The sequence below is a fragment of the Adiantum capillus-veneris genome, chromosome 27, assembly GCF_014529385.1.
Source record: "Adiantum capillus-veneris isolate H3 chromosome 27, ASM1452938v2, whole genome shotgun sequence".
NCBI lineage: Eukaryota > Viridiplantae > Streptophyta > Polypodiopsida > Polypodiales > Pteridaceae > Adiantum > Adiantum capillus-veneris.
Window position 1 is genome coordinate 3653313 of NC_140957.1, and position 72089 is coordinate 3725401.

Sequence of the window (72089 nt, forward strand, 5' to 3'; positions counted from 1 at the left end):
CACCACTGGAACCAACCACTCATATGTATCTCCTAAAGAGCCACCAACAATTGACAGATTTCCCAATCTAGCTAATCCTATCTCCTAACTAAGGTGGTGGTGATCTGGCCACGATGTCGACTGGACCACCATCCATAACACTTTCCACGTGTCACTGCCCAGGCGAAAGTCCGTCCAGTGTGAACTCAAGCTCAACTGCAACTAACTACTTGTCCCATGCTAGTGACACTGTAGCTTTGCTACAGATTTCTCCTTCCACTGTTTTGACTTTGCATTAAAACAATTTCGATTACTGAATTACAATAGTAGATTGAGCTTTGCTATTTAGCAAGGCTGCTTAGAGTACATGCTCCAGGAAGCTCATTTAACTACTCTCGTTAATATGCGCTTTAAGAGGCTTGATTTAATTAGTTGAAGAGCACGTGGCATGAGCAAGGTATGATGGGAATCTTGTACGAAGATGTTTGCAAATGAGATGGCACAAGCAAAAGTTTTGTAATCGATTGCCAATGCATGCTGATCGTGCTAAGCACCAAATGCTAGGGGCTGAGCTTCTTGTGGATGCTACATGAGAAGCTAGATGGCACAAGCAACAATTTTGTAATCAATTGTCGTTGCATGCCTCGTGCTAGAGGTAGAATTAGCTGACGATGGCACAACATGCACACGCCTATTTGTCCACAGGTGCAAGAAGGAATGAGAACTTAGGGCAATAGGAACATTTGCAACACTAATGTTGTTTGTTGTCAAAGGAAAGACATAGAGAGTGTGTCTAGAGAGTTCTTGTCCTTTTCCATCATGCCTTGCTTTGCCATTTCAAGCATTGTCTTTAATGATAATGCATCTCAACAAGTCCCCTTCTGTTTTAGTAATGATCTAAACTTCTGAGTTTGGTATGTGTGTGTCTTCCCCCCTTCAGGCTTGACCTTATGTAGCCCATCATAGATTTTTACCTTGTTATAATTTATAACTTTTTTTTCTTACTTAATGGAAAAAGTAATTTTCGTTGTGTGTGTGTGTGTGTGTGTGTGTGTGTGTGTGTGTGTGAGAGAGAGAGAGAGAGAGAGAGAGAGAGAGAGAGAGAGAGAGAGAGCAAGCAAAAGGAATAATTATGTGTGTGTGTGTGTGTGTGTGTGTGTGTGTGTGTGCATTATACGTGTATAGAGGTCTATTTGGTTTAGCCTAGGGTAAAGGAGCCACTTTAGAGAAAGTTTGTGAAAAGCTAATCATTTTTAATATTTTTGGAGAGTATTTTGCAAATCTAATTATTTTGAATATTTAGACATTGCACCAGAATCCTCTTTTCAATGTCAGTGTTAGGTCTCCCCAATCTCAGAAAATAAAAGTTCAATTCTAAAAAAATACTAAGTGCATAGGTGAAGGGTGAGTTTAGGAAATGAAAAGACATATGAAAGTGAAAAATCAAAAGACATATGAAGGGGAAAAGTCAAAAGACATATGAAGGTGGAAAGTGAAAATACATTTTGTGTCCATATAAAGAGGTGTTTCTCTTCTCCTTTATTTTTCCTTTAGGTTTTCTTCCCCTCAAAGTGTCCTCTCTCTCTCTCTCTCATAATGTTTTATCTGTCTTTCCTAGCTAATATTGTTGCAAATCTATGTGCTTCATCATTGCCCATTGCTAGACTAACACATTGTTTTTGTTGTTGTTGAGAGAATCTTTGAATTAGGAATACCTTTTAATTTTTCTGAAGCCAGTATGTGCCTACGATTTCAGAAGAATCGTTTAAATTGTAAATCTTGGGAGATGCTTGACAAAAGCGGACGACAATTATGCATAAAGAAGGCGGATGACAGTTGGAAGGCGTGGTTTGTAGCAGCTTGTGCGCATCACGCATGTGCAATTGAATGAGGCGGGCACGACATGAAATGGCATGTACTTCTTTTTTTAATGGAAAACGAGCAGCACGATTTTCAAGATACCGGCTTTGGCGGACTGGCTAGCTCAAGCACTTCGTTCTGTTGTAGCGGAACAAGGTTCGATTCTTTTGTCTTTGGACTTGTCATCCCATTGCACAACTTGGGAGGATGGAATTTGTAGAGATTCCATCTAATAAGTATAGAAGCCACCTTTTAATTCTTAACAGAATAAATGTAAGGCCATTTTAATTAAAAAAAAAACTCTGTTTAATTGATAACGAGGAAGAATGTCTCGCGAGCTTCCCGCTGACGTTGCTGTTTACCAACAGCCCAGCTACTGGTATTCCCCTGCTCTCCGCTTCTCCTTCTTCCCTTTTCGCTACTCAAACGCTTCTCTTTTCTCGCACTACTCAGGGACCAACGTTTCACGGAAGAGGAGCAGTATGAGTGGTTTAAGGACTACTCACATTTTAGGCACCTCATTCTTCAGCATGTACACCCAAGCGATCGAGTAAGTCTTTTACACACACACACACACACACACACACACACACACACAGAGAGAGAGAGAGAGAGAGAGAGAGAGAGAGAGAGAGAGAGAGAGAGAGAGAGAGAGAGATGTCTACTGTACGTTGTTTGGTGTACCATTTTTAAGCGATATCTATGTGCCTCTTAAAATTCTTCTTCAGACTTTCTCATTGTGCATGGAAAACGAGCTAGATTGATTGGTTATTTCACATCTCTACACCCGAATTAAGTCTTGTATCGATCCACAAAGCTAGGACTATCCTGGCACTTTTTTGTTTTGATATCAATTTCGTTGTCCTACAATTTATCATGGTAGTGATGTGTGCAATGAGAGAGTGCAGCAGAAGGGACTATCCTTGTAATTTCGTTGTCCTTTTATTATGGTAGTGATGTGTGCAATGTGAGACTGCAGCAGAAGGGACTATCCTTGTACTTACATTTTTTTTGGTATCAATTTCATTGTCCATTGAGATAGCATGTTGTTGTACTACCATTATTATGGTAGTGGTGTATGCAATGCCAAAGTGTAGTGCAAGGGGTGCGGACATGAAAGCATAGATGGAGGAGAAGAGAAAAAGATACATGCCTGGTGGTCGATTTTACTGGTATAATTTTGCCATTTTTTGTGAGTCGATCAACCGCGGCCCAAATGACATTGTTGGCACGACTAATATTTTGCAAACCAATATGAAATTCATAGAAATACTCTGCCACTTGGCATCGAGGATTTCTAATGGATGTAGTAGGCCAGCTTTTTTAAGGCGCTTTGCCTTAATGACTTGTCACTGAGCACACTTCTTCGCATAGCCTTCAATGTAAGAGTGCATCCTTTTCCAATATAAATATTTTTGACCAATGCTAAAGTTTTGTGGATGCACGGGCGTCCAATGCTATACAGTCATCCATCCATAGAAATACTTTGCCATTGGCCATCGAGTATTTCTAATAGATATAGTAGGCCAACTTTTTAAGGTGCTTTGCCTTAATGACTTGCCACTGAGCACACTTCTTCACATATTCTTCAATGTAATAGTGCATCCTTCTCCAATAGAAATATTTTTTGACCAATGCTAATGTACTGTGGATGCTTGGGTGTCCAATGCTAGTAACATCATGACATTCAAACGAAGTTCTTTGTTGAATCTCATCGATTTTCAGTACACAGACTTTTCTATGTCTAAACAATCGTCCACCTATAAAGGAATATTGTCTCTGTCTCGTCTTTTTAGTGCAAATCGCTTAAATCTTTAGATTTAAGCGATCCAAGCACACAAGTAAGGCCCTTTCTGAACCTCATCCATATCTTGCCAAAGTGGCAACGAGAATGATGTAGCCCTTGAAGAGAGAGAGAGAGTGTCGAGCAATCACATATAAGGCATTCACCTCATGCATGAGCAACACGATTGTTGTATCATTTGGGCAAAGTCAAAATACTTGCATAAATTCAGCCTATCTAGCTTTTCGGCTTCTGAGATGGCCTTGATCATCGAAATCGCCAAGGAGTGATGATCATTCCATGTAACAAAGGACATCCATATAAATAATACTTTGATTGCCTTAAAGCGTGAATCACAATATAAAGCTCTTTCTCATACGTCGGATAACACATTTTAATGTTCTTGCTTGCAAATGCAACAGTACATCCATCCTGTTAAAGTGTGCACCAACGGTATAATCACTAGCATCTGTTTCAACAATGAGTGGATTGTGAGGATCCACAATATTTAGCATTGGTAAAGTAGCCAACAAGTGTTTTGGTGCATTAAAAGCTCTCATTGAGACGCTTGTTCTAAAAAATAGGAGGGCTAGCTTTATGGTGAGGCCCCAAACTCTTCGGTCCTTTCTTTGCTCCTTTCAAAAGTTGCGTAAGTGGAGCAACAACTTTTGAATAGTTCTTGATAAATTTGTGAAAAAATTCCGTGGAGCCTAAAAAGGACTTCACTTGGCGCACATTCTTAGAAATGGGCCAATTTGGCACTTTGTCAAGCGTATTAGGATCAACATGAATCCCATCGTGAGTGATAATATGACCAAGATAAATAAGCTTCGTAAAGAGTTTGCACTTAGAGTGTTATTCCCTTGTCGGATCCATCCTGCATACATGGCATGACACAAGCCCTACTCACACAAAGACAAGCATATAGAGTGGACATCAGACTCACCTCCCAGCCATGGAGCCAATACAGGCTCACCCCTGAGCCTAGGAGCCTGCAGCTAACGGGCTAGCCTCTACCACAAGGGCTGGTGTCCCTTACCACCAAGCCCACACCTCTCTCTACCGTCAAAGTTCACCTCTACGGTCTACCCTCTCCTCTACCCTCTCGAGTCTCCTCTCTACCATTACCTCTACCCTCAAGGCTCAAGCTCTCCACCAACTCTCTCCCTCCTCTACCCTCTCAAGCTCTCCTCTACTCTATAACCGGCCTGTACACAGTAGAGGGCGGTTCTAATTCAATAACCTGTCAACTTTACACAGAGCACTGTGAAGAAAAGAGAACACAGATGTGTCCAACGACTAGAATGTCATTGTGCACACGAGACCGACACCCTTTAGGCCCCAAAGAGTAGCGCCTCTTTCGGTATTTCTTTATTCAATTGAAAGTAGACGATCTGAACACTTAGATCAAACTCTCACAAAACTATCCAAACCTGGCGAGGGCTGAAAACGCAGGTTTCCAAACCTGATTTTGGTAGCATAACGGCGCCAAAACCACTGTAAGTCATAAGTTCAGCCTGCTCAGCGTGCTGTAATTCCCTGTTTTACCACTGCTAGGTGTCCAAAGCCTTGTCTCAGCATCACAAGGCCTTCCCAAGGCTCCCCTGGCACTCTGTTGCAGTTTAGGTGCGAAACCCTAAACCTGCAGAAAAATACAGCAGGCTGTAATTTTCTGTTTTGAATTGTTTTTAGTGGAGCGAACACGTTTGTGTGTGTCCTAAGGGCTCCTGTACGTAATGGGACAGCCCCCCCTGTGATTTGGACGAGTTTTCACGCAAGAAAACCCTCCAAATTCGCATTCGCGATGGGATTGTGCGTACCTGTGGGGGATGAGCAATTAGCTAATCCGGTTCCGGTTCAGAAGGCTCTTACCTTGGAAAACGTGCATAAAACCCCTCAGAACTGTACATAATCATCTGAGTAGCCCAACCAGTGGGGCATTACCATATGTGCAAAGGGGAGAGAGAGATGCGTGAAAGCGAATCATCGCACTACATAGTGCAAGGGAGAAGGCAAGCTTTCCATTAAAGTTGTGATCACGTGCACCCACTACTCACACACACACACACACACACACACACACACTGTAGGTCACTGACTCAAAAATCAGCCTCCACTTCAATTTTCGGCGCCCCCTCTTGGATGAGGCTTCTGGAATGTGTGTGCTGGCTTGCATGTAGCTCCCCTATTGCCATGTGTCCATTTGACTCCCTTTGGTTTAATTTCCTAGTACCCACCAACTTATAAAGTTGTAAGTGACTTGCCAAGTGGCCCAAATTCCATCTAGCGTACACATGCTTCCATACTCATTAGAATTCATTGCTAACTGGCCCGACCAGTCCCAAACTGACCGACCTAGACTCTCGATGTGAGAAACATGTTCGGCCGCAGCCGTTTCACACTGGCCATGCAATGCCCACTTGCACCTTTTCAAGGGTCCCGAGGAAAACAAGTAAAAATTAAAGAAAGAAATAAAAATATGCAGTACATATTTAGGGAAGGCAACAAGAAAAATACACCTTCTGGTGACACACCCCACCCTTGAACTATTGCAAGCGACCTCGCTTGCATGCCAATAATACATTCTGATAGCTCCTGATACATATATATTCTATGATGGGAATCCAAGATATACATGCTTCCGGAAATGTAGCGTTGGACAATTAAACAATCCCACCAACCTGGCTACCACACATATATCAAGCATAAAAGTCTTCTAGTGTACTCTCAAGCACAAACTTCTCTAGCCGAATTCTGTATGGAAAGAGTAGATACAATTGCTAAACTACTCCTTTGAGCATCATGAACCATGCTTTCACTTGGATCCAAAGGGCTACATCAAGTCACTGTGGGTTCCAATTGAAAGGCTTCAAGATATAGTTGCAATAGTTGAGGTGAATCGACTAATTCAGATTCTTCCATCCATTTATCATCCAAAGATGGATAGTTCTTGAACTTTACAAGATAGCGTCTTGCAACCTACCTTCCTTTCCTTATGTGCCAATATGTGTTCAGGAACAAGAATCTCATCCAATTCTCCACTTCGGGTTGTTCCTCATCAAGCATATTCTTTGACACATCACCAACAAAGGGCCTTAGAAGTCTAACATGAAAAGCATTATGTATTTTCTAGCCTTCTGATAGCTTCAATCTGTAAGCTACATTGCTGATCTTTTCTGAAATCTGAAAAGGACCATAATATCGCTTGCTGAGATTAGGAAACAGACGGTTCTTGCCTTTCCGTTTCCTTCTCTCAACTCTCAAGGCTCTATGGTCTACCTCTCCTCTCTACCTTCGCCCTTACAAGTTTGAACTTTGAAGTAACGTCTCCTCTACACTCTCCACCATCATATCATCTCAAGCTAACTCCTCTTCTCAAACCGCCTTTTCTCGAAGGAGGCCCGCCGTGCAAACATGGTCATGGTGGGATGAAGTTGACTCTACCGGGCGTGTCAAGGTGGCGGTTCAAGACCATGGACATACAAGCTATGCCTGTACAAGAGAACGGGACCCGAGTAGTGCAAACAAAGTGTGAGCCGACCTTCTTCATGAACCCGGCCACGAGGTGAAGTTTTGCCCACACATTACACCCGAGAAGAGGGCGAAGCTTCTTGAGAAGCTCAACCATAGCCAACCTTGGCTCCGCATCGGGGGCTTCCATTGCGTGTCGCCAAATCACCTTCTAACGAAAATTGGAATCCTAAATCGAGGGAAGAGGTGGATAGGTCGGTTGCCCGATTCTTCTTCCATGACCACATTGTCTTCTATGCTTCACGGTGAGTGTGCATTGTGACTTATGCAATCTCTTATTTTGTATTTGATTATGAGGTCTCCATACTAACACAACATGCTCTTTTTTGTCTTGATAGGTCTCCATAGTTTCGAACCATTGCTACGAAAATAGGGGAATATGGCTTCTCTTGTTTACACTTTTGTTTAAACTTTACCCGCTTTTACTTAGTCTTTTTGTTATCTTTGTCACTGAGATGACATTGGAATTTGACTTATTTTAAGCCGTTGTAGCATGTACTTTTCATTTTGTATCCATCTTGATTCTCGTGCCATCGATGTTTTATTACCACATTTGCGTCTATATGATTCATGTTTTTGGTCTATTTAGTGTGGTCAAATTGTGTGCGCATGTGTGTAGGTCAAAAAATGCCAAAAGAACTCTGTTTCTTTTTTGCTGTTACGACCCCCGTCCCCGTTCCCCAACTTTTGCTCTATCGTCCCCATCCCCGTCCCCATTCCTGACCCTGGCTGGCCGTCCATGTTACTATGGGTTTGATTCATAGTAACATGGAACGGCAGGTTGGGGCCGGAAAGGGGATGGGGGTTGGAACGGCAAAAAAGAAACAGAGTTCTTTTGGCATTTTTTGACCTACACACATGCCACACACATACAACATCACTTTGACAAAAAATTTACACTAAATAGACCAATCAACATGAGTCATATAGACGCAAATGCGTTAATAAAACATCAATGACACGAGAATCGAGATGGATACAAAATGAAAAGTACATGCCACAAGAGCTCCAAATGAGTCAAATTATAATGTTATCTCAGTGACAAGGATAACAAAAAGACTAAGTAGAAGGGGGTAAAGTTTAAACAAAAGTGTAAAGTGCTAGGTAGAGGAGTAGACTCTAGATTCTAGAGTCTAGAGTGAGTCTAGAGTGATCATCAAACTCGGAAGTGCTCGCCTGTTGAATCTCCACATCAGGGTCGTAGTCAAGGTCGTTAGTGCCATTTGAGATTTCGCGGTCCTCCTCTAGCTCCTTCAAAAGTGTATCGGCCGTATATGGGTCCTCTTGTGCCATCTCCCACTCAGTGAAGGGATCTGCCTTGTGTGTGACGCTCTTGCAAAGCATGCGCAAGTTAGTGCTCACAAACACCAAATCATTGGCTCTCTCGCCCCTAAGGCAATTCCTCTTCTTAGAGGCAATGTGGCTGTACACACTCCATAGTTGCTCCAAGCAACTAGTGGTACATGCTTGGTGTTACTAAATTGGCTTTATCTGACAGAAAAATAATTCTAAATGAATTATTGGATTTATAAGTGAGAGGGTTTACTCGCTTGGAACAACATGAAAAATAATTCTAAATGAATTATTGGAATTTTAAGTGAGAGGGTTTTTCTCACTGGAGACATCCGAGTACAGAGTATTCTTGGTGCATCATTCAAAGTAATGACGGGAGCACTGTGAACGGGAATATCTGTAAGGCCACCAAGAACGGGTACTTCTGATGCGTCACATCGGATGGGTGACAGGGAGCATCGGGAAGAAGTATCCGACCATCCGGGAACGGACATCTCTGATGCGTCATAGGATGGGTGACATAGAGCATCGTGAAGGGGATTGTACCGTAAGTTCGGTAGGAAAGGACTAGGTGATGGGTATTCCTGATGCGTCACAAGGTGGGTGACGGGTGCATCGGAAAGGGGATATCCATAGTCGAGAGGAAATCCGAACTGGAAAAGAGGAATACGCGTAAAGACGCAAGCACAAGAATAAAGATGGGTTTTGAGAAGCTTTTCTTAAAAAGCGGAATATTTTAACGAGTTTTCCGGGAAGAGCAAACGCTTTCCCGCGAGGAATCTATGTATGCATTGCATTTGTGCATGTGGTTGCATCCAGGGACGCCTGGGAAGTGCTGTGAAAGCATTGTTTTTAACTTATAAGGTTTTATTGAGATTTTGAGCAGGTTCAGACTATTTTTAAAATATGCCGGCCGTCCACTTAATAAGTAGGCAGCCATCTGATAAATAAGGCAACAGATCAGCCAACGTTTTCTCTTTCTCTTTTTCTAGCAGAACAGCGAAAAAAAAAAGGAAAAAAAAACAAAAAAGAAACGGCCGCGATCTCTACGCGAGCAGCTTTTCATGACGTGGCGAAGAAGCTATAAAAGCACCACATGCCCTCACTGAAAGGGAAGTTGCCAGCGCCAGCAAGAGAAGACTTTGCCGCCAGAAGACGCGAGAGATCGCGAGACTACGAAGCACGGAAGTCGCTTTTCCCGCGCAAGAGCGACATGTATCTATTGTGGATTCGCCATACGAATTGTTGTCGTGTGTTTGCGTGTGTATTTGCAGGTACTTCATCGCGAAGGAGAAGCGAGAAGGCTTCGGCCTACGCTTGGGAATTCCGGAAACGGAATTCGGAAATTGTCTGTGGAGTCTTGACTTCGAGTACAGACGGAAAAAGGATTGAGAGCTCGTCTCTCGGATTTCCCTTACGGGAAGGAACGACCATCGAGTCAGAGAATTAGAACGGAGGGGTTTTCTCCGGTTCTTGTGCTTGTAAAAAGATTCTCCCTTATAAAGGATTCACTTTAAGGGGGGGGGGCCAGCCCATCTTCTGGTCCCCAGTACTGTGCCGATCTTCTCACTCTCTATCTCTCTCTCTCTCTATCTATTTCTCTCTATATCCTCTGGCTTCAATATTAAGTAATAAATTCTATTTATCCGAGTATATTTTATATTGTTATGCGCTCCCGTTTGTGACAGTGGTATCAGAGCATGGTCTCCTCTCTTTCTCTGTAAAGGAGGACGACTCTGGGAAGATACGGGAAGAAGCCATGACAAGCCAAGAGAGAAGTAAGCAGGCGGAACCTTAAGTCCTGCAAGGAAAAGCTCGCAGAGTTGGATTTTTTTTTTTCTCTCTGCAAGAAGTCGACACAAGACTTGGGGTTCTCTAAGAAGGCGACAAGAGCATGATGCTCAAGAACCTAGAGAATCCAAGGAGCGGAATGCTCGAGATCCTTCAGAATCCAGAAAATATCCATGAACGTCAATCCATAACTATAGCCATGAAATCCCGCCATTTCGAGAAGGATATGAAGAAGGTCTCTAGACCTAGGAACACTTCCAGTCAAGTTTGATACTTTTTGACGGAAGAGAAGATGCCCGTAAGCTACCGCTTTGATTCGACAAGTTTGAAGTTGCCTTTGTAAACGGCAATTTCGAAAAAAAAAAAAGCGTCGTAGATGAGGCATGTGACCAAACACCTCAAGGGGATTGCAAGTACTTGGTGGTATACCAAAGCTCTGCAAGGAACTTACAACAAGACTTAGATTCAATTCAAGGCTGAATTTTCCGACAAATTTTTTTTCCTCTACACTTTGAGGAAGGCATCCAAGAAGATTGGGATCGGTTTGCCCAATAGAAATACGAGCGAGTCCAAGCAAGTAGTGGTTCACTCTTGCCAAGGTAGCTCCACTCTTGACCCTCTTTGAGGAAGGAAAGATGAAGAAATTCAACGAAGGACTTTTGCCCGAATTTTGTAGACTCATTCACAAGATACTTTGTAGCGGATGGTGGAGTCAGCAGTACAAGCTGAAGTGTACACCTCAGTGTGCATAGAATCTAATCCCCACAGTGGGACGGGAACCATTGAACATAGAAACAACGAATTTTTGTTCTCTCTCCTCGAAGGATCCATTGCTATCCGGAGAAAGTTTGGAGTAAGGGAATTCAATTTAACTCCTAAATGCTTGAATAGAAGACCCTCAAACTCTAAGTGAGAGGACAGGTCTTTGATCAAAGTTAAATCTTTGAGAAACTCATAAACTGCGTATTGCTTTTATGCACGAGATATGCACGTGTCTAACCAAGACAATCACTCTCGAGTGCTTATGAGAGTAAGGTTGAGTCAGAACATTGTTTTATACGATGAACTGCTTTGCTTAACCATCCGGAAGCTCCATGATTGATATGGTATCCGGTAGTTCTCCAACAAATTACTTGCTATTGTGGGTAGGAAATTATGAAGGAACCATTCTGAGCTTTCCAACAAAGAAAAGCTTTCATTAAGCTTGAAAACTCTTAAAGCCCACACCCCTTATCCGGTAAGGGAAGATATGGTAGTGCTTTTTGCACAAGTGAATGAACACTCTCTTTATGAGGGGAAGGAACAAGCGACGACTAGGTTTGATACCCTCTGGACTAATAGCGCAGGATTATGCGCAAAGACAAATACCTAGATTGATTTCTAGGAAGATTATTCTTTTCGAATTTGAGAAGACGGAATCAAGTTAACAGAGTCTCGGATAAGGAAACTTTGGATCAGAACAATTGGCCTACCCAAAGCAAAGGCGCCGAAATAAGAACTTACTTTGGTAAGGTGGCACACTGTGTTTGCCACAGGAAGATTCACATGAGCTTAATGCTCTCGACATTCCCTATGTAGGAGGACAGAAGAGGTTTAATATCCTCAGGACTAATAGCGCAAGGCTATGCGCAAGGACATAGACCTAAATTGATTTTTAGGAGGATGATTCTTCTCGGGATTGAGAAGGTGGAATTGAGTTAACAGATTCTCGGAAAGACGCGAATGACGAGTTCTTACATGGCTCGTAAGTTTTATGATTGGTGAAGGATATCCTCGAGGTACTAGAGGAAGGACATGAACCGGTAAGGTAAGTATTGAATTATTGAATTTCTATTTAATTTAATGTTTAAGTTCTCTTTTGAGAAAGGACCAGCTCAACTCACCATTGAGCAAGATTTGGAATTTTTCCGGTTTCTCCCCGGCAGTTCAGTTGGACCTCTACAGTTGAGGACAACTGTTTATAAGTGAGAGGGATGTTACTAAATTGGCTTTATCTGACAGAAAAATAATTCTAAATGAATTATTGGATTTATAAGTGAGAGGGTTTACTCGCTTGGAACAACAAGAAAAATAATTTTAAATGAATTATTGGAATTTTAAGTGAGGTTTTTTCTCATTGGAGACATCCGAGTATAGAGTATTCTTGGTGCGTCATTCAAAGTAATGACGGGAGCACTGTGAACGGGAATATCTGTAAGGCCACCAAGAACGGGTACTTCTGATGCGTCACACCGGATGGGTGACAGGGAGCATCGGGAAGAAGTATCCGACCATCTAGGAACGGACATCTCTGATGCGTCATAGGATGGGTGACATAGAGCATCGTGAAGGGGATTGTATCGTAAGTTCGGTAGGAAAGGACTAGGTGATGGGTATTCCTGATGCGTCACAAGGTGGGTGACGGGTGCATCGGAAAGGGGATATCCATAGTCGAGAGGAAATCCGAACTGGAAAAGAGGAATACGCGTAAAGACGCAAGCACAAGAATAAAGATGGGTTTTGAGAAGCTTTTCTTAAAAAGCGGAATATTTTAACGAGTTTTCTGGGAAGAGCAAACGCTTTCCCGCGAGGAATCTATGTATGCATTGCATTTGTGCATGTGGTTGCATCCAGGGACGCCTGGGAAGTGCTGTGAAAGCATTGTTTTTAACTTATAAGGTTTTATTGAGATTTTGAGCAGGTTCAGACTATTTTTAAAATATGCCGGCCGCCCACTTAATAAGTAGGCAGCCATCTGATAAATAAGGCAACAGATCAGCCAACGTTTTCTCTTTCTCTTTTTCTGGCAGAACAGCGAAAAAAAAAATGGAAAAAAAAAATTTGAAAAAAAAAAAAAAAAAAACGGCCGCGATCTCTACGCGAGCAGCTATTTGTGCCGTGGCCAAGAAGCTATAAAAGCACCACATGCCCTCACTGAAAGGGAAGTTGCCAGCGCCAGCAAGAGAAGACTCTGCCGCCAGAAGACGCGAGAGATCGCGAGACTACGAAGCACGGAAGTCGCTTTTCCCGCGCAAGAGCGACATGTATCTATTGTGGATTCGCCATACGAATTGTTGTCGTGTGTTTGCGTATGTATTTGCAGGTACTTCATCGCGAAGGAGAAGCGAGAAGGCTTCGGCCTACTCTTGGGAATTCCGGAAACGGAATTCGGAAATTGTCTGTGGAGTCTCGAAAGGATTGAGAGCTCGTCTCTCGGATTTCCCTTACGGGAAGGAACGACCATCGAGTCAGAGAATTAGAACGGAGGGGTTTTCTCCGGCTCTTGTGCTTGTAAAAAGATTCTCCCTAATAAAGGATTCTCTTTAAGGGGGGGGACCAGCCCATCTTCTGGTCCCCAGTACTGTGCCGATCTTCTCACTCTCTATCTCTCTCTCTCTATCTATTTCTCTCTATATCCTTTGGCTTCAATATTAAGTGATAAATTCTATTTATCCGAGTATATTTTATATTGTTATGCGCTCCCGTTTGTGACACTTGGCTAAGGACACGAACAACCAAGCACTGCAAATGTGGGCCATCTCCTCCATAGTCCTCTCACCATAAAACCAAGCCAATCTTGTTGCGATCAACCTATGCATCTACACATCCATAGGAGCCATTCTTTTACCTGTAGTTGAGTAGCTCATCTCTAATCTTGTCCCTAATGTCACTGCTAGGCTCAAGGCGCTCCAATGCAAGCCGCCATTCTTTGCTCACCTCCTTGTTGGCCTCTTGACGCCTTCCCTGAAACCCGGGGTCAAACATAAAAGCCGCCGCATGAAGTGGAGAGTAGTATGCATTCCACCTGGACTCACACAAGCCATGAATCTCCGCATATTGAATAGGGTCAGGCACAAGCTTCTCAAGTGCCTCTATCATCCGATCCATGGCCTCGTAGACTTTGCCAATGCATGGCTGCAAGCTATCCACAACTCGAAGTAGGTGTAGAATGGGCTTGACCATGGCGTCAAGAGTCTTCACCTCCTCCCACCAAGCGGCATCGTCGGCCCATTCTCGGCATTTCAACCCTGTTGTTGATGTAGACTCCGGCATGGCATGGAACTCATCACTGAGAAAGAGGCCCTTTTAAGGCTCCGCCAAATGTAGACAAGTGGCCTAGCAAGCCAATTATATGCAAATCTTGTCTCTGAATATTTGAGCAAGGACAAGTGGCTCCTCTTTGAGAACTCGTGGCACACTTATTGATGGTTTTAGCACAAAGGACACAGTTTGATTGGCGTCACTAATGGTGGGTGAAATCCATGCTAAGCTCCCTATGTCCTTGAGGAGGTTGTCGAGGCAATGCGCCATGCAAAATGTGACATGGATGGTGGAATACATGCCCTCAATGATAGCCCCGGCTGCTTCATTTGACGGCTCTTCATCTGCAACCATACAAAGGACATTCTCCGGGCCGATGACCGCTATGGTGCTTGTCCACTCCGCAGCAAGCATCTTCGCTGCCTTGCCAGTGTCGGATGCATCATGTGACTCCAGAAAGTACATCTCCCCCGGAGAGTAGGCCACCACTCCATGGATGGACCGCTTGCGGGTGTCGCTTCATCCATCTACGAGAAGAGAGACGCCATTGGTCTTCTGCAAATCCTTCGTTGCTTCGGCCGCTTGCGCCGCGGCAAGCTTCTCTTTGTCAAGGAGGGTGGTGCGAAGCCTCTGAGATGAAGGTGGCACATAAGAGGGGCGATATCCTCCTATTTTCGTAACCATGGTTCGAAAGTATGGAGACCTATCAAGACAAAAAAGAGCATGTTATGTTAGTATGGAGACCTCATAATGAAATACAAAATGAGAGATTGCATAAGTCACAATGCACACTCACCGCGAAGCTTGGAAGACAATGTGGTCGTGGAAGAAGAATCGGGCAGCCGATCTATCCACCTCTTCCCCTGATTTAGGACTCCAATTTTCATTGAGGGTGCTTTGGCAACGCGCAATGGAAGCCCCCGATGTGGTTGCATTTGACTTGAAAGCTTGAGAGGTGGAGCCAAGGTTGGCTAAGGCTTGCCTTTGCTCTCGTAGTGTCGCCGTGGCAGAGGGATCAACGGCAACAAACAACCTTTCTTGGCCGCTTCGGTGACCTCATACACCGTGAGCTTCTCAAGAAGCTCCGCCCTCTTCTCGGGTGTAATGGGTGGGCAAAACTTCACCTCGTGGCCACCTTGACCGTGCCTGGTAGAGTCGACTTCATCCCACCATGACCATGTTTGCACAGCGGGCCTCTTTCGAGAAGAGCGGGCTTGAGAAGAGGAGTTAGCTTGAGATGACATGATGGTGGAGAGTGTAGAGGAGAGGTTACTTCAAAGTTCAAACTTGTGAGGGTGAAGGTAGAGAGGAGAGGTAGACCGTAGAGCCTTGAAAGTTGAGAGAGTAGAGGAGAGCTTGTGAGGTTAGAGGAGGGAGATAGTACGTGGAGAGTTTGAGACTTGAGAGCTCGAGCCTTGAGGATTGAGGTGGAGACTCGAGAGGGTAGACCATAGAGCAATTGGCTTGAGGTGGAGAGCTTGAGAAATGAGGACCCAGAGGGTGGCTTTTATAGCCATGGGAGAGAGCTTCAAAAATGTGGTTGTTGGAGAGATATTGAATGATCAAATTTTTTATTTTTAAAAATTGTTGACGTTGACCAATCGTCCCCTTCAGTCCCCGTCTGTCCTCGTCCGTCCCCGGGACGTCCAGCCTGCGTCCCTAGTTGGCAACCCAGTTGCTATTTGTTCCAACCCGTCCCCACTCGCCCCCGTCCCAGATCGGGCATCCCCCCTCTCTAGCGGCCGTCCCCTCCGTCCCCTGTGACTATGGTAGAATGTTTTTGGGAGTAGAGCGGGTTGCACAGATTTATGAAAAAGAGCTCTTGGCGGTTATTCATGCTCTTACTCAGTGGCGCCACTTTCTATTCGGAGCCAATTTTGCAATGTTCATCGATCATCAAAGTTTGAGATACTTCTTATCTCAAAAACAGCTCTCAGACAAACAGATGAGATGGGCAAATATTTTGTGGCAGTTTCATTTTCAGATAGTCAATGTTAATGGTAAGAAGAATTTGGTGACGGATGCGTTGTCTCACAAGCCACAGGTATTGGCTATTTCGGTGGTTCACCATCAGAACTTCGAGGATATGGTTGATCAGTATGCTACAGATCTAGATTTTGCAGACATCTTTGACCGGTTGAAGAGTGGGGAGACAGTTGCAAGCTATGCTCTGAAGGAAGGCTACTTAATGCGGAAAACAATGTTGTGTTACTCAGGCCTTAACAAATAAAGTTTTGACAGAGTGCCATTGTCCACCTTTTTTCAGGCCATTGCGGCATTGACACCACTTTGAAAGGTGTAGAAAAGTATTTCTATTGGCTGAGGCTCAAAAAGAATGTGGACGAATTTGTTCATAGTTGTTTGGTATGCCAAAAGGTTAAGTTTGATTGGCATAAGGCACTTAGACTCCTATAACCTTTACCTATTTCTAACCGACCTTGGGAGAGTATAGCAATGGACTTCATTTTTTAACTTGGAAAGTCATTGATCGATTCAGAAAATAGGCCCACTTTATTCTAGAGTGGGCATGATGGAATTTGGACAGTCATCGATCGATTCAGAAAATAGGCCCACTTTATTCCAATAAAGAAGACAGTTAAAGCCGACCATTTGGCTAAGCTGTTCGTCTCACAGAATTTTAGATTACATGGTATGCCTGAATCTATAGTCTTAGATAGAGATCCCCGTTTCACGAGCTTGTTTTGGAGGACAATTTGGGAGAATATAGGCACAAGGCTTAAATTCTCGTCCTTGTTTCACCCACAGACAGATGAGCAGTTGGAGATAGTCAATTTAATGGTTTTGGAGTTTTTGAAGTTGTATATCGCTAATCAAAACAATGGGAGAAGTATTTGCCCTAGGTGGAGTTTGCCTACAACAACACAATACATATGTTCACGGTGAAGGCACCAATTGAGATTATCGAGGGTGTCAAAAAGGTTCCACCTATTCTGAGCACCAAGGTAAGATTTTTGAAGCAAACCGGTATACACACGATCTGGACACTGCTTTTGCCAAGGTATGGGAGGCTTTGGAGAAGTCTCAAGCACGGCATAAGAAGGCAATAGACAAGCATCGACGTGACTTGCAATTGAAGGAATATGATTGGGTGCTACTACGGTTCGAGAAGGCATGCCTACGAAAACGGAAGGGGCAGGGATCGAAGAAAAGATAAATGATATATCCTTCCGACTGAAGTTACCAGATACTTGGAAGATTCACTATGCATTTCTTGTGAGTCTATTGAGACCTTTCAAAGTTGAAGTGCTAGTGGACAAGGAGCCAAAGGAGCAGCCCGAAGTGGAAGAGACTGAGGAGATTTTTATTCCAGAATATGTCCTGGCTCACAAGGAAAGGGAAGTGAAAGATAAGCTGACAAGCCGTTATTTAATCAAGTTCAGGAACTATCCGACTCTGGATGCCAAGTGGATGGAGGAGGACCTAACAAATACTCCTCAAATATTAAAGCTTTACCTTGAAGCTTTTGGTTTAGCACCAACTATTTCAAGAGTTATCGATGAAAATCAGCATATTGAATCTGCTGCAGTGCGGACTGCACGAGGGGGGTTACTCCGCTCCTTTGTCATAGGTTACCTTGATGAAATAAAGTCACTGATTTCTTTTGAGCTTTCAGGGATATCGACGGGTTGACAGTATTCTATTGAACGACTTTATGTAAAGAAGCACTAAGAAATGGGAATTCCTAAAATGAATCTGTTACATGTGCTCTCTCATGTGTGTATTGTTTGAGTGCATGCTTGAAAGGCGAAATGACTACTATATATGTCTTCCTCACATGAGGGGTGATGTGGATATGACAACCAAGACAATCAAGACATCCGTCAAAGATCAACGGATGTGATTGCTAAATAAGTTACAATGATCATGATTCTAATGTAAGATCTCGACAAGGATAGTGATGTGAAATGTTCAGTGACTGTCGTCTTCGTGCAAGTGCTTGATATGTCGGTATTTAAAGTCGGTGTGTGCTAAACTAGTTTTTGTCCTATGTCTATTTTGTAGGCATAATTGAGGGCGATTACAATTCTTTCAAGAGAGGGGTATGTCACAAAGTGATGACGTCTCATGGCCTAAACCCTAGCAAAAGAGGTGGAAGAAGTTTAACCAACTTGCAGGTTCCTTTCAAGGGGCCCAAAGTGGTTAGGATTTAAAACCTAATCCGCCAAGCTTATGGAACCCGGCCGAGGGGCCAAAAACTTTTTAAAATAAAGTGGGGACCCAAAATTACAAAGAACCTACTGACGTGGCAGTGTTGTACGAAGGCCCGCGTTTTTCGTTGACTGTTGACGTGGCACTGTACTGACCCTCACGTTTTGTGGAAATTGGAAGTAGCGCATGCTTTTGGCATTTGGAGCTTTTGGGGTCCATTGCTTTTCATGTAACTGCTCTTAGCTAGGCCAAGGGCCTTTATAAGTGTGCGAGGGCCTCCTCTTCTGGCAGATTTGCTTGGGAGCACTAGAGAGAGAGGGGACCCTCGGACATTGTACTTGTTGAGGCATAATAGAAAGACCGAGAAGGGATGCCAATCATTGGGGCCAGGTGTGGAACTCCGCCGTGCCGTGTCGCCTCTCTCTCAGTTTTCTTCAGTTGTTTCAGTTTCTCTCGCGTGTGTTGCACTAGATCTTCCACTTGGGTGTCCAAGTCTATTACACTTCCCATGTATGATGTGAGATCAAAGCATCCGTACAATTTTTTGCCTTGCAGCGTCTTTGCATGCGATATCTCTTGCTTCTCTAATTTCTATGTTAATGTGTGATACTGAATTCAGGGTGAGGGGCCAAGTTCCAACCATCTCTCAGCTGGGGCTAAAAATGGTTGAAGGTGAAGAGGTTGATTGTGGCTCCTATGATGCAGTTTAGCTTTTTTTGCATGTGTGCCCTAAATTTAGTTGGCTAATTTAATGTAGCATTCTTCAACATTCTTCCCACTCTCCACAAAGTCAAGAATATAGTTGTATGGGTAAAAGCTATGCCTTCAATTGTCCTTTTATTACTTTTCATTTGTTCACAAAAGGTGTTGGAACTTGGATGTGGAAATTCTCGGCTGAGCATGGACATGTTCCATGATGGAATCACTGAGGTTACTTGCAGTGATCTTTCTCCGATTGCAGTGCAGAAAATGAAGACACGCTTGGAGGCAGAGAACTGTAAAGGTGCTCTCTTATCTTTCTGTGTGGTACAGGAGGGTTGTCTTTTTCTAAGTACGAACAGAGTGCGAGTTTATATGCCACATTCTTGAACATTCACTGTATCATGTCAGACCAGTAATTGCTTGGAAAGACCCGAAAATGCCTGGCAATAATTTCTACACAAACTGAAATTGGCACTAGCATGATAAATACTTTGTGTAAGTGGAATGTGTGCATTTACTCTTTGCAACTACTTTTCAGAGCCAAGGGATAATCTTGTGAGCCTATTCATAAGACTTGTGTGTCTGGAATAACCATCTGTGCATAAATGATCGAACCAGGTGTAGTCTGAGTGTTTTTTACACATTGGGCATCTGGTGGTGTCAGCATGTGACTTGTGTGCAATATGTGATGGGAGCAAACAGATATACAGTGGAAACTTTGGATTTTTGCAGGTACTTTAAATCTGGAATGGTCACCGAGATACCTAAGGCAGGCCGTATTCCAGTCATAAAAGAAGTATTAAAGCTCTGATTAGCCTTAAACAAGAAAAGAAGAGACTTAAAGCCTGTGCCCCCTAGCCTAGCTCCATAGGGGGCGTCCTCAGCCTAGCCTTAGCCTTGTATTCTTCGGAGCAGCGGCTGGTCTTTTCTAGTGCAATGATCCTAGTCATGAAGTTCCTAAATTTATTATTTCTTGCTATAAACCATTAACCCATTGCTTGTATTAGCCTAGGGCACCATTTCATTATTCCCCGGGCTATCATTTTGTACTCCTCAAGAACCTCAAGCCTTCTGCGTTTTTTTAGTGCATTCATTAATGAGATGCGACCTAAGGACCACCATTTGGTGATGAAACAATTTCCAAAAGCTCCTTATTAGCGCGAGGTGTCGGTCCAACGCTATGAAGATAATTATTGTAGTTTGAGGAAGAGGCTTTGTGAGATTGTCTTTGGTAGGATAATATTCGCATTTATGTGACCATACTCAATATAATCCCGTAACAAATGAAAGTGATCGTCAGTAGCTGTTCACGAACAACAAGATTAACGGTACAGAAGCTAGGCTGGATGATGGCATAGGAGAGGCATGGAAAAGAAAGATGCAGCGGATATGGTACACGTTAGAGAGAAATAGCTCATTCTATTTTTGGGCCTTTAAACACCTTACAAATGCATTGGAGGTGGTTTAGCTGTGGCAAGGGTGGCTTAGCCCAACAATTGCCCCTTTAAGCTAGATTTGGGGCATTTCTGAGAGTCAGTCGATGACAAAGGTTTTACACAGCAACTCCTTCCTTAATGGGTATGCACAAGACTGGATGAACCAATTAACAACAAGGCTCTTCTACAACAAATGACTCCCAAACAAAGGGTGTAGGACAGCTAGCAGATTTAAACACAAGTGACGTGGAGGACAAGGTTTGGGCTTTTGAGGGAGGTCTTACCTCTGGCATTTTGTCCACTGGACTGTATCTAATCCCAAAAGTACACTAGGAGACATATTATGTCATGTGGGGTTGTTTATAATCACAATCTCCTTCCTAATGATGCGAAAGACGATTGAAGAGAGCATCGTGTTTGTATAAGGCTAATATTCTTTGCGCTTATGCAACCACTCCCACCTCTTGACAATGTCACCAACAACTGACTACATTGTACATGTGTCTTCTTCCCAGAGTATCATTTTTGCAGGAAACAACTATGTACTGCTCTTGTACACTCTTAGTGGGGATTTCCTTATCACCTTGCAACTGTAGAATTGCTTCATTAACTGCTGACGTCTGCCTTGTGGCACCCCTTGATTCTCGGTTGTCAACCCTATCTGAGCTGCCACACAGAAGCGCTTCCTCCTACACTGTGCACCTCTTGGGACGTGCATTTCTCAAGCTACCTTCTGTGTATTTTTCTTGTTGCCTTCTCTATATATGTAATACATATTTTTATTTATTTTATTTTTGCTCGTTTACCCCAAAACCCTTGAAAAGGTGCAAGTAGACATTGCGTGGCCAGTATGAAATGGTTGTGGCCAAAGGGGTTTCTCATATTGGGAATCTAGGTTGGTCAGTCGGTGATTGGTCTGGCCATTTAGCATTGAATTCTGATGAGTATGGAAGCATCTCTCTCCCTCTTACACATATGGTAATCATAGTGACAACCCGAAACGGAAATGGTAGAAACGAAAACGGAAAAACCGGAGTTTCGAAGTTTCGACCTCGACCAAAATGGTTAAGAAACGAGGTTTTTTAATTTATTAAAAAACCAATATAAAAGAAGCCTAGCAAGATAAGTCATTGATTATAATTTCATATTGTGCAAAACTTTAGAATCTACATGACAAAACTGAGAACCTTCAACATATGGTCTACAAGAAACTTGATGTCAAACATCTCCTCTGTGTGCAAAATGTGTCGGTAGGCACTGCAGAGGTCTCGACCAAGCACCTCCCAGTACTTCAAGAAGAAACTCAGAGTCAAACCACCCTCCTCTGGGCAACTACCCCTCCGGAGAGCCCTGAGGGCCTCTTGTAGCTCCTTAGTCTTGAGCAGGAGGCACTCAAGCCCCTACCTTTTCCCTTCAAATTGACCCTTAAAAAAAAAGGTTCGAAATGGAGTTTCTTCCGATCCGAAACGGTGAGAAAACGGCATTTCTATTTCGGGCCCCCCGAAACGCCGTTTCTTGTTACTATGATGGTAATGCCCCACTAGTTGGGCTTCTTAGATGACTATGTACAAGTTTTATGCGCGTTTGCCAAGGCAAGAGCCTTTTGAAGAGGAGCCGGTAGCCTTTCGAAGAGGAGCCGGATTACCTAATTGCTAAACCCCACAAGTACACACAGTTCCATTGTGAAGATTGCGAAACAAGAGAGTTTTCTCACGTGAAAACTCGTCCAAATCAAAGGGGAAGTGTCCCATTGCGTGGTGCGGGAGCTCCTGAGACAGTCATAGATGTGATTGCTCCGCTCAAAACGATCCAAAACAGAGGATACGGCTCGTTGCATTTATTTGCAGGTGTAGGGTTTCGTACCAAAACTACAAGATAACATCCGGGAAGCCTCAGGGAAGTCTTGGTGTGGTTTGTACAAGAGTTTGGGCACTTGTCAGTGACCAAAAGAGGAAATTACAGCATGCTGAAATTGACTCACAGCTCACCGAAAAGCTTCCAAAATGCAAGGGAAATCTGTCCTGGACTTGTACTTTCGACCTATAGAGATTTTGGTGCTGTTATGTTGCCGAAATTGGGTCAAAAACCTGCAATTTTAGCCCGACAGGTTTGGACAGCTTGGTTGGAGTGGGAGAGTTTTGTATAAGTGTTCGGATTGTTTGTTTGCAAAGGGTTGTTGACAAAGGGAAGCAACCTATGAATCCACTGGATGAGGACAGCTGAATTGTTGAGTTTCATGAATACTTTTCAACAGTTGGCTTAAAATCCGAGGATACTGGAGTTCCTGCAGGCTCCTAATAAGGTTGTTTCCATACTGCCACAAGAAAAGGAGGTCTCTTATGCAGAGGGGTCTCGTGACACTCAAGGAAAAGCTCTTTCAGTAGAGCAACAGGCTGTGAAGATGTCCAATGTTTTCTATAGGTCCAAAGAAACATCTGTACTTGGACAGAAGGCTGTTGTGAATGGTGAAGGGAGTAATGAACAAGCTGTTTATCAGACCATTCCGCCGCCTACTTCGTATCCTAGTTATTTTGGAGGCGGTTCAATGTTTCAAGCTACTTCATATCCTTGTTATTTTGGAGGTGGTTCAATGTTTTAGGCTATGACTGGACCTCCCACAAGTTTACAGGGTTATATGCCAGGAAATGTATTTGGGGCAATGCAACCATGCATGGTTAACCCTATGTATGGAAACCTAGGTGTTTAACTAGGTTTTCAGGGTGCCTATGTCAATTGTAGAATGCATGGAACGCACTTTGATATGGCTGGTTTTTTGTAGCCATATACTCACAAGAGGTATGCGAGTGCTGGAATGGTCAATTCTGGAGCACCACTTTTAAAGGCACCTATTTATGACAAGTTTACTCCTTTGAGGCAACCAAAAGAATACAAGGAAGGTGGGCACTAGGCAAGCAATGAAGTTTGAAACTTTCAATGGAACACAAGAAAAATTGAAGGCTTTGATCTTCAAACAACAATTTGATGCAGCTTATGCATGTGGAAACTTCACAGATTCTTCGAAGATATGCAAGGGTTCCACTTTCTTGAAAGGAAATGTGCTTTGGTGGTGGATCGGATTGTGGAACCAAGGTCAAGCACCTACAACATGGGTCCAGTTCAAGCAGATTTTTGCATTTGCGTGGCTTACAAACACTCTTAAAGTGGTTGTGATGATAGCATGGCAATAGAAAAAATGCTGCAATCTGTGAGAACCGTGAAGAGTACACTAAGTAGTTTTGGGATGCACTGTTGCCAGTATGCTCTTACCAGTTTGTGCCATTGTCATAACAGATTGAGAAGTACTGTCGTAGATTGCCCAAGGGAATTAGGGACTATTGTACAAAGACAAATCTCATGAATATCATGCTTGATTGAGAATGCGACATGGCCAATGATTTGTTGCAAGGAAATTCCAGTGGATTTAAAGGCAACAAGAGAGAGTCCTAGGGAAAACGGTTTTCAGCCACGGGCAATGTTGCAGCAAAGCCTTTTGTACCTTTCACAAAGAAACCCTCTATTGGTATAGCTGACAAGTCCAGAAGCAGTTTAAACCTTCTTTTGGGCAAGGTCAAGGATAGAAAAGGCATTTTTTTGGCAAATCTTTTGAAGAAAAGCTCTAAGAGGAGCCAAGAAATGCTTTACTTGTGAAGAAGAGGGCCATGTTGCAAATCAATGTCCACAAAGGAAGTAGAGGATAAGGATGACAAGTTAGAGCATAAAGGAAAATAGTCAAAGCCCAGTGCAGGACTTGTCCCTGATTTGGGACAGGTCCCAATGCAGGACTTGTGCCACAAAGTGATGACGTGGCTACGGACAGCAGAAACTCTAATTTCTGCCAGAAACCCTAAAATTCCTGCAAACCCTAATTTTTGCCAAAAACCCTAATTCCAGAAATCGCGGAGGTTAACCATTTTTTTATTTCTTATTTTGGGATATTTTTGAGCGACGCAAATCTCAGCTTTTGGCCAGAAAAGCATAATTGCTTTTTATTGCTCTCATTGAGAGAGAGAGAGAGAGAGAGAGAGAGAGAGAGAGAGAGAGAGAGAATTTGCTTTTGCCTTCAGAAACTCTCTGTGAGAGAGGGAAAAGAGCTTTTGCTTTCAGGACGTAGAGTCTGAGAGTGAAACCCTAGCCACTCTCTTGTACTTTGAACTGATTAATATAAAAAGAAATACCGAAAGGGGCGCCAGTCTTTGGGGCCAATATCTCTAGGCACGGAACTCCGCCGGGCCAGTGTACATCTATTGTGATCTGTGACTTGTTTTGAAGTGGTTATTTGGTGCTGTCGCGGTTGATTTTTGACTTGGAGTGTTCAAGTCTGTTACAACTTGTCCTAGATTTGGTTGGTGATCAGCCAAACATAGATGCCACGGGATTGTGCAGATCTTGGGGCAAAGTTAGGGATCAAATAGTATTGCTTTTCTTTAATTGAGGAATCCGCACAAATTTTATATCACCAAAATTGGCATCAAAGTTGACATTTGTGCAGAGGAGATGGGTATGATGGGTGAGGCAGGTTTGGCATGCCCAAGTCATTCAGAGTTTGTTACTCCCATTTTGGGGAATCTTTACTTGCACATTCAGAGTTATGTGGATGCCGAAGAGTTTCATATTATGCCACTTGAGGGTTGTGATGTGTTATCCCATGGTGCTACAAGTTGCATGCTATGGTGGATACTTACGACAAAAAGATTACCCTTGTACATAGAGGAAAGAGTCATGTGCTTGATGTAAAGCCTAAAGGCAAGTCTGTTCCAATTTTATCAGCTTTTCTATTTCATGTGTATAATCTTTGCAAAAAAATACTTGAAGTTGTATCTAATTTGTCTACTTTAGATAAAGATAGGACAACTTTCCTAAGTGGTTCTAGTGATGTCTTTTCAACTCTTTGCCAGGAGAATCACTTCATAAGAGACTTGAGATTATGAGTTAGATCAATGAGCTTTTAGAGAAGGGACTGGTTGATTCAACCCAGTTCATCCCCTTTTTGTTCGCTTGTACTCCTAGTGTGGAAGAAGGATGGTTCGTGGCGCATGTGCATAGATTACCGCGCTTTAAAATAAGAACACCATAAAGAACAGGTTCCCCATACCGAGGATGGATTTAGGGAGCGTCTTTGTTTAACAGAATAGACTTAAAGAGTAGGTATCATCAGATACGCATTAGGCGAGAAGATGTTCATAAGACTACTTTCGACATTATTTGGTCTCTATGAGTTGCTGTCATGCTGTTCAGTCTTACAAATGCACCTGCCATGCTCAATAGAATGATGGACATAATATTTAGACCTCATAGAAACTTTGTGGGTACATTCTTTGATGACATGATTGTCTTTCAAAGTTTGAAGAGGAGCATAGGGATCATTTGACCCTAGTTTCTATGAGTTACGAAGAACAGGCTGCACATTAATGCGAAGAAGAGTAAAAAGAAATTCACTTTCTTTGGCACATTGATTCAAAGGATGGGGTATGTATGGATCCTTCTAAATTAGAGGCAATCAAGTTATGGGAAGATTTGAAGTCCGACATGACACTCGAAGCTTTCTAGGCTTATGTCTCAACTACAGGAGGTTCATTTTCAACTTCATTGAGATTGCTTCACCACTTCATGCCTTACAGAGAAAGGGAGTTACCTTCAAGAAATTGTAGCTTTCAAGCACTTGAAAGAAAAGTTGACTTTAGATCCAGTCATCATTTTGCCAAATCTTGCGAAACCATTTGTGGTCCAATGGATGCTTGTGGGAACAGCCTTGGTGCAGCTCTTATGCAAGGTGGCCGAGTAGTGGCATATGCGAGTAGAATTTTCTCCAATTGAGAGAGAAGTTTACAAGTTTCCGAGAAAGAGATATGGGCAGTTATTTATGCTCTCACCGGTTGGAAGCACTTTTTGCTTGGTGCTGATTTTGTTGTGCAAACGTATCACTAGACCTTGCGTTACTTTCTAACTCAAGCTAAACTGTTAGAATTGCACATGCGATGGGCAAACATTTTGTTCATGTTTCATTTCTAGATTGTCCACGTGGAAGGCGAAAAGATGTGTTGTCTCGCAAGTTACAAGTTTCTGCAGTATCTATTTCATATCACCATGAACTGGATGAAATGAAAGGACAATATGCTAAAGATGAAGATTTTGCAAGGATTTATGATCATCCTGTTAATGGACAACGTCATGACCATTATACACGTAAGAGCGATTTTCTCATGATGCCCAACAAGCTATGCATCACTAAGAGTTGCGGCCAAAAGTCTTGATTGAAAGTCATGCTCCACCATACGTTGGACATCGTGGAATTGATGCAACAGGGAAGGCAGTTGATGTAACAAACTTAAACACTCCAAGTCGAGATTCCATCGCGACACCACAAATAATCACTTCAAAACAGTTTACAGTTTACAATTGATTCGACACTGGCCCGGCGGAGTTTCGTGCCTAGAGATATTGGCCCCAAAGATTGGCACCCCTTTTCGGTATTTCTTTTTGTATTAATCTGTGTTCAAAGTACAAGAGTGTAGGCAGGTGCTCAATTTCAGACTCTGCGTCCAGATCCTCTGAGTTGTGAGAGGCCTACATGCGTATATAAAGGTTACAAGGGATGCTAAAAGCAGATTCCAAAAGCTGAAAATCAAAAGCCCAAATAAAGCAAAGGCTCTTTCTCTCTCTTGCTTGTAAAATGAAGCAAGTTCCAAAAGCTGAAAATAATTAGCTTTTTAGAATAAAGTAGAAGAGCTCTCTTTCTCTCAATATGCGTAGCCAAAAGCCAAAAGCTGCCGCAAACTGCCTTGCTTTATTCCGTACGCTGCTGCCACGTGTCAGCTCCACGTTTTGCATCGGAATTTGCGAGATCCGTACAGCCTGGCCATGTGGCAGATTTTGCGTGAATTGCGGGGACTGCCGTACTGCAGCCAGCCACGTCACCATTTATGTGTAATGGGCAGCCACGTCATCCCAACAGAGAGTGTATGTGTGTGTGTTATGGCACTCAACGTCACCAGTTTGCGACATACCCCCCTCTTGAAAGCATTGTAATCGCCCTCGATTATGCCTGCAAAATAGACAGAAGCCATAAACTATCTTAGCAGACACTGACTGTTAGTACCGACGCACTAGGAACACACATCTAGCACATGTACCAATCGACAGTCACATCACAAGACATCACTTGACATCACAAGGACATCACATGACAAATCACATTCAACATTCATTCATCTTAGAGCATGATTTATCGGCAATACAGTTAGCAATCGCATCTAGATCCACTCAAGACCTCATAGATGCCCGATTGACTAACCTCTATTGCAACCATATCTATTCGAGATCATTCTGACCAAAATGCTGCAGTCATTTCGTCTATCAGTTCCTGCACTTAAAAACAAGTCAAGAACAAATTAGTTTCATATCTTTCCCGGAATTCCATTTCATAAAGTCATACAATAGAATACTGTCAGCTCTCAGTATCCCTGAAGCTCAAAGAGACATCAGTGACTCTAGTATTCAAAAATCAAGGCATCTGCTGACAAAGGAGCGGAGTAACTCCCCTCTTGTGCAAACCCACTGCACCAGATCTCCGGCCAAGCTGAATTCTGGGTTCCATTTGGAAGAGACTATGCTAAACCAAAAGCTTCAAGGTAAAGGTTCACAATCTGAGGAGTATTCGCTAGGTCCTCCTCCTCCATCCACTTTGCATCCAATGCAGGATAGTTCTTGAATTTAACCAAGAACCGCCGCCGTACTTTACCCTCATGCTTTCTGTCCTTATGTGCCAAAATCTGTTCAGGAACAAGGATCTCCTCGTTTTCTTCCACTTTGGGTTGCTCATCAGGCTCCCCATCTTCGGGCACATCACCTTTCAAGAGACTCACATGGAATGCATTGTGAATCCTCCAAGTGTCAGGCAGTTTCAGTCGGAAGGAGACATCATTGATCTTTTCGGAGATCTGGAAAGGTCCATAGTATCTCATACTAAGCTTTGGAAAAAGCCTCTCCTTTCCCTTCTTCTTTCTTAGGTGTGCCTTTTCAAAACATAAGAGCACCCAATCATCCTCCTTCAATTTCAAATCGCGACGATGGCGATCCGTTGCCTTTTCTGCAAAGCCTCGCGGACCTTGGTAAAAGCCGTGTCTAAGTCACGCGTGTACTCATCAGCTTCAAAAATCTTATCTTTTGTGCTAAGGAAGGGTGGAACCTTCGCAGCACCTTCAATAATCTCAAATGGCGCCTTCCCCGTCGAAGAGTGTATCGTGTTATTGTAGGCAAATTCCACCAAAGGTAGATACTTTTCCCATAGAGTCTTCCGATCCGAGATATAAGACTTCAATAAATCTAAAACCACTGAATTGGCAATCTCAGATTGCCCGTTAGTCTGCGGGTGGAAAGATGACGAGAACTGCAACCGCGTGCCAATGTTCTCCCAAATTGCCTTCCAAAACAAACTCGTAAATTTGGGGTCCCTGTTGGAGACAATCGTCTCGGGCATGCCATGTAATCTGAAAATCTAGGCCACAAACAGTCTCGCTAAGTGATCCCGCTTGACTGTTTTCTTCAATGGAATGAAATGAGCCTGCTTGCTAAATCTGTCAATAACAGTCCAGATACCATTTTGACCACTCTGTGTTCTTGGGAGATAAAAAATGAAATCCATTGCAATACTTTCCCAGGGGCGGGTGGGTATGGGCAAAGACTGTAACAATCCCTGCGCTTTATGCTTGTCAAACTTGACCTTCTGGCATACCAAGCAACTACGCACAAACTCATCCACATCCTTCTTGAGTCTCTGCCAAAAGAAGTATCTCTGTACCCCTTTCAAGGTGGTAGCAATGCCGCGGTGACCCGTTAAAGGTGGACAATGGCATTCAATCATAACCTTTTCCCTCAACGGCTGTGTAATGCACAACATGGTTTTCCTCATCAAGTAGCCATCCCGAATGGATTATCCCGCTACTGTCTCCCCATCCCGTATCTGTGTGAAAACGTCTGCAAAATCCGTGTCTGTGGCATACTGGTTGATCATATCCTCGAAGCTCCTATGATGTATCGTGGAAATAGCCAGAACCAACGGCTTCCGAGACAAAGCATCTGCCACCAAGTTCTTCTATCCTTGAACATGGACATTCTGGAAGTGAAACCGTGACAAGATGTTCGCCCACCGCATATGCTTTTCCGATAGCTGCTTCTATGACAAGAAGTAGCGTAGACTCTGATGGTCTGTAAAGACGGTAAAATCCGCTCCGAGTAGGTAATGCCGCCACTAAGTAAGAGCATGGATAACCGCCAAAAGCTCTTTCTCATAAATCTGTGCTGTCAATTCCACAAACGGCTCTCGTAAGCAATGACATGGCCTTCTTGCATTAAGACCGCACCCAGACTACGACCACAAGCATCACAATATACTTCAAATGACTTTTGCAAGTCCGCAAAGTCAAAACTGGTCCCGTAGTCAATTTTTCTTTCAAAGTCAGAAAGGCAGTCACCTCTGTGGGTCCCCACGAGAAAGGGACTCCTTTTTGTGTCAAGATATGCAAAGGGGAAGCAACCTTTGCAAACTTTCGAATGAACCGTCTATAGTACGAACACAATGCCAAGAAGCTTCTAACTTCATGGACATTCTTCAAATTGGGCCAATCACGGATAGTCTCTATCTTGGCCGGATCCATCTGCACTCCTGTTGCTGACACAATGTGTCCCAAAAAGTGTATCTCTGGTAGGAAAAATTCACTTTTCTTTGCATTAATCACCAACTTGTGATCTCGTAATGCCTGAAAGACTTGAAGCAGATGTACTCTATGTTCTGCCTCATCCTTGGAGAAAACAATGATGTCATCAAAGAAAGTGCCAAATAGCCTGTACTTTCAAAAAATCGTTTCCATCATCCGGTTAAATGTCGCAGGAGCATTGGTTAGGCCAAAAGGCATCACCAAAAGCTCAAATAACCCAAAAGTCATCCGAAAGACTGTCTTTTAGACGTCTTTCGGCCCGATTTTGATCTGATGATATCCACTCTTCAAATCGATCCTGCTAAAGCACGAGGATCCTTGTAATCTGTCGAGTATATCATCGATCCTAGGAATCGGAAATCTGTTCTTGATGGCGATATTGTTGAGAGCTCTACAAACGATGCACATTCTCCAGATCCGTCTTTCTTCAAAACCAACGACACTTTGAGAGCAATACGGTGAAGTACTAGGCTCGACAAGACCCTTTTCCAAGAGGTCTTTCACTTGGTTCATAATCTCTTCGTTCTGGGCTCGGCTCACATGGTAAGGTGGCCGATTTGTTGGTGTGCTTCCAGGTATCAGATCAATGGTATGATCTTCAGGACTTGCAGGTGGTAACTCGCCTGGCAGGCCCTCTGAGAAGCAATCGGCATGAGACTGGAGAAAATCTTGGCGTTCTTTATCAAGTTCATACATATTGGTCCTATCCTCATCACTCAACTCTTTCAAAAAGATCGAGTAAACAATCAGACTAGATTTCATTAATTTAGAAATGGCCGAACCCGATACAATAGGGACATACTCGCCCTTAAGTTTTATATCAAGTACAATGGTTCTGCCCTTCTCTGTGGTCAACGTCGCTTTCCTTGCCCGATAGTCGACCACGGCGTTGTTCTTGTGGTACCAGGGAATTCTCAAGAGGACATCCAACCTTCCAAAGGCATTATGTAAAAGTCCTCATGCCCCAAATACCCCTGACAATGCAACCGAAGTTTGCCAATGACAGGTGTAATGGCTACGTCTCTGCCGGGTGCCGCTAGAACTGCCTTCGCAAGTGGTCCCATCCGATCGGGAGTGATCTCGAGCCACGTCACCAATTCTGGTGAAATAAAGTTGGCCTTGGCTCCTCCATCAAAGAAGATCAGGGCTTCTTGGTCTTTCACTTTGCCCCAAGCTTGGCAAAGTTTTGTACTCTCGTCCATCGTGCTGGGATCGGTACTCACGCAATCTGGAACCAGTCCTGTTTTCATCTTGCCTTTTCTTCCACGTTCTTCAGCTGCTCTCGAACTCTTAGGCCTCTTGTCGTCCTTGTCGTTCTGTTCTTTCTGTGCCTGTTTAGGGCACTTCGCGGAGATATGTCCAGTTTCCCCGCATCCAAAGCACTTCCCCTCCTTGATGTAGCGAGCTCTCTCCCGAGGAGTGAATATGGGTGGTGCATCTTTCTTTTTTGGGTTGCTCTTCCTCTTTCTACTTTCATTTGTCGAAGTCTGTTCGGTTCTTTATGTCATGATCTCATTGGTGGGGTAGGTCAAACTACCTGAGTGAATGGCAAAACCCCGTTTCGCATGACTCATCAACTCCTGAATGGAAGCTGACTTTTGTTCCAAGCAGTGATCTCGGATCTTTGTAGGTAGACCCAAGGCAAACCGCTGAATCTGTTCCTTGAACGAGATCTTCTTAATGAAGAGGGGGGTAGAAAAGAGCTCCATAACCTCTCGCAATAAGTGTCCACTGTATCCTTCTTGGTCATCCGAAGATGGTTCCAGGTAGTTCGTATGTCGCGTTCATACTCTCAAGTCAACCAAGAAGAAATAAAAAGCCTCTTGAATTTCAGCCATTTAACTGTCGCAGTCTTGTTTAATAGAAGCGTGGACCACCAAGTTCAAGCATTCCCCTTAAAGTAAGAGGCAGCTCTCCGAATCTTAGAGTGCTCTGAGTAACGCCCTTCCGTGAAAGCGATGTCAAACTACTGTACAAAAGACAAATCCTTCGAAGCATCTCTATAACCAGAAACGTGTCAAATTTAAATGATTGTCCACCTTCCTTAAACTCTCGGACTTTCTTGCTTTTGTCTTCCAAAAAGTCATACTAGTTGGCTTTATAAAAATTCTTCTTCTTTGCGTAAAAGTTGCTGTCATCAGTGTCCGAACTGTCTGTAGACGAGTCCTCTGTAGAACTCTCAATCACTGGGCGAGATTTAGACTTCTTTGCCTTTTTCTTGCCTTTCCAAAGCGTTGCTTTTTGCTTCGCTTTTTGCCTTTTCTGCCTTCTTCGCTCGAGTCAGATGAGCTAGAAGAATTGTCGGAAGAAGAAGAAGAAGAACTGGGTACTCCTTCAAATCGAACACGCTTCTTCTGCTTTCTTGCCTTTTCAAATGTAGACTGACGACCCAAATAACCTGGGAAGTCAGTGCCTTTCTTCTTCTTTTTGGCGTGCTTTTTAGCTTTGTTCAGCGCGTCAAAAGACTGAGCAATTTGTGCATCAACCACCTCTTCTAATTCTTTTTCTGTATACTTCTTGGGAGTAGGAGGTTTCTTGAGAGCGGGTTTTCGGGGTGGTTTTGTGGTCTTCTGCCACTGCGTGTGCAGCTGCTCGAAAGAAGTCTTGCTCATATATTTTACCAATTTCGGGTCCTTGGCAAAATTAAGCATCATCTTTGTTGCATCGCCGATCAATTGTCGACGCTCCATCTCTTGACGCTCTGCCTGAGTAGGCCGAGGCGGGCCGTACTCCTCGCGTGAATCTTCGTTGTGATCCCTTCCCGCATCCCCGGATGCAAAGGGAGTCGATTGATCTTTGCGTGAAGCCATATGTGCCGCCGAAAAAAAAAAGGGATCGGATTTCTCGTAGAAGAGAAATCGGCCGTGCTTTGATACCACTGTAACAGACTTGGATACTCCAAAGTCGAGATTCTACCGGAGACCACTAATAATCACTTCAAAACAGTTCATAGTTCACAATTGATTCGACAATGGCCCGACGGAGTTCTGTGCCTAGAGATATTGGCCCCAAAGACTGGCGCCCCTTTCGGTATTTCTTTTTGTATTAATCTGTGTTCAAAGTACAAGAGTGCAGGCAGGCGCTCACTCTCAGACTCTGCGTCCAGATCCTCTGAGTTGTGAGAGGCCTACCTGCGTATTTAAAGGTTACAAGGAATGCTAAAAGCAGTACCCAAAAGCTGAAAATGAAAAGCCCAAATAAAGCAAAGGCTCTTTCTCTCTCTTGCTTGTAAAATAAAGCAAGTTCCAAAAGCTGAAAATAATTAGCTTTTTAAAATAAAGCAGAAGAGCTCTCTTTCTCTCAATATGCATAGCCAAAAGCCAAAAGCCAAAAGCTGCCGCAAACTGCCCTGCTTTATTCCGCTGTTGCCACGTGTCAGCTCCGCATTTTGCGCTGGAATTTGCGGGATCCGTACAGCCTGGCCACTTGGCAGATTTTCCGTGAATTGCGGGGACTGCCGAATTGCAGCCAGCCACGTCACCATTTATGTGTAATGGGCAGCCACGTCATCCCAGCAGAGAGTGTATGTGTGTGTTGTGGCACGCCACATCACCAGTTTGTGACAGTTGAGACATTTTTTTATTGGTTAGCTTTGCGTCGAGATGTTGATGCTTTTGTAAGATTATGCTTAGTATGCAAGAAGGTCAAGTGTGATAGGCAGAAAGCACCGGGATTGGTACAACCATTGCCGATTCATGATAGGCCATGGGAAAGCATAGCGATGAACTTTGTTTTTGATCTTCCAAGAACACCAATAGGAAATGATGGGATTTGGACTATCATTTGCAGGTTCAACAAGCAAGCCCATTTTATTCATGCTAGGAAGAAGATAAAGTCAGAACACATGGTCAAGATATTTATGCGTAATATTGTCAAGTACCATGGGATGCCTTAGTTAATTGTCAGTGACAGGGATTCACGTATGATTAGTGTTTTCTGAAAGGCATTGCTTGAGAACATGGGCACTACGCTACATTTCTCATCTTCGTTTCATCCACAAACAGATGGACAATTAGAATAGGCAACACTATCTACCATCGGTTGAATCTGCTTACAAAAACATAGTGCATTCATCAACATGCAAGGCGCCATTTGAGATAGTGGACCACCCATTTTCCAGATTAAGGACAAGATATTTGAGACAGACAAGTATGTACAAGATACGGATGATTTCACAAAGGGGAGCGCATAACAATATCAAATATACTCGGATAAATGGAGTTTATCACTTACTATTGAAGTCAATTAATAGAGAGAGAAAGAGAGAGAAAGAAGATCGACACCGTACTGGGGACAAAAGATGGGTTGATCCCCCCCCGTAAGAGTATCTTTATCACTTGGGAGAAGTCTTGATACAAGTACTGGAACCAAACGTATTACCACATTCGTTCTAGATCAGACTCGATGGTGCTCGGAAGCCTTAGCTTCCTATTCTCAGGGCAAAACCCTATTCCTAGGAACCTCCGTTTTTTATTTAGAAATCCTCGAGAACCTTGGTTCTCAGCTCTTGAACTCACCTTCCAGACTCAGATCATGGCATCCCTATAACTCTATTTCGACTCTATTCTTAGAGTCCTCTTCCATAGAAATCTTAGCAGCAACTCTGCTTTCCTAAACACAAAGTCCCTTCTCGGGCATCTCTATTCAACAGCATGGGGGAAACACTGGCGCCTTGCTTGTCTTACTCCTTTGCCGTCCTTCTTGGTTGAAATCTGCGGCGGCATGGCTGAACTCTTTATTGCTGGCTCTTCTGATGCCTGAGAGTGACAGAGAGACCGCTCTTATAGCTTCGGCAGCTGGTAGGAATAGAGTGAGGCTTTTCTGAGAGAGAGAGAGAGAGAGAGAGAGAGAGAGAGAGAGAGAGAGAGAGAGAGAGAGAGAGATTTAATTATCCACGGAGGTCAGATATGACCCATGGAACCAAAACAAAACATTACATCTGTTCTTTTGGAATGAAGGCGTTAGATACATATCAGTTGGGGACTGAGGGTCCATCAAGGGGGAAAGAAAAAAGGATAAGAACAAGATCAAAACCTAAGGGGGGTCAGGTGGAGAGGGAGCTGGCTTGGGAGTTCGAAACTCGTGAATGATGGCTTTACCACCACGGTAGATTGCTCATTTACCAGATAAGGATGTTGTAGCTCAAGAACAACTCGGGAACTAAGGATTATGAATCAAAATCTAAGCAGAAGTACAGCCGACAAATGACCCGATTCATGCCAACCCGATTACAATGTAATGGGTCCTATTTATATGCCTTGGGAATTACTGTGGTAACTATCGTGGTAATTACTGACTGATCCACTGTTCATCTCACAAGAGCCGGTTCCCACCCAGTGAGACTGTCTCAGCCATCTACACTTGTTTACGAGCTTCATGCATCTTTTTGAGCTCGCTTGCTTTATGCTTGAGTTGGTTGTCAATTCCTCGGCGATCCAAAGCTTTGTCCCCTTGAGGCGGTAGAATTGGCATAGCAGCCTTGTCTGTTCTTCTTTGTTTTTGAAAGTGAGGATACATTGGCCAAGTGGTACATGCATATGCGTGTCATTGATCCAAGAGACAGTGTCGGGCTCGATGTCGATTGGTTGAGGAGTGTCATTAAGCTTGGTGATGGCTTCTTTGAGGGTGTCCTCCTTGGTGCACTGTGGTGAAGAGAGTCCTCCAATTTTGGTCTTGAGGGCAAGGGATTCTTGTAGCCGGCATTCTTGTAAGGCTGCTTGGATTTCGTTGTCGATCTTCTTATACGCTGTCGCATTGGCTTCTTGTTGAGCCGCCTTGACAGTCTCATTGAGAGAAGCTTCAACTTCGTGTTTTTTTGCAAGTAGATAGAGAGAGAGAGAGAGAGAGAGAGAGAGAGAGAGAGAGAGAGAGAGAGAGAGATTTTGCTGCTTTTTTTATCTGCATTAAGTGGGTGGCTGTCACGAGTCTGTGGCAACTAACTTTACTTGTTGATTTCTTTTTGGGGGAATTTTATTTGACTTGTTTTAAAGCACCCCTCTGGAAATGCCAATGCCCGAGTTGCATGATGTGAGGCAGACAGTGAGAGTCTAGGCCGGATGGCCAATGAGCACTAAAGTTGGACAAATAGATTAAGGTTAGCCACGATGGGGCTACGAGTGTAAATCACCTGATAGCTGGCCAACATTGCATTTTTCGATGTGGTTCCAGTGGTGATTGATGATCAGATGACACGTGTGAGTGCCATGGAAGCATCTCCTAAAATTTAGGGAACTGCTATTTTGGACCTGAAAATGTGTTCGCGTCATTAGCTTTGGAATGACAAGGGGAACATTTTATTGCTCTGCTACCAAGTCAACTGACGCACCAGTTAAGATATTTTTAGCCAAGTTGGCCAAAGTCGGAAACTGGGCAAGGTGTCACTCTGTGAGCAATTCTGCCACTCTGGGAGAGATGGGGCGAGTCTACAAGAGAAAAGGGGCGCCATTTTCAGCGGAAGGTGGATTGCAATAGGTGCAAGAGCTATGGAGTGCTTGCTTACCCTCTTATGTACAGTGCGGTGCCAGGAGTGATGCCCTGCACGCTCTCTCTCTCGCCTACGAGCAGATATGTTATGCCCCTCAAGTGGGCTTCTCATTTGACCAATGTACAGTTGTGTGGGTTCATGCGTGATTGCCGAGGCAAGAGTCTCTTGCACAGATACTGGATTAGCTAGTGGCTAATCCCCCGCAGGTACAAGTGAATTCGGAGAGGTTTCACGTGAGAAATCTCGTCCGATTCAAAGGGCAAGTAGCCCTACAGGTGCGGGAGCTCGAGGACTTGCTATGGATGCGACCGGCACGTGAAACAGAGCCCGAAACAGGGACAGCCTGCTGTGTATTATTGCAGGTTTAGGGTTTCGGCCCTAAACGGTCCCTAATACCCCCAGGAGGTTTGAGGACGAGAGGGGACCGCTGTAGAGGTGATCTGGCGCATTTTCGGGGCAGAAAACAGAGAATTCAGTGTGGTGTAGATTCTTGCCAGGTTTTGCAAAATGTCCGTATGCGTCGGGAAAGTCATCTATTGTGCGGGGATATTGACTGTGAAGCGTCCTAGTATGGTTATGTTGCCAAAATCGGGCTAGAACAGATGGATTTCAGCCCGGATTGTGTGGGACAGCTTGTAGGAAATCACAGGTTTTATTCCCTCTGTTAAAGAATAAAGAAGTACCGAAAGGGGCGCCAACCTTTGGGGCCTACAGGTGTCACTGTCTGCTTGGGAGCATTCTAGCTTCTTGGCTGTGCTTTTGTTTTGAAGTGTAATTCCAGTCTCAGTTACAGGTTCCTCTTAAGTCATTGCTTTGTGTCGTAAAGTCAAGTGTTAAAGAATCGGGTGAAAGCTAACGTCTACCGCCCCACGGGCCGGTTTCAGTGGGTGGGCATTGAATAAAATGCTATGAACCTGCTAAAAATTGAGTAAAAGTTTACAAGTTGAAAACCATGCTTACAGAATCACAACCCAGGGGTCCTTGGATGGAGTCTCATGCATAGATGTAATGCTAACATAGGCTCCTTTACGGAAAAGCATTTGCTTTTCCGAAAAGCAACTCGCTTTTTCAGAAAGCAACTGCATTTCCTCAAAGTTTCTTCTGGACCCATCTTTCAAGTGCTTGCCTCATCTCTTATGCACAATTCTAACTCAGTTTGGAATACCTCTTGACTATGGAATATTCCCTTTCCGATGCTCCCGTTACCCATCCTGTGACGCATCAGGAATACCCATCACCTTGTCCTTTCTCATTGAACTTATGGTACAATCTCCTTCGTGATGCTCTGTCACCCATCCCATGACGCATGTGAGATGTCCGTTTTGGATGGTCGAATACTTCTTCTCGATGCTCTTTGTCACCCATTTGATGTGACTCATCAGAAATACCTGTTCTTGCTGGCCTCACAGATATTCCTGTTCATCTCTCGTCGTTACTCTGAATGATGCACTATAAATATCTATACTTGGATGTCTTGAGCGAGAAAACCCTCTCACTTATAAATCCACTAATTCATTTAGAATTATATTTCCTTGAGATAAAGCTGATTTAGCAACGGATGTAGCATACAGGAAGATAAAGATAGCTCTTGAAAAGACTCAAGCTAACCAAAAGAAAACTGTTGATGCTCACTGTAGTGAACTTGTATTTTTACTTGGTGATTGGGTACTTTTGTGCTTTGAAAAGATGAGGTCAAGGAAAAGGAAAGGCAAGGAACTTTTGTTTCCTAAGTTGAGCATGCGGTATTATGGAACTTCTCAGATTTCAAAATAGATTAGCGATGTGGCTTGCAGATTGAAGCTACTAGAAGGATGGAAGATACATAATTCTTTTCATGTGAGCCTTATAAGGCCCTTTGCTGGTGATGTGCCAGTGAATATGGTTCTAGAGGAACAACATGAAGTCGAAGAATTGGATGAAATTCTTGTTCCTGAACAAATTATGGCACATAAAGAAAGGAAAGTCAGAGGGAAAGTTGCAAGACATTACTTGGTGAAATTCAAGAGCTGCTCACCAATGGATGCAAAATGGATAGCAGTGGTCGAACTGGTAGATTCACCTCAGTTACTGCAACTTTACCTTGAAGCTCCAATCCGAACCCATAGTGACTTGATGTAGCTCTCTGGAGCAATGTTAGAGCATGGTTCATGATGCTTAAATGTCAGGCGTAGCGGAAGTGTTTAAGGATTTAGCTCGGATCTAGTACTCCGCACAAACACAAGGGACACTTTACTCACTTGAATGAATTGAACTGAACTGAATGAAAGAGAGAGGCACAAGAGAGAGAGAAAAGAGACGACACCGAATGTCGGGTCCCAAACCCTCAAGGCCCCCTTGCTCTGTTGCCAGAGCAAGTACTTTCTTTATTTTTGCACAATGTTGATACAACGACTAAATGTTGAGATGTTGATGCTAATGGGTATTGATGCTACCGATGTTGGGTACTACTGAGATATTGAAGGGTATGGCGTGGTACTGAGGTATTGATGGGCACTAAGGGGTGTTGAGGTACTGATGGGTCCTGTGTCGGCGAAGATAACGATGTTGATGAGGTACTAATGGGTTTTATGTCGACGACAACGAGGAGGTACTGAGGGGTTTTATGTCGATGACGACGACGAGGTACTGATGGGTTCTATGTTGACGACGACGACGAGGTACTGATGGGTTTTATGTCGACGACGATGACGTCGACGACGAGGTAGTGAGGGGTTCTATGTTGATGACGATGATGACAACAACGAGGTACTGCTGGGTTCTACGACGACGACGACGATGCTATGGCTGAATGCCGGAAATTGCTAGCGATGTCGATGGCTAGGGTCTCCGACCATGACGAGGCTAGGGGCTGAAAGCTATCGCCGAGGACACGACGGGCTGAAATCTGCTGGCTGTTCTGGCTGAAACCGCCAAGGAAGTTTTGAGGAAAACACTACTGAGAGAAACGCCAGGGGGCTGGTTGGTACTGCGGGCACTGCTTGGTGCTCAGGGGTGTTGCTGCCTCCTGTGTCCTCAGCCTTCTCCAAGTGCCCAATGGGCTGCCTATATAGGAGTCTTTTGCTGGGTCGAGCAAGCTCTAATTCAGCCCCACGGCCAAGGAATAAATTGGCTGAAAAATCACTTATTAATAAATCAAGTGCCAGGCTAAGAGGTGGTTCATGCGGCAATTTGCTTATATGCTGAAATGCTGTACTTGTGCAAGAGAGGGTATGCAACCACGACCGGCATGGCATGCACGTCCTGCTAGAGGCTCACAAAGTGCCAGGCTAGGTCCTAAGCTAATGACTCATGCTAGATTGTAGCAGAAGCATGTCTTCGTAGCGCAAGTGAAGTGCACACGTGACATCAAAGGAGCAGTAAAGCAATTGCTATCTACTTTTCTCCATATAGAATTTGAGTACAGAAGTTTGTACTTGAGAGTACACTAAAAGACTTCTATGTTTGATATACATGTAGGTTGGTGGGATTTTTAATCATTTAAGTCTGCATGTGTTAGATTTGCATGTGTTAGATTTGCATGTGTTAGATTTCCAACATAGAGTATATGTGATATGAGTTGATGCAGCAAGTAGTATTGGCATGCATAGGTCGCTTGCAGTATTTCAAGGGGGGTATGTCACCAAGATGTGTATTTTTCTTGTTGCCTTCTCTATATACTCAATATATATTTTTATTCATTTACTTTTGCTTGTTTTCCCCCGAAACCCTTGAAAGTTGCAAGTGGACATTGCATAGCCAGTGTGAAACAGCTGTAGCCAAATGGGTTTCTCACATGGGGAATCTAGGTCGTTCAGTCGGTGAGTGGTTGGGCCATTTAGCACTGAATTTTGATGAGTATGGAAGCATGTATGCGCCCTAATATAATCTGGGCCATGCGACAAGTCACTGAACAACTTTTTAAGTTAGGAGGGATTAGGAAAGTGAACGGTGAACCATAAGGGCATAAAGCACACTTGTCAGAAGGAACTAGTCATCATCTGCAAGTAAGGGGCGCAAGTAGGGGGCCAACTGAGGGGGGGCCGGGGCGCTCAAGAAGAGAAAGGGGCAGCTTTGGCTTAGTTGTGAGTGGATTTTCAGGTTTCAAGGTTTAGTGGAAAGCTTACCTCTCTCCTATCTCATGTAGCACGATGATTCTGCTTGCGTGCATCTCTCCCTCCTTTACACATATGGTAATGCCCCACTAATTGGGCTTCTCAGATGATTATGTACAGTCTTGTGGGTTTTATGCGCGTTTGCCAAGGCAAGAACCTTTTGAAAAGGAACCAGATTAGCTAATTGCTAATCCCCCACAGGTACGCACAGTTCCATCCCGAGAGATTGGGAAATAGGAGAGTTTTCTCACGTGAAAATTCGTCCAAATCAAAGGGGAAGTGTCCCATTGCGTGTAGGAGCTCCTGAGACACTCATAGACGTGATTGCTCTGCTCAAAACGATTCAAAACAGAGAATTACAGCTCACTGCGTTTATTTTGAGGTTTAGGGTTTCGCACCAAAACTACAAGATAACATCCTGGAAGCCTCGAGGAAGCCTTGGGGTGGTTATACAGAAGTTTGGGCACTTGTATGTGACCAAAAGAGGAAATTACAGCATGATGACATTGACTCACAGCTCACCGAAAAGCTTCTAAAATGCAAGGGAAATCCGTTATGTACTTGTACTTTCGACCTACAGAGATTTCGGTGCGTTATGTTGCCAAAATTGAGTCAAAAACCTACAATCTCAGCCCCTTGACAGGTTTGGACAGCTTGGTGTGTCTTGTGTTCGGATCGTTTGTTTCTAGTTGAAGAAAGAAATACTTCAAGGGATGCCGGTCTTTGGGGCCTACAAGGTGTCTGTCTTCGTGTGTGCAACGGCAATCTAGTTGCTAGACGCATGTGTGTTCTCTTTCTTCTGAGTCCTCGGTGTGTAATTAACAAGGTATTTGAAGTTGTACCGCCCTTTATTGTGTATTGGCCGGTTGCAGACAATGAGGGGTAAGGGGCACATATATATTGCCTAGACTCCTGCAAAATAGGGAAAGGCCGAAGAGTGGGACAAATGGACCAAAATAGGGCCAAAAACTCAAAAAATCGACTAAAATGCATATTAAGGGCCATTGTGGCCATACAACCATGCTATGCAACATAGGATGCAACCGTTTGGTCTTACGTATTCAACTTCTTGTAGATGTGAATCTTGTTCAAGCTAATGGAAGAGATTTGATGTCAAGATGTGTGTCACATGCAATAAGGAAAATTTGATAAAATTGAGCTAATTTTAGATATTTTAACGCTACTTTCCTCGAAATATAGCTGGGATTTTCCCTTTTCCTCTTGCTGTCAGCCGGCATTTTTGAATTTCAAAGTAGCACGATTGTAAGCTGAGATACACTTTTCTTGAACAGTGAATATTTTGTACGTTACTTTCCTCGAAATATAGCTGGGATTTTCCCTTTTCCTCTTGCTGTCAGCCGGCATTTTTGAATTTCAAAGTAGCACGATTGTAAGCTGAGATACACTTTTCTTGAATAGTGAATATTTGGTACGTGACTTCATTACATGTGGTGGAGGCGACATAATTGATTTGGCAAGTACTCCAGTCTAAATGATGCCTTATGCTAATGTTATTATATTGGTTTTGAGTCTCTTGGAGGATTGTAGCAACACATGCATGCATTAGTTGACTTTTGTACACAGAGAGGCCTCACAATGAACCTTGGAAAGACCATGGTCATGATCTTTCACACATCAAGCCAAGGCAAGAGCTAGAGCCTAGGCTACATCCACTCTTGCACGCAGGCAGGTGGAGGTGGTTACTTCATATGTGTATGTAGGGGTTACTTTTCTGTAGTCACTACACGATTCACTATGGGATTAGCAAATAGGGCTAGGCATGCCTAGCCTCACACCGGTGGACATAGATAGAGCGACCATAGGTACTCATGATTGCACGTATGATACACAACAAACCTTTAGCACCTCATGTTATTGTTTGAGTGGAGTTTCTTGCACTATCCATGATGGTGGAGGCCCTATTTCAGACCATATGCTTTCTAGACAGATTAAGAGAGAGGTAACATGACCAGGTGTTATTGACCGGTTACCATATAGAGCTTTCGAGCCTTGCAAACACTTGGCCGAGGCAAGGGATAGAGGATCTTGGTATGCTGAGGTCACATAGTGTGCAAGGTGCCCTAAGATGGCATTGAAATATGCTCTAGGCAACATCAAAAATCTGTGGCGCTAAGCGCCCCAGGATGTCTTGGAAATCTCACTAGTTCTCTAGGTAGAGCTTAAAATAGATGATCCATTTTACTTCAATATTTTGTAGGCTCATTTTCCATTGATTTTTTTCTAGTTCTGACAGCAGGGAATAGAGGTGAACCACCTTCCACCATTCAATAATGGCAAAGATGCACCACAATTCACCTCTCGCATGGTGAGAGGAACAAAGTCCCGAGATAGGATCTCTGGTAGCTATATATACAAGAGACGTGGATATCACTTAGGTAGCACCTTCCTTCGAAGATGCTATACTACAGAGAGTGCTTCATGAGCATTTCGGATGCTATGTGCAGAAGGTGCTTAAGACTTTTGAAAAAGGGAAAGCAAAGATGGTGGAGGCGCTACCTCAGAATCATCGAGAGTCGATTGGGGCTCCAACATAGCCCCAAAGGGATCTTGCAGTAAAAACCTCCCATCAGCACGAAGAAGACTCAACCTCTTTGCCTAATTACTTACCAAATTACTCTGTCATGAAGAATCTGGACACGTCATTCCTGATGAAGATCTCCAGTTACATCCAGACGAGGCCGTAAATCAACCAAGGGAAGCAAGAGAGCACGACTTGGATCAAAGGAAGGGTCAACACAGAATCCCCGTGCATAAAGATTCCAAAGCTATCTCCAATTACCCCTTGTAGAATTTGCCTATAATAACATTGTACATTCCTCTACAAGAAAAGCTCCTTTTGAGGTTATTTATAGCAAACCACATCTTCCACCAATCCTTTTCACCAAGGATAATATATTTGTAGCTGATGAATTTGCTCAAGATTTAGATATCGCGTACACTCAAGTGAAGTGCGCTATCCTTAGATCTTAAGAAAAGCATAACAAAGCAGCATATAGATATCGTTGTTATCTCAAGCTAGTTGAAGGACAGTTTGTTCTTTTCAAGTTTGACAAAGCGAGACTTAAGAAACATACCATTAAAAAAGGGAAAGTTGTAAAATTTTCCAAAGAGATATTATGGCCCGTTTAAGATCCCAGATCAGATAAAATGAGGCTACTTTTCGAGTGGATCTTCCACAAACTTGGAACATTCACATGAGTCTTCTACCTTTTATTGGCGAACCTCCTGCAAAACTAGTAAATGAAGATCCCCTTAAGGTAGATGAAACAGGAGAAATACTTCTTTGAGTACATATTATACACCATCAGGAATGCCAACTAAAGTCTGGAACGACTCATCGTAAGTACTTAGAGAAGTCTGGAATTACTCCCCTATAGATGCTGAGTGGATGACAAAATGAAAATTGAAAGATTTTCTAGACATCCTGCATAAGTATCATGAAACTCTAAAGTTGAGGACAATTGTTTAGAAGCCAAGAGGGATGTAATATTTTTAGCTAAGGCTACAAATGAATAAAAAAAATGTTTGTGCCCACAAGACTAATTTATAAATTTATTGGTATCAATTAATAATTTAATAGACGAATCAATTTTCCGATGCAATGTGCCATCCAGAAATTTATTGGTGTTCGGATAGTATGATAAGTATAACAATAGCACGACGCAGTTCATAACACATTAGAACAAGCACATGAATAAGATGGTGTTTCTAGTTTGCTCAAAAAAGGCACTATTCAACATTCTTATTGTGGCGGCCCGAGAAAGTGGCCAGTCGGACACAATATAAATAAGTCTCGGTGGGAGCAGGCAGACAGAGTCGGGAGGGGCGTGGAAATAGCATAGATAAATATGCTTTGGATTGGCTAGGAATTCACATTTTGGCACTTGTTTTTAAATTAAGGGTTGAAAACCAGTAAAGACAAGTGGCCGGGCCAGTTTGAAACAAACCAAAGTTAATAACATTAAAGAATGTCACGTGCGCACTTCACTTGCGCTACGTGGACATGTTCTGCCACAGTCTAGCATGATCCAATAGCTTAGGATCGAGCTTGGCACCTTTGTGAGCCTCTAGCAGGACGTGCATGCCCAAGCCGGTCACAGTTGCATAGCCTCTCTTGCACAGTACAACATTTTACCATGTAGGCATTTTGTGCCTCGTGAACCACCTCTTATTTTGGTCACTTAATTAATAAGTGATTTTCAGCCATTTTATGGAATCGTGAGGGCTGTCTTTTGCCTGCTCGACCCATCCCTTATCACCTATAAAGGAGAAGCCATGGGCGCTTGTAGAAGGCAGAGGACCCTTGAATGTGCCCAGCGTTTTCTCAGAAGGCCAGACCAGTGTTTTCAGCTTTGCAGTACCAGCGTTTTCAGCCCAAGACAACAACGTTTTCAGATTTGGAGCGTCTACAGATTCCAGCCCTAGCCTCTTAGTGGTTTCAGATCCCTAACCATCGACCTCGCTAGCAGTTTGGCATTCAGTTGTAGACCCGTCGTCGTCGTCGTCGTCGTCGACACCATCGTCGTCATCGTCATCGACAAGGAGCCAAAAGTACCCAGCATCGGTACCCATTAGCTTTAGCATCTCAACATTCAGTCATTGTATGAGCATTTGTGCAAGAATAAAGAAAGTACTTGCTCTGGCAACAAAGCAAGGGGGTCCTTGAGGGTTGGGACCTGACATCCTTGTGTCGTCTCTTTTCTCTCTCTTCCTTTCAGTTCGATTCAGTTCCTTCAAGTGAAGTAAGTGTCCCTTGTGTTTGTGTGGAGTACTAGATTTGAGCTAAATCCATAAACACTTCTGCTGCAGTTGACAAAGAAACAGGCCAAAGTTAATAACAATTTGAAATAAGCCAAAGTCAATAACATTAAAGAATTGAACACATAGCGTAGAGTATTGGGAAATGAGCATCGTTGGCAAATTATGAGCTCTCTCTCTCTCTCTCTCTCTCTCTCCAATGCCAAATGGTACAAAATAATCACACGTTATTGCATAAAGAAGGTAGCGGTACCATTTTGTAGATACTCTCTCAACAGTTTATACACACGTAGAGCTCTCTCTCTCTCTCTCTCTCTCTCTCTCTCTCTCATCAACGATTTCTTACTCATGCTCTTGGGGGAGTTGTGCAGAGGTTATGAAGCTTGCGGCGAAGGTGACAAGCAGCTATAGAAGCTTATGTGCGTCCCTGAAGTTTGTGTGCATCCCCGTGGGGAATAGCCGCACTCAGACAAATGCACTAGTGGCTGTCCGCACAGATTTTAAGCACTCGGACGAAAATCGAGCAGACAACAATAGTGACTAGACAATAGTAATGACCGCTCCCGCATAGAAGATTGCAGAATGAAGCAGATATATCCGTTTCCGGCTACAAGTATATTGAATTTCAACCAAATCGGCTGATGAATGACATGCATTCTCATGCATCAGAATAGTCTCCGGAGAGAGAACAACGCAAGCTGTTCCGGTTCATGTGTTTGTAAAAGTTCATTGTCAATAGAAATTCTCCTTCCGCTTCTGTGACAACTGTGTAATGGCTGGTTTCATGGATTGTTGTGGCCGAAAGCAAGACAGAGCATATCATTATGGTAGAGAAGAGAGACTAAGTACTTGAAAAGGGACCTTCCTCACATGGCACTGAAAAAGGTCCTACAACTCTTCAAGAAGAGGATAGGTTGTTTAAAGCTTAACTATTTGGTCAAGATTCCAAGGATGTAGGAGTTCTTACTAGCTCCTACCCAGGTTTTACAGGCTCCTACATAGGGCTTACAGGCTTCGACACAGGATATGTTTGAGTTGTTGATGCTCGAGGAAAAGCCCATGTGATTAAGCAACCAGCGGTGTCCATTGATTCAAAGCAACCTACTTTACTTGGACATGGTCAAGGGAGTAATGAAGAAACTGTTCGTCTGACCATTCTGCTGCCTACTATATATCCTGGTTATTTTGGAGGTGGTTCACTGTTTCAGTCTATAGCTTTGAATTCCATGCTTTTTCAAAAAAGCCATTAAATTCACGGAGAAGTAATCTCCCCCTTCATCTAACGTGAGGCACATGCAATGCGCAAACATCTTATCAATGTTCCATCTTTCAGATTGTGCATGTGGAAGGCAGAAAGAACGTGGTGGTCAATGCGTTGTTGCAAAAGCCCCAAATTTGCCTCAAATTTCAGCAGTGTCAATTCTGTACCATTGTGAACTAGACGAAAGGAAGACACAATATGCTGAAGCCATAGATTTTACAAGAATTTATGATCAACTTGATGGGCAACATCATGAACACTATACGCTTAAGAGTGACTTTCTCATGATGCATGGAAAGTAATGCGTTACTAAACAATTGCGGTCAAAGGTTTTGATGGAAAGTCATGCCCCATGAGGGCATCGTGGAATTGATGCGATAGTGAAAGTGGTTGATGCATTCTTTTGTTGGCTAGCTTTACGCCAAGATGTTGACACATTTGTAAGATCATGCCTAGTATGTTAGAAAACCAAACAGGCAAAAGCAACTAGGATTGTTGCAATCATTGCTGACTCCTAATAGACCATGGGAAAGTATGGCAATGGACTTTATCTTTGATCTTCCATATTAAAGATTATCTCTTGATACATCTTTACCTTGCTCATAGTGATTTTATGGAGGATGGTAATACTACCTTTTCACCTTTTGTCATGCTCTGATAGTAGGACACCTTGCATTGTAATATTCGAAATCCTTGTTATAACAGACAATGTGAAAGTCACAATAGTTTTCTACGGTGGGGGAATAGTCAGCTCCCACAAAGAGGAATGCTGATACTATCTTTTGTTTGTGCCCATCTTTATATCATGCTCTGATAGTAAGATGCCTTGCATTGCAATTTTTCAAGTCCTTCAACTGACACAGAATCTCAAAATAACAATATTTTATAATAGTTTGTTGCTTGGACTTATTTGGATGGTTTACTTTCATTTTGTGAAAGATGTCCAAAAAAACGTTAGCGAAAGTGTACAGAGATTGATCAACAACAGTACGACTAGCTATCTTATTGCTTTTAGATGCATGTGTGTGCGCACGCACGTGCGTCTACTGAGAGAGAAGTCCCTAATCCTAGATCTACCGTTGTTGCGGTTTCTAGGTTGCCTAATGCTTTACCTGTGGATAAAGGCAAGGTCAAACCTGTTGCTTCCCCAAATCCTCTAGGTAAAGGAAAGTTTGTATCTACTCCTGAATCTAAAAACAAGGGGAAAATTGTGGTCTCGGCAGAAGGATCTCCTTGGGTGACCCCCAAGAAGATTGTGAAGATGCCTTCGCAGCTATCTTCTCGTAATTATGTACCTCTTGAAGTCAAATTTGTGGGGCAAAAACCTCTTCCTTGTAATGATAATCGCACTCTTGGGGATGCATGGAATAAGGTGGTGCATTCTTATAAGATGCAGTAGTTCATGGGACTTCTCAATCACCTGCAGGCTTTATTGCCCCTGAGATAGGCGTGCAGAATAGTGTGGTTGAGTCGTGGGCTGTTGATGTTGATGTACTTATGGGCACGTCAACTTAGTCCCTTCCTTATTTTGCCTCTGTAAATATCTCTTGAATGCATAGTTGTGTTAGATGCATTTCTTATAATGTGCGTGGGTTATGTAACCCTAATAATTGGAGATTAACCTGGCACTATGTACATATATGTAAGGTAGACATTGTGGTTTTGCAAGAGCACAATCAACATGGATATGCTGGGCAATGCTCGTATTTTGCGGGATACTGGATAGCATATGCCGGTTTGTCGGGCTTTTCGGGTGTTTTGATTATGGTTAGGCATGAATTGTAGCTAGTTCTGGCATATAATGATCCAGCGGGTCGTTGGATGGTGGTCCAATGCACGATCAATGGCCAGATTTATGATTTTGGTGGTGTACATGCGCATACGACCTCCGGACAACGAGCTGTTTTGTGGCGTGAGATATCTTCTTATCCATGGCTTTTCAATGCGTTGCTTTCTAGTGATTTTAACAATGCACCCGCTTTAATAGATAACACCACAGGACATTCGCACATGCTGAGCATAGAACTGTAGGCCTGGACAGATCTTGTTGCATGCACACGGATGTTGGATTTGCGGACCCTCTTGCATCCCAATATTTTGGGGTACACATTTCAACATAATGCTCTCGCTGCATATCGTGCAAGATTAGATCGGTGGTATGTCCTCGGCATGCAACAATTTGATGAGTTTGTATGCGAAATGAGCATAGACCATTCTTTGCTTTTATTTGATCATGCTCCTGTTGTGATGTTGTTGCACTTTGGGCAACTACACTATGATCGGCCTCTTTCTAAAAAACGTTCGTTGCACATCAACAATGCATATCTTTCGCACAAAGTATTATGTGAGATGATTTATGATGTCATTCCCCCTTTGGTTGCCCAAATGTATCTTGATTCTAATGTGGCCTGGGTTCGCTTTGTTGTGCGTGTGCAAAGTGTGATTCAAGATTACATGTTTTAATTACGTGGTGATGTTGAGGATGCCAAGCATGTGTATCAACATCTCCAACTCTTAGCGGACACACGTTTGTTGTCGGAAACTGAATCGACAGCCCTTTGTCGAGCCCGGGTGTGTCTGCAGCATAACGATAAACGAAAATTGGACAAGTGGCATACTCGTGCTCGCCATTCAGCGTTTGTGGGCAAGGGATGTGCCTCAAAACAGTTTTTAAAGCACTTGCATCGTTCAAGGGCTTCTCAAACTATTAAGTGGGTTATGCTCCGACCACGAGCCTGGACAGCCTCAAAGCGTGAGCTTACGGATGCCATGGTGTCACATTTTAGGAATGTTTTCGCCGCTCCCAGTGCGGCATATGCTGTTGTTATACACACATGCCACCTTTTATTATCTACAGTGCGTTCAATTGTCCTGCCTCAAGATGCTTTGGCCATGGAGGCGGATTTTGTAGAAAATGAATTGTTGCATTGGCCTCGCTCTCGCCCGTTGCTTATGTCCAATATCGTATCTCACTTGTGGCGCACTAGTTCTCATAAGAAAGGCCTTCGTTTGTTGGCTATGGAGAAACTTTGCACTCGGAAGTGTCTTGGGGGGCTGAATATTTTGGACCTTCATCGCCATGCTTTGGCAAAGAAGGCTATGTTGTTGCCTACTCTTGCACAACAGTCTCAGCCATGGACAGTTATGGTCGCTGATCTATGTCGGCACGTTACCACTCCTACCTTTGGTCATTGGCAGGCTTCCTTTTGGGAGATTGTGTTTGGCAAGATGGTTGGTCGTATTTCTGGTTGCTCGATCACCTCTGGCTTGCTCTCTGCTTGGAAAGTTGTTACGGATCATCTCTCTTGGCATGGCAGGCAGCAAGCAGATGGGAATTCGATGCGTTGGGAAAGCATTCACTAGAGTAGGGTGTTCTCTCTTACCGTGGTTGATCAGTCGCCTCGTCAAGCCTACTTCCTCTCTAGTCGTGGCATACGCACGGTGGATGATGTGGTGGACTCATCTGGGAGTTTGCTTACTTTTTCTCAAGCAGCGGCACTCTTTGGGTTGGGCCTGCATTATCTCAGATTTGGAGTCTGCTTCAGCATATGCTGGCTGCTTTCCTCCCCATTTTGCCGCTGGTCAGTGGATGCCGTATGCAGGATTGGAATTTTATGGGACATTCCTTTGAATGCGATTTCTGCCCGCCATATCTATGCTTCTCTTATGCAGGACTCTTGGCTGGCCGATCACTTCAATGTGCTCTGGGCTTTACATCAATTTGATCAATGCTGGAGACAGGCTCTTATTGCAATCTAAAAGTCTCGCCTGCCTCTCAAGGAGCGTATGTTTCTTTGGTGCTGTTTGCTAGGAGTTCTGCCGGTTGGAAATCTCTTTGCGGCGTGTTGCATTAGCTCCTCTTGTTGTGTCAGTTGCTTCGCTGCTGATGAGACTGTCAAGCATGTGTTTTGGGATTGTCGCTGCACCAGGGCTTTCCTTCCGCTGCGTTTCTGCTTGTTTGCACCTTCGATTTCCCTCGGTAGTTTTCCACAAACAATTCTGGCTTTTTGGCATTCTTCCTTCCCTCCAACGATTTGCCATCTTCTTCACGGGGTCAGATTTTGGTCGCTATGGTCTTTGTGGCACCATCACAATCTTCGCATGTTTCACTGGCATGAGGCAGATTGTTTTCCATCGTTCAAGATTTCGTTGAGGCAATCGTTACATTTTGCCTTTGATATTGGGGACATATCCCTGGAAATTCTGCAACTCCTCTATGTTTGCTTTTAGCGCTTTCACATCACTGAACACTTCTGTGTTCCGCCCTTTGTATCTGATCTTTTTGGTGGGTTTTCCTCGCTTTGAGGTTTCCCACAGGTAAATTAATCAAAACAGTTTACAAGAAAAAAAGTGTGTGTGCGTGCATGTGCACTGGGTTTCCATTTTCATGTCAGTCCATGGCAGTTTTATCATGAGAACTTCTTCGCAGGTGTCGCAGTGGCTGTGGCTGACATGTTGGACCTTCCATTTAAGGATAACTCTTTTGATGTGGTAATTGAAAAAGGCACCATGGTAAGTGCTCAAGTAATTTGTTGTTTCAACTCTTATCACCAGCTTGCTGTTAGTTGTCTTTGCAGATGAAGGTTTTGTTATTTAATAGCATTGTGTGGATGCATTTAAGTCAATTCCTTGTGCATGTGAATCTTTCCTGACCTGATCAAAACTGGGCTCATAAGAGGTAGTGCAAAGGACATGCTTGCCAGAAATAAGACTGCCGACTTTGTAGAATACATCCTTGTAATGCAAAGGACATGCTTGCCAGAAATAAGACTGCCGACTTTGTAGAATACATCCTTGTTGTATGCCTAATATTTGCATCGGTCCAAATCTTCTAGACATATTAGCAGCATGCTGAAGGGCCTTCACCCTAACAAAGTAACGGAAAAGAAGGGTTTCCACCACCTACACAAAGGACCATTGCCATGATTCACAGAACATATCATGTGTGTTTCAATTTATCCAAAACTTTGGTTTTTTCTTTTTGTCTGCATTCTCAATTAACCACTGATCTAGATGCTGTAAGCTACGTGGATAGTTGCAAAGGGCCTCGGGGGGTACTTAAGAACCCCCTACATAATGTGCGTTTGTAGTGTACCTTAAAACCCCCGTGTCAAAATGTTGACATGAATAGATTGACCCCTTTTTTACCCCCTATTGTCTTTGTTAAATTTCTCGAAGTTTGAAAAATCAAAACCCCTCATGTTGAACTCAGGTGGTATATTAACATGATTATACAGTGGACCCCCAAGGCGAAGGGCAGATCATGTGAAGAAGCTTGCTTTTTTTCATGCAGGATGTGCTGTTTGTTAACAGTGGGGACCCATGGAATCCAAATTTGGAGACCAAAAAATCGGTTGCTTTGATGCTAGAAAGTGTCCATAGGGTTTTATCACCCAATGGCCTTTTCATATCCATCAGCTTCACTCAGGTTGGCCTTTCAAAACCTATTTATGCCAAGGTCTTGACATTGCAATAGATAACAGGGGGCAATGTCATCTTTTGTGTATTATGATTACCATGAGGCTTAGATAACTAATCTGTAAGTATAGTACTAAGCCTCATGGTAATAATTGCACAAAAGATGACATTGCCCCCTGTTTTAAAAATGTTTTATACGTACTATTGATAAAAAACGTGACATGGTTGGATCTCTTAGTAAAGGAGCCTTTAAAGAAAGACTCTCTAAGCCACGAATATGTGATTGTGGGCTGCCCAAGCCTTGAGTCGTAAGTGTACTTTAATCTTTAAACATTCCAATTTTCAATCAAAGTATGTGCAAAACTAGAGCTTCAAATGGGGTACCTATACTTAATAATGTAAGAATGAAGGAAAAAACCAATGTATTTTATTTTTATTCGCGTAATATACGTCTAATACGTGTATTATATGCCCCATTATTATACGTTCCGTCCTGTACATCGCCGCTATGATCCATATTGATCTTGTTATTGTTACCTTGTTCATGGACTTGAACGTGTGTGTGTGTGTGTGTGTGTGTGTGTGTGTGTGATGTTCTGCCACAACATGAGAGAGGTGGTGAGGAAAAAAACGTACCCCTTGTCATGCATTGTTGTGTGACAACACACACACACACACACACACACACACACACATTTATATTATATATATAGTCTGTCGTGCCACAACACGGGAGGGGGGGTGCAGAAAAAGAGGGCCTGGCAAAATGGTGTAGCAAAGGAGAAAATGAGAGACGTGCACATGTTTTATTGCCCGAGATGATTGATTGACTTGTTTCTTGTACCATACCTCATTGACGTGCATGTTCTGTTTGTAGCCACATTTCAGGCGGTTGGTGTTTGAGAGTGACAGATATTCATGGTCAATGAACTGGGCCACATTTGGAGATACATTTCACTATTTTGTTTACACTCTAAGAAAGGTAAGCTGTCTCTTGCATGCGTGATTTGATATGTTATGATTTTCATGTGATCCATCGGCTAAAATGGGTGTTTTGCTTCAGGGCACTTTTGAGAAACGGTTGGAGTCTTCCTCAAGGAGGCTGCAACTAGATCTGGTCCAAGAACAAATGAACCAAGAGGATTATCTATTACAGGTGTTACTAGATGAATCTTAATGTTTTTTAGACAAGTGGGGCCATGGCCCTTTGAAATGTTATCAGAAAGTACATGATAATTGTCTACAGATTATGGTATAGGGTTTAGGGTACTATTCCTTAAAAGAGTAGGAAAATTGCTTAAAGCTGTGGCAAGCAGAGTTGCCTGCAAATGTGGATGCAAGCCTTTGCAGGCGTTTTTAAATGTTTATATGTAGTATTTGATTCACCTATCCACATGTGGGTGCAACTACTATTATATATTTTATATCATCTAGATGTATCAGATCTAGCCTAATTATTTGTGTGTGTCAGAATTGTATTTGGGAGGTTGAGGGGGTTAATATATGTCCAAAGTATAGATCTGCCTTGCACTTGGTTATTTTGCATGGTTGAAGTTGTATTTTGTTTTACTTTCTCAAAGTTGCTGCCACTTCTCAAATCATTTGCCTATTGAGAGATGTACCAATTCATATTCGGACAATGATACCAAGGGTTGTTTTCAATGCTTATATTGGCGACCAAACATGTAAAAATTACATGGTCACGAGAAGGCTTAGTTTTCACGACAGGCTCTTACAGCGGCTCTGCGACGGTAGCTTTTGACCTACTTAGTTTTGTAACTATGTCTTTTTAGGCATAGTTATGCCGGTGAGCTTCAATGCTCATGTCTTCCTCTCTACTTGTGACGCCTTGGTCGTCCTCTCTCTACCCGTTGCAGCCGGTGCACCATCCTTGCACATGTCAGAAGTGGTTCAGGCTTAGTGACAACTAAGCCTCGCATGACCACCACCTAAAACGGACTTGCATCAACTATTGTAGAAGCAGCATGGCAACTTTTACACAAAAGAACTCAAAGTCATTTTGCCTATAAAAAGCAACCGCACTTCACCGGGACCCCACCTTTGATAAATGAAATGCAAGTACTTGTGATTGAACCATAAACAAGGCGTCTGAAGACAGATGTTGGCACTGCCTTTCGCTTCGATCGGGGAGAGAGAGAGAGAGAGAGAGAGAGAGAGGAGAGAGAGACTACCTATAGATTAAAGAAGAGAAAAATGGAACATACCTTTGAAAATTTGAAGGGTGCTCCGTTGTACATGGGCTGAAACTCCCTCGGCATTACCCCTCCCTTTCTACGGAAAGGCAAAATGTTTCTTTTTCCAAGGCGGAGTAAGCGTCTCTTGCCGGCTTTGAAGCTTTGCTTTGTAACTCTGGACTTCTTCTTATAGCTCTTTAATGCTAGCTTCCTAGCTTTCTATCTCCTTGCTTTACATCTCTTCACGCTCATGCATAGCCTTCAATTTTTGCTAGAAAGTTCACTCTTAAACTCAACCTTGTTATCTATTTTTGGTAGGTAGAAGTCTCACCTTTACGTTTATCCCCAAGTCATACATTTTCTTGGTATAGTCTTCCACTTCTTGCATATCTTCGTTGGGCTCTTTTAGACTTACTGTCATCTATACCTCTTGAGGTCGGTATATCTCTTAACCCCCTTCTCTTACTTTTGAGGCAACAACTTATTTTGACACTTCTTTTAAAGTCCATATTGGGCTCTTAGTTGAAACTTTAGCTTTCTCACACATGGTGAATGTTTCCTATAAGTGTTCCAATGGTAGTGAGTGGGGCCTTGGAGAAGGAGCTAGTGAAGTGGTTTCTCCTTATTGCTCTCTATGGACAACTTTTGTTTGTTGTTGTGGACAACTCTCTCTCTCTCTCTCTCTCTCTCTCTCTCGTGTGCGTGCGTACGTGCATGGACACTAGAGGAGAAGCTACAGAGTGTGTTAAGGACAACAAGGGTGCATTCATAGAAGTGATAGAAGAAGGTCCTATAAGACCTGAGGTTTTAACCTATTTTATGTCCATTGAGAGAAGTAGCTTAAATCATGTGCCATCATGAGGGAGTACAAGGCCTTAAAGAAGAGAGAATATCAAAGCCGTAGCAAGCGCAAGAGCTATGCAAGGTTGATTGATGTCGATGAAGAATCAAAGCACACAATTGTTTATGAGATAAAAATTTACTTCAATGATAAGACCCATAGCATGGAGAAGATAGTAAAGTGTAAGATCCTTAATCAAAATTTGGAGTATCCAGCAATTCTCGCACTACTTGATCGAATGTTGAGGGAGGAGCAACAAGTGGAAGCAAATCTACTAGCTAATGTCCACAACACATTGGCAACTACCAAGTAGCCCTCAAACAAAGATAAGATTTTTCTTAAGAGAAGTGCTTTGGCAATGCTGATGAACTCATCCAAAGACTTTCTCGTGGCTAAGGTGCAAGGGTTTTGCAGGTTTCAAAGCTATCCTTAAACAAGGTAAGGTCTATTGGCGGCATGTTGGAAGCAGCAATGTCATAGCTCTATATTTGAGGAATTGAAGGAACTAGTTTACTCATTTTGGCAATTTGATTCACGTGTTTCTCCCAATAAGAAAGATGTTTGTAGAAAAAGATTGGGCAGAAACAACCACATCAAACACCCTATTCATCTACTCAATCAGCCACATGTATACCATTTATGCTATGCTAACGACCATAGAGAAGATGCTATGTAGCACAACTTTTGCTATTAATTACATACATTATATGCTAACTACCTTATGTTCATTAATGCTAGCATAATTCCCTAGTAATTATTAGCATATACTATATGCTCAGTAACATACATGACATACCTAGTAGCATACACATCATGCTTAGTAGCATATATACCATGATTAGGAGCATACATGCCATGGTAATTGGCATATAGATTATGCTTAGTACTTTACATGTGTGAAGAGTGCATGCGAGGAAGGAGAATGCAAAGAGTTTGGGGTGGAGCTCTGAATTGATTAGAATTCCTCACTACCCTAAGGCCAACATGGCCTAAGTGTATATATGTGTAAGTATGTACATCTATACAACCATGAAGCATTCAATGGGCTTTACCCTACATCCATCATCTCCATGCAATGTGCAAACCACTGTGAGGGTAGGCTCTTTGTGAGAGCATTTGCAAGGTTGGCATCCATACGTACCTTGACTAGCTCAATGTGCCTACGAGCCAATATGTTCTGCATCACATAATAAAAGACTTTTTTGTGTTTTGACTTGGAGTGAAACACCGGGTTTTTTGCTACTGCAGTTGCACTCTGACTATCACAATGCAACACTGAAGCCTGAGTAATGCCAATATATCCCACCATGCGAGCTAACCACACAGTTTCCTTGCTTGCATAAAAAATTTCCACATACTCTACTTTTGTGGTGGAAGATGACGTGTACTTCTGGAGAAATGGTCTCCATGACACGACTGCTCCAACAAATAGCAAAACATAGCTAGATGTAGATCTTCGACTATCCACACAACTTGCATAATCCACATCCGCTGTAACCCACAATGGAGCATCACTATTCCCAAAGTGCAAGAACTTGTTTGCGATATCTTTTAGATATCTCAAGATGTGCTTCCTTGCTTCCTAGTACCTTCTACGAGGATTTTTCATAAAGCTCATCACTCCCACTACAAAAACAATGTCCGATCTTGTGGTTACCATGGCGTACATTAGACTGCCAATTGCCGAAGAATATGGAACCTTGGCCATTTTTGCTTTCTCAGCATCAAACTTGAGAGCCTCATTCTTGCAAAGTTTTACATATGCATACATTAGGGTACTCAATGTAGCCTTCCCCCTCCATATTAAAACGTTGCAAGACCTTGTGGATATATGTTTCATGAGACAACTTCAATACCCCACTTTTCTATCCCTCTTGATACACATACCAAGAAAATGACTTGCATCTCCCAACCCTTCATAGAAAATTGTGTGATGTGTGCCTTTCTCAAGATGGACCTCTCATCTTTAGACTTCCCGACAATGAGCATACCATTGACATAGAGTATCAAGATAATAAGTTATCTTCCCAGTTCCTTCCATACCTTTGGGACTGTATGTACTTGTTGAACTTCATGTACCACTGTCTTGAGCCTTGTGTTAGGCCATACAATGCCTTATGTAGTCTACACATCATTTTTGCCTTCATAGGCTTCTTAGATTTGACTTCAAAACACTCTGGCTATTTCATGTAGATATCCTCATCAAGTTCCCCGTGAAGGAAAGTTGTCTGCATGTCCTCAGTGGCTACTGGTCCAAGTACAAGATGCGGCATAATCATCTTAACCATTGGACAAAAAATCTCATCAAAATACACGCCTTTCTTTTGCTTGAAACCCTTAGCAACCAATCTAGCCTTGTACTTAGGCTCGAGATCCTCTGCCATGTACTTCGTCTTGTGCACCCATTTGCAAAGCAAGATTTGTTTGCCCTCTAGTTGTACTCAAATTTCATTGCTTGCTTCCACTTCATGCTATCTTCCATTTTAATAGCCTCTTGGTAGCAAGTAGGCTCTCTGTAGTTAGTAAACAACAAATAGTCTAGTCCTAGCTAAAACCACTCAGGGGCATGAGATACATATGTAGATCTCCTTACTGCCTAACTACTGGACTCTGCTCTCTCATGAGCATCACTATCTCTCTCTAGAGCACTACTAGTGGTAGATATATTACTAGTAAACCGAGCTGTTTACGTAACTAGACTTGAGGCTATGTTCTCAAATCTTACTTTTCTATATTCAAACTCTTTCACGAACTATCTGTGAATCTTTGATTAATTAAAGATCACTTGGGCTCTGCGAATAATTCTTCAACATTTTGGGTGCGAGAGATTCTAGCCCATCTCTCTATCTGCACCATAGCCAATGAAAATGCATTTATGACTTAGGGTCCAAGTTCTTTCTAAGATCTTTAGCAACATATGAGAATGTCTCACACTCAAACACACATAATCTCTCATAATTGAGCTTCTTGCTTATCCAGATCTCTTGCAAAATCTTGTAGTTCAACAGTGCACAAATAGACCTATTGATTATATGCAACGCTGTCATAATAGCCTCTCCCTAAAACTCTGGAGGTAAAATTTACCATAGATAGCATGGAAGCGACCCTCTCTTGAATAGTCCTATTCATGTGCTCAACAACTCCAAGCAGGTGTGTACAACGTAGTAAACTACCTCCTAATGCCTTGTTTTCTACAAAAGTCCTTGAACTTAGTGGAGACATACTCTCCCCTATTTGTCAGTGCACAAAGGCTTCAACTTCTTGCCTGATTGGTTCTCGACCATAGCTAGGAACTTTTGGAAGACATTAAAGACTTCATATGTCCTCTTGAAAAGGTAGACCCAAATTTTTTGAGTAGATCTATTTGTGAATGCCAAGAAATATAATTGCCCCCCCCCCAGAGACTTATGCAACATAGGCCCACATAGATCGCTATGAACCAAATCTAGAGAAGTTTCTAAATTCTTATCCAATGGAGAAGTGGTAAGCCGTTTGTTTCCCATATATACAACACTCATACAAACTAAAATTAGAATATTTTAACACACTCAGTAGAAGGAAGCTCGGCTACATAAATAGAGTTCTCTTTCACTAAAAAGACATACAAGGAATATAATGAGCCAAATATTTGGCCTTTGAGCATGACCAAGTTACCTTTTTTGATAATCTATGAACCATTTCCTAACATGGTTGTGTATCCAAGATCATCAAGCAGTCCTGCTAAAACCAAGCTCTTAGTTAGCTTTGGCACATGTCTAACACCTCGCAACATGGACTCATTACCATTTCACATACACAAATTCACATCTTTCATGCCACATATCTCAAGCTAATAAGAATCATCCAACTTAATTGAACCATGTGTAGATGCATAACGGGTGTGAGGAGTAACATGAAAACTGGCACCTGAGTCAATACTCTAGTTCTGTGCATAGGATTCATCACGAGCTAACAACACCTCTAGAATCAAATCAAAAGTGAAGGCTAGTACATTTGACAGTTGCAACATGTCAAGATTAACATGTGGAAACTCAATGACATTGAGCTCTTCTATCTTCACATTGCTCTTAGGAGGTGCATAACATACGACAATGGCTTTATCCTTCTCTCTTTGAAACAAGTATAAATCCTTTTCTATGTGTCCTTTTTTGTGAAAATGGTAGCATTTGATGCTCCTTGTGTCACGTTGAGAACTTTTGTTATGTGCATTCTTGCGATCCTAAGAACGATTGCGATTACGACTATGACCTCTTTGCCTTTGGTTGTTTCTTTGGCTACTTCCACTTGCCATATATGCATCACCATTGACCACTACTATCGAGAGCCTGACGTTGAATTTATTTCATGAGCAAAGCACTAGTAACATCATTGAAAAGGAGCTTGCCTTTAGGGACGGAATTACTAATGGAATTGTTAAATGTATCTTGTGATGTAGGCAAAGATTATAGCAAGAAAATGGCTTTCATTTCATCATTGAAATTAAACTTCTTTGATGTCAACTGAGTGAACACACCCTTAAACTTGTTCAGGTGTGAACTGACATTGTTACCTTGTTTTATGTTAAGAGACATAAGCCTCTTCATCAAAAACACTTTGTTCAATGCACTCTTACCATTCCATGCTGAGCATAAAGACTCTCCACAGTTCTTTAGCATTGGTCTTGTTCATAATGATGAAAAATATAGACTCACCAATGTTGGAATTAGGGTTGCAGGGTAACACACACAGCTTGGAGAAGATGAAGAAGCTCAAGGCACACAATAGAGAGTATATCGCTTAGTGCACAATGGAAAGATAAGTTAACCCTAGAATGATGGACATATATACAATACACGGGGGAAAAAACCTCCTAGTGAGGGCAAAATGCCCCGACGGTCCTAAGTGTGTTCACACATCACTACCTCATATATGATAACAAATCCCCCCCTCGGAGTGATGCGGTGAACAAGAGCTGGCACATAGTGTATAGGGAAGTGCCATGTCTTGAGGACGTGATCAATCCACAAAGGGGAGTAAGTCCAAAGCTTTGCAGAAAGCTTCAAAATTATCATGAGGCAATGCCTTTGTGAATAAATTTGCAAGGTTGTCCTATGTCAACACATAAGCCAAGCTGATTTCTCTTGCTGAGAGTCTCTCTCTGACATAGTGATAATGCACCTCAATGTGCTTTGTGCCAGCATGAAAAATTGGGTTTCTCACAACTGCCAATGCACTCTAACTGTTAGTGGATGTTAGCAATGTCCTATGCGACACCCAAATCAACCATAAGGTGTCTGAGCCATACACACTCATCCCTAGCTGTGAATATTTCCCTATACTCCGCTTCACAACTAGAAGTGTCCATAGTATGTTGGTTCTTACTCAACCATGATATGCATGAAATGCTGAGCATGAAACAAAAACCACTTGTGGACACTCACGTGTCATAACAACCATCTATTTTTGAGTCCAAAAAAGCATGTAGATCTAGAGGCAATGATCCGCCCTTGGGATAAGATAAGCCAAGATGTAAAGTGTCACTCAAGTAGCAAAAACTAATCTTAATAGCTTGCCAATGCTTAGACCTAGGGCTATGCATAAAACAGCTAACCTATGAAACTGTAAACAATTTTTGAGTCCAAAAAAGCATGTAAATCTAGTGGCAATGATCCGCCCTTGGGATACGATAAGCCAAGATGTAAAGTGTCACTCAAGTAGCAAAAAATAATCTTAATAGCCTGCCAATGCTTAGACCTAGGGCTATGCATAAAATAGCTAACCTATGAAACTATAAATTGAATATTTGGCCTGGTAGTGCATACAAAAATAAGGCATCCAACAACAGTTTGCTAAAGACTACATCAGTAAGAACACTTTAATTTCAAACCTATTTTCATTGGAGTAGCAATAGATTTGCAGTCCTCAAGACCAAAATTACATAGTAATGTCTCTACGTAGCTTGTTTGAGACAAGGCAATACCACCATTACACTGCTTTAAAGTGTATGCCCAAGTAATGATGCAAAACCCCCAAGCATTTCATCTTGAAAGTAGAATTCAAATCAGCCTTGTATTCAGCAATGTGAGTCTCATTTGGACCTGTAATCAACAAATCATCTACACATAGAACGACGATGAGAAAAACATCACTCATCACGCTTTACATACAAAGTGATTTCTATTGGACTGTTACAAAGGATTCATTTAACCAAACAAGTGTTAGATTTCTCATTCCAAGCACGAGGAGACTGCTTCAACCCATACAAATATTTTATGCATTTGCATATATCTTCTTGTTCTTTCTTGACAAAACTGTGAGGCTGCATTAATAAACTTCCTCAAATATATCACCATTCAAGAAAGTAGTAACAATTTTTGATTGACGTACATCCATCCAACATGAGACATATACTTCCCCCCTCAATCTGAATGGAGAGTGCATTAGGAGAAAGTTTGACTCAATTTTGGGCCCTGTAAGAAACGCCAACTCAGCATAGAGAGAGGTAATCTTGGAAAATATGGAAGTAGTTTCTTAGAATTCTATTTTGCATAGTACATACGTAAAAGTTTGCTCGATCACTTGAATGTATGCTCGTACATAATGCTTTTTGAGAACCCAACTTAAGTGTGCACAAAAATCTATGTTCCTGAATCCTAATGAGTGATGTGATGTACAATGAGATAAAACACATCAAAGAAGGTTTCAAAATACAAAAATAATACCACGAATGCATCCGAAACGTCAAAAAACCTTAGGATAGCACTTTAGAATGCGAAAATCCGACGTCTCTAGCTCAAGATATGGCATTTTTAAGCCTCGGGGCCTCATGAGATCAGAACCAAGCGAGTAGAGGCCCCAGAGACCCCTCAGGGGCCTCTATTCGCTTGGTTCTGACTTCTTCTTAGTCTTTAATAGTACATATCAATCATTATCTAGTACGATCCATTCAAATTCAAATTACAAGTAGCTCATGAAAAGGTGATTGATGCATGTGCGAGTTGTACACGTACAAGTACCAAACTTTATAGGATAGCAACAACACGTCATAAAAAGGCGTTTGACGCTTGTGCAAGATGTCACTATCAAGCGCCTTCTTTTTCTAGTGATAGGGATAATTTCACCCAAAAGGTTTTCATGGACATTTTCAAAAATAAGAACAAAGGCTTTTTCAACGTAACGTTAGCCTTCTTCCTATTGGCTAAGGAGCATTCTCTCACTAGAGCTAAAAGGCCCAAAAAACGAGTCCAACTTTCTCCTAATGCTTATAGTACATTTAGAGACATTTTCAACCATAGCTAGAAATTTCTTGAAGCACATGAACACTTTGGACTCGGCTTTAAGTGGATACACCCATGCATGCCTGGAGAAATCATCAATGAAAATCACAAATTATATGTAAGTGCCTAAGGAAAGAGTTTGCATAGACCCACAAACATCACTATGCACAAGTTGCAATCTGCATGTAGCCCTTACTCTCTGTATTTTACCCAAAATATAGCCGTCAGAAACATGATTTGAAGGTGCTTCAAGAGGTGGCAAGGAAGCAACCATATAAGATTTTTGCAAACACAACACATGACAAAATTTAGATGCCCAAAACGTGCATGCCAAAGTTTTGCATCTAAAAGAGCCTTTGAATCCACAATTGTAATTGCAAAATTCTACCCACACTTGTTATACAAAGTGAGCTTATACAGCCCATGACACAAAATACTAGATGCAACAATGTTGGTGGATTGACTGAACAGGCATCTACCTGGTCGGACACTTAACCGGACACCATATTTGTACTCTATTATTTTTCTGAGCTAGTGGAGCTACATTGTGTGTAAATCTTGATTCCAGAGTAGCAGGTCAATTCCTTGAGTTGTAATTCTGTCATGATATTTGTAAAGGCCCATGTGACCCAACCACTAGCCATTTTAGAAAGCCCTAGGCATAAAAGTCAATAACTTTAATGTGAATGAGGCTTATCTTTTGAAAGAGAAGTAAGGTCTGTTGTACGTACGCTCAAGCGGCTATGAAACTCCAACTTGTAATTATCGCAACTCTTGATTGGGTAATCTGTTTTGGATTTCAAAAATTGCATTGTGTTCTTATTTCCTAGCTCTTTCAATTAAGTGTAAGGATTGTCAGTTTTGTTGAGGTTCGCAACTATGTGTTAGTGAGCCTCTTTAGATTTGAGTGATTAAATCACTGTTTTTTGTTATTTTGACCATAGGAGAGTGTTCCTAAACCATAGGGCGACCTTTCTTGATAGCTTTGTTGCAATTTTCAGGACCTTGGTAATGATGGATAGTGATTTTGGTACCTTGTTGGATTGCAACCAGGCTTGGTAGGATGGTTCCCCTAGGTGTCTTAGACCTCCTCCTAAAGTTTCGTTGCATTTTGACTTCGTTTGAGTGCAGGAATAGTGTGATGACCTAAAGCATCGAGAAAGGACATAATTAATTCTTTGATCATTGAGTGGCTGTTTGCTTGTTGATTTGTTGCATTTGCATGCAAAACAAGTTCAAATTCAAAAAGATTTGAGGTATAGCTTGTGGACATAAAGTGTAACAAGCTACCAAGAGATCAAGTCCAGATGTGGTTGAACCTTAGATTGTGATCTATGTATCCCAACCTCAAAATTTGATAAAATCGGTACAGAGCCTGCACATAACCTTGTCTTCATATGGTCAAAATTTGATAGGGGGTCATGGATTGCAATCCGTGTACCTCTTCATAGTGGGGGGTATCTAATTTGATGAGCTTGTAGACATACGTGAGTACATCTCAAATCTCAAGTTTGAGCTAAAAATATTTTCTAGAGACCAAGATACAAGCCAAAGTTCTTGCATCTTGGTCATGAGATTGTTTTGTATCAGGCAAGAACAACCAATGGCTGGATCACCAGCTACGCAATGGAGGACCATGCTATGAGTGTGGAGACAACCATTGGCCAAGAGATTGTCCTCATCGGGCAAATAATGTAGAGATAATTGGATATTGTCCAGAAAGCGCTATTACACACCTCATTCCTAATTGTCCAAAACATCCAAACAATAAGGGGAAAAAAACAATGAATGTTGTAGGAGTGATGCCTTATGTTTATGATCCCATCTCCCCCTCTATCCCTAAGTGGCTAGTTGATGCCAATTGGGCAGGGGATGATCCCCACCATTTCTCCATAGGTGGCTACATCTTCTCCATTGTAGGTTCACCCATCTCTTGGCAAACGAAGCGGAAATATTCCATTGATTCTTCATCAACCAAAGCTAAATACGTCATTGCAGTTGTTTCATGTTGGTAACATCTATAGATTTCCAAACTCCTCCATGAGTTTCAACTCCCCTACTCTATATCTAAAGATCCCATCATCCTCTAGAATGATCACCAATCCGTGACAAGCCTTGCTACTTCCCAAAGCTTCTCCACCAAACTCAAGCATATCAAAATAAGCTACCACTTTCTTAAGGAATTGGTGGCAAATGGATTTCTCCACATGAAATATGTTCTTATGACTCAAAATTGGGTGGATTTCCTTACCAAATGAGTCCCTGATGCATCATAGATAACCTCCTATTGTCATCTATCACCTATGCAAAATGACTGAACACCTCATTGAGGGGGATTCTCAATTATGTTATGTCATTCAATGAACCATGCACCATTAAGGGGGGATGTGCAATGCTGTGGTATGATAGTGAACTAGCTTCAATCTCCTCACACACTAGCATCAATCATTGGCTACTAATTTAGGCCCTCACCTATCCCATAATTTAGGAAATATGTAAACGGCGTCTCCTACCTCCCATTGTATAAAAAGCCCTTAGTTCATTTTCACGTACAATTTTTTTCCTTATCAATAATGAGTTCTTGTGTTAGTTTCTTGTCATTACCATTCAACTTCATTAGCTTTGAGTCTTGTATCTCTGTGTCATTTTGTTCCTACTCTTTCACAATTGGTCATGGTGGATTGGCTTGGCTTTCTCTGTCATTGTGGAGATGTGGAGAGGTGAGTTCAAGAGAGGGAAGGAGAGAAGGGCAAGAAGAAGGAAGAACACATAGGCTTGGTGGAGCTTGGAGAAGTGAACCTTCTCCCTTCTTATTCTTACATTATAACCAAAGATTAACAATGGGTGGGTGCCCAAATAAACGGCCACGAGCCACTAGCCCGAAACCTAACAATCTCCCACTTGAAGGCCAACGTGGCCCAAGTGGCAAAAGAATGTAGGGGCTATTATGTACAACTGTACAAACTGAAGCATGACCATAGATTCGCCCTATGCCCATCATCTCTATGCAATGTGCAAACTGCTCTGAGGTTAAGCTCTTTGTTAGAGCATCCGTTGGGTTTTGATCCGTGGGAACTTTGGCTAACTCAATGCGTTTGCTAGCCAAAATATTCTATATCACATGATACCTGACATCTATGTGTTTTGACTTGGAGTGAAATACGGGGTTGTTTACTAATGCAATTGCACTTTGATTGTCGCAATATAGCACTAGAGTTTGGTGTATACCAAGGTCTCCCACTAGATGAGATACCACACAGCTTCCTTACTAGAATTGGAAATTGAAACATACTTTTCTTAGTGGTGGAAGACGAAGTGCAATTTCGGAAACATGATCTCCAAGAAACTGCCGCTCCAGCAAACAAGAAAATGTAGTTAGATGTGGATCACCTAGTGTCCACACAACCTGCATAATCCGAATCAGTGTATCCAACTATGGATGTATCACTATTACCAAAGCATAAGAACTTGCTAGATGAGACCTTGATGTATATCAAAATGTGATTCACTGCTCCCAATGCTTTCTGTCTGGATTTGCCATATACCTGTTGACCACTCCCACTACATATGCAGTGTCTGGCCATGTGCTAACCATGGCAAACATGAGACTGTCAATTGCCAAAGAATACGTCACCTTTTCCATCTCTGCCTTTTCAGCATCCAATTTGGGACAATCATGCTTGCTAAGTTTTTTTGTATACAGCCATTGGGGTACTCAATGCTTTTTCCCCTTGCATATTATAACATGGCAAGACCTTGTGAGTATACTCTTCCTGTGAGAGTTCAAGTATACCACATTTGCGATCTCTCTTGATACAAATACCAAGAAAGTGGTGTGCATCACCCAAATCTTACATAGAAAACTACTTGCTTAAGGCATCCTTGAGAAGTACAATCTCATCTTTTGACTTCCCATCTATGAGCATATCATCCACGTACAAAATTAGAATGATGAGGGAACCATCATTCAACCTCCTTGTGTAAAAGCAGTGATCCTCTTGGCTCCGTACATAACCTTGGGACTGAATGTACTTATTGGACTTGATGTAACATTTCCTTGAGCCTTGCTTTTAACCCATACAAAGTCTTCTTGAATGTACACACCAGTTCTACCTGTGTTAGCTTCTTAGGCTTTGTTGAAAAACCTTTTGGTTGTTTCACGTAGACATCGTCTTCAAGATCCCCATGAAGAAATGTTGTCTTCACATCCATTTGGACCAATTCCATGTCCTCAATGACTACTAGACCAAGCACAAGACGCATTGTACTCATCTTGACCGCGAGAGAAAAGATTTCATCAAAATCTATGCCTTTTTTATTCTTGAACCCTTTAGCAACCAATCTAGCCTTATACTTAGGCTTGTGATCATTTGTGGTATACTTCTTCTTGTACACCTATTTGCATGGCAATGCCTGTTTACCCTCTGGTAACTCTACCAATTCCCAAGTTTCATTTTCTAAGATCAAGTTATACTCAAATTGCATAGCCTCTTCCCACTTTACGCAATCGTCCGTTTGAATGGCTCTTTGTAGCAAGTGGGCTCACCGCAGTTAGTGACTAGAAAATAGTCCAATTAGGGCTCAAAATGCTCAGGTGCCATTGTTTGTCACGATTTCCACTAGCCACATATGCATCACCATGCCCACTTGCATCAAGAAATTGAGGTTGAATCTCCTCAATGAGCAACACACTAGCAACATCACTAAAAACTAGCTTTCCATTAGGTGCAGAATTGCTTATGGCTGTGTTGAAGGTATCCCATGACGATGGTAGTGAACATAGCAAGAAAATGGCCTTCATTTCACCATCAAAATTGAGACCTTTTAAAGTAAGATGTAAAAATATGTTGTTGAACTTGTTGAAGTGAGAACTAACATTAGTACCCTCTTTCCTATTCATGCACGTAAGCTTCTTCATCAAGAAAATCTTGTTCGAGGCATTGTTGCCATCCCATGCGCCATATAGGACATCCATAAATCTTTGGCATTGGTCTTATCCGTTATGGTAAAGTAAATGAATTCACCAAGGTGCAGGAAAATGGTCTCTATAGCACGCTCATTCAAGTCTTTCCACTCATCATCAGTGTACACATTCTCTCTTCTTCCACTCAAGGGTGCTATCAAGCCTTTTTTGATCAAAACATCTTGCATACACTGCCACCAAATAGCAAATTTTGTGCCATAAAACTTTTTGATGTAGTATTCTTCTCTTTTGGAAGTGTTGGAATTAGGGTTGCAGAGAAATGCACACAGCTTGGAGAAGATGAAGGAAGCTCAAGGCACACAATAGAGAGTGTGTTACTTAGTGTGCAATGAAAAGATAGATAGCCCTAGAGTGATGGGCGTATATACAATGCACGGGGAAAAAAACCTCCGAAAGAGGGAAAAAATGTCCCGATGGTCCTAGTGTATTCACACACATCACTACCACATGTATATGGTAACATATTCCCCCTGGAGTGATGCGGTGAACAAGAGCTGGCACATGAGTAAAGGGAAGTGCCATGCCTTGAGGACATGATTAGTCCACAAAGGGGAGTAAGCCCAAAGCTTTGTGGAAAGCTTCGAGCTTCTCACAAGACAACACCTTTGTGAAAGATCTACAAGGTTGTCCTGTGTTGGCACATAAGCCAAGCTGATCTCTCCTGCTGAGAGCCTCTCCCTGACATAGTGGTAATGCACCTCAATGTGCTTTGTGCGAGCATGAAAAACTGGGTTCCTCGCAACTGCCAAAACGCTCTGACTGTCAGTGTAAATAGTGTTGGCAGTGTCCTGTCCAACACTCAAATCATCCATAAGGCGTATGAGCCATACACACTCAACCGTAGCTGTGAAGACTGCCCTGTACCCAGCCTCACAACTCGAAGTGGCCAGAGTAGGTTGCTTCTTGCTCAACCATGATATACATGAACTGCCAAGCATGAAACAAAAACCACTTGTGGACGCTCGCGTGTCAAAACAACCAGCCCAATCTGAGTCCAAAAAAGCATGTAAGTCTGTCGACAATGATCCCCCTTGGGATAAAACAAGCCAAGATGTAAAGTGCCACTAAGGTAGCAGAAAATCCTCTTCAGCCTGCCAATGCTTAGACCCTGGGCTATGCATAAATTTGCTCACCTGTGAGACTACAAGTTGAATATCTGGCCTCGTGTTACATACATAAATGAGATAGCCAACAACAGTTTGGTAAAGAGTGACATCAGCAGGATTGCCAGCATCATGTAGACTCAACTTCAAACCTGTTTCCATGGGAGTGGCAATAGGTTTGCAATCCTCAAGTCCAAATTTACATAGCAATGTCTCTATGTAACTTTTCTGACACAAGGCAATACCACCATCACACTGCTTAAACTGTATACCCAAGTAATGATGCAATAGCCCCAAATCTTTTATCTTGAAAGTAGCATTCAAATCAACCTTAAATTCAGCAATATGTCTCTCATTTGGTCCAGTGATCAACAAATCATCTACATAAAGAACCACAATGAGAAGTATATCACCCTCACGCTTTACATACAATGTGCTTTTTGTTGGACCGTTACAAAAGCCTTGTCTGACCAAATGAGTGTGAGCTTTCTCATACCAAGCACAAGGAGATTGCTTCAACCCATACAAAGTTGCCTAGCAGCAAAAATTGGCACCGATAGTCCTAGTCTACACCAACATGTAGGTTTACAGGGGGTTTTTGAGCCCACATACACCAATTTCTATAGGTTTCTAGACACTTACATGCACATCGCCTTTCAGGCGATTTTAGCAGTCATTTTGACAAGAACTTCTCTGTGGGCATATAGGTTGAGAAATGCATACTTTTTGAGCACTCATAGTGCTATTGAGCTCTTCTGAGAGCAAATATCCTTGCAAGGATCATTTTTATTGCACGCTGGAATTCCTGGCACCTGTTCGTGCGTGGTCACTCATGTATGTTGGGTTGCGGTTACTGCCTTTGTACATCTTTTGTGGCACCATTTTGGCTTGACATTTTGGCAGGTTTTTTCGGCCATTTCTAAGACTCGGACTAGAAGAGCCCTTTCTGAGACCATGGCTAGTCGTTTTTGGGCTTGCTTTAGCCTTTTAGAGGGTTGTTGCATGAGGTTTTCTTTGAGCTAAGGTATTCTTGAATGTTAAGATACCTTTGGTGATACACGTTGCTGGAGTTTCCCTCTTACGATACCCTCACCATAGGACATGTATCTGGTTAGATATTCCTACTTTTAATGCCAAGTTGGCAATCACACGGCAGTTGTTTTCGAGCAGTTTATGCCCAGTGGTTGTTTTGAGTAGTTTATGTGCTTACTTTTTTCCTATCGGGTTTGAGAGTTTGCTCCTCCTACAGAGGAGACTCTGTCAGAGTTTCTCGCGAGTCCATTTTATGCGTTCTTGCCACATTTGATAGTTCTTACACGTTGGGTGTCTATCTGCTTGGAAATAGGTTTGGGTTCAGAGCATCCTTGCGGAGGGTATAGGTGGTGCAAGTGCTTGGGGCTCATTTCTATGGTTGGAATGGAGCGTTCCTTATCATTACACCTACATATTGTTTGTTACGTATAGTTACTCCCTTGGGTGTCTATCCGCCTGGAAACAGGTTTGGGTAGGAGGATTCTTGCGGAGGGTATAGGTGGTTGCAAGTGCTTGGGGCTCATTTTTTGCTTTATGTTTATATGTATATTATCTTACTTTATTATACAATTGTTCAATTAAATATTGTTTTTAAAAAACTTAATATTTTTACGATTGTATGAATATTCGTATAGGTGGCTTGTGAACTTGTCATGGACGTTAATGCTTACTCTCAAAAAATCAATGTAGCTACTTCTAGTCGTCTATCGATTGGTGGTGAAGTATCAAACAATGGAGCTTCCAATAAAGGGAAGTGCAAGGCCGTCAATGGTAAGGTGCAGGACCTGAGTGGCAATTTTTGATGAGAATGTAAGGTATTTATAGATTGGCATTGCAAATTATGTGGCAAAGAAAAATCAGAAGGTGCACCTCGTATTAGGGAACAATTCCTTGGATCAGTGAATGGAACAACTAATAGGTCTAATGGAGGCGGATGTAATAGTGTAGGTCATGAGAGTGCTACAAAATGCTTGAGAGAGCTGTTAGGAGGTGTAGCCAATGCAAGGCGACTTGGAGTATCGACTCCAAGCTGTTATGCTTCAAAGCACCAAGGTAGTGCTACCTCAACACAAGGAGACAAAATAGTGGTGCACCCTCCATGCCGACCAACACACACACACAAAGAGCTAGCACTCAAGATGGATGGCCCGAGTACCAATTTGAAATGCATAGAATGAGGCAAGTAAGTCTAGAGCAAAGATTTTGATCACCTGCTCTTGAAGAGGCACAATCTGCTCTTGCACAAGCTATCTATTTTACAGGTGGTTCTATGTTGATGGTCACACGAGAGTCATGGAAGCATGCATGGAAGAAGATTGGTGAGTATGGGATTGGTTTTTCCCCTCCATCATATCATCAAATGCGGACAACATTCTTGGATAAATGCTTCGGCGACACCCAAAAAGAAGTTGATAGATTGATCTTGAAATCAGTTGATCAAACAAGATGCACTATAGTCAGTGAGATGGATGGTCAAATGTCCAGCACAGGCCGTTGATTAATGTGATGATATTCAGTCCTTGAGGGGAGTGCTTTATTAAATCGATTGATAGCTCACGTGAGATAAAGTCAGGGAGCTATATAGTCGATACAATCACAAAAACAAATGATAAATTTGGTGTCCAAAATGTAGTACAGGTGATAATGGACAATGCCAAAAATTGTAAAGCAGTGGGTCATCTCTTGGAGGAGCGCTTTCCTAGCTTGTACATGTTTGGTTGCAATGCACATAGCTTGAATCTTGTGTTGCAGGATTGGTAGAAGAAAGAGGACATTGAGAGGAAGGTGGTGAAGTTTATTTTGAGAGATAATGTGTGCTAGACATGTAGTGGCAACGTATATCCACAATATTGAAGCTTCCATGGGAAACTAGAATTTGCACCAACTCTACACAATTGAGAGTCTTTTGCAAAATAAAAATGTTGTTTTGGAGATATTTGTTTGTGCAGGATTCTATAACTGGAAAGCAAAGCAACCAGTACGAGTCAAAACAAAGGTTCGATCTGTGAAAGTGCTTATTGATGATAAACACTTTTGGTCTGATGTTGGGGACACATTCTTGGTGATGAGGCCTATGATGATATCTTTGCGTTAGTTTGATCTTAAGGAAGGTGTACATGGACTAGTATAATGTTCAGGAGAGCTTGAACTCTCCTTTAGAGTCATTTTTTTTTTTGATCAAGCCCTGGTGAGCACCTTTTAATAAGGCTAAAAGAGATATCTTAAATAACTATGTACATGCTTAATGGGTTAGTGCACATAGCCCACTACATAGTGTTGCTTTTCTGCTTGATCCAAAGTACTAGAACATGGATTGTGATGATTTAGATGAGGAGGTGATTGAAGATTTCTATGTTATGGTAGATA

The 72089-nt window shown here is 42.6% G+C and overlaps 1 protein-coding gene and 1 pseudogene across 1 annotated transcript; both read left to right on the forward strand.

Annotated features, from left to right (window-relative positions):
• The first annotated feature begins 2097 nt into the window (after positions 1–2097).
• On the forward strand, positions 2098–53768 carry LOC147421419 (S-adenosyl-L-methionine-dependent methyltransferases superfamily protein). The gene is made up of 7 exons (XM_086503552.1): positions 2098–2218; positions 2293–2389; positions 19292–19430; positions 51323–51405; positions 52187–52321; positions 53189–53293; positions 53375–53768. The coding sequence occupies exons 1-7, from the start codon at positions 2166–2168 to the stop codon at positions 53486–53488; spliced, it is 726 nt and encodes a 241-aa protein (XP_086359678.1). The 5' UTR covers positions 2098–2165; the 3' UTR covers positions 53489–53768.
• Positions 19818–38905, forward strand: LOC147421420 (uncharacterized; annotated as a pseudogene).
• Positions 53769–72089: the final 18321 nt, after the last annotated feature.

Bases quoted from the DNA above. Each gene is read 5' to 3' on its own strand.
- LOC147421419 (XM_086503552.1), top strand. From the start codon at position 2,166: ATGTCTCGCGAGCTTCCCGCTGACGTTGCTGTTTACCAACAGCCCAGC. The intron at 51,406-52,186 runs GTAAGTGCTCAA...TTTTTCATGCAG, and splicing joins TAATTGAAAAAGGCACCATG to GATGTGCTGTTTGTTAACAG. The intron at 52,322-53,188 runs GTTGGCCTTTCA...TTCTGTTTGTAG, and splicing joins TATCCATCAGCTTCACTCAG to CCACATTTCAGGCGGTTGGT.